Below are 60948 nucleotides of genomic sequence, written 5' to 3' on the forward strand. Positions count from 1 at the left end.
CAATAGGTTTGACTAAAGGTGATAAACCTTTGTCTACGGAAAACAGCAGAAACAAAATCGAAAAGTAAATAACCCAGAAAAAAGATTTCAACACATATAACAGACATAGGGTTAAAATTCTGAGTTATAAAGAGCTGATACAAATCATTAGGAACATAAAACACTAATAGATGAGAACAGAGAAGTCACAGAAGAACGCAAATGTTTAACCTTTCTAGAAACGAGAAATAAACTAAAGTGGCATATCTAAAAAAAATGTTAACAGCTTTTTCTGATTGATTATAAAAATAATGCCTGTTTACAGTAGAAAATGTGAAAGGTAAAATTGACCCACTAGGTCACCGTCTAGAAATGACCACCATTAACATTTACTGTATATCCTGCAACTGTTGTTTACTCTGCCTTTTTCTTTTTAAATTAAGATCATATTGTTGGCATCTCATTTTCCACCTATCAAATTAACAAAGCTTTTTTTTAAAGCTTATACTCCATGCTGGTGACAGGGTACACAGTTCAGTCAATATTGGTGCAATTGAATTGGATGGAAAGGGGCTTGATTCATCCTGTCCTGGGGTGTCGGGCAAGGGCTGACCCCAGTAGTCAGCGTGGTGGTGGGTAATAGAGATTTCAGATCTCCAAGGTCAAAGTGACAGAGTCACCCAGGGAGCTTTTCAAAAGGAAAGACCACCCAAGTCCAGTGACTCCAAGACCGCTTCCTCCCCAGGGTCATTCAGCTATTCTGAGCTTGTAAGGGGCCTCTCTGCCTGAATCTGGATTTAGCTTCAGGTTCCACCTCTGACAAACTATGTCCTCAGCCACTCTCTGAGCCTCGGTTTTGATGAGGATTCCTACCTCACAGGGTCATTGTCAGGATGAAAGGACACAGTCTAACAAGTGTGTTTAGTCCACTGCCAGGCAATAGTAAGTGCTCAAATATTGTTGATGAAAAAGGCAAACTCCGAGTGGGTATTTACTTTCTGTTTTTATAACCAAGGACTCATCAGGGGATTTTTGCTAAACAAAGGTACTGTGAATTCACATCTCGGCCTCGTAAGAATCAGAAAACTGCTTGCAGCTTTTGAGTGGCAATTTCTCCAGCTTTCCAAATATCTCCTGGCTGAATTTCAGAAAGCCTGGTTAACAGTCATTTCTCTGAACACCTCCTACCTGCCCAAGGTGACATAGCACGTCAGAGGTAGAAATGGGTCCACGCCTCTGAATCCAAGCCTGCCTTCCTCCCTGTACAACCTAGACCCTTTACTGGGGGAGAGTCAGGCACAGTGGTAAACTGACAAGGGACAGGGCTGCGATGGGAAGTGGGGGGTGAGGATGAAAGCAGCTGTCGGGTGCCCCTCTAGCTCTGGGCCGATGTGCTCTTTAGAGGGTGTCTGTGTCCCGAAGCACCACCTCCCTCCCTCAGCAAGTGGCTGTCCCAGGCCCTTACCTTTCCTCGGAGCCTGCTGCCCACGTCAGAGCCCTTATTTCAGCTCCCATCATGACACTGCCTTGCATAATAAGTGCTTCAGTCGAATGTACTTTATTTTGGGGAAAGTCACTAAACTCCTTTTGTGGAAACATTTTAATTGAATTAGATTGTTTTCTGATTGTAATACATGTTAATTGAGTGGGCTGAGTGTCCTTGGATGTAGCTGGCTTCTCTCAGTTTAATTAGGAGGTGAATGTGGACTTACTTCCTTTTGCTATGAGTCTGTGGTTTAAATTTCTCTTTTCAGCTAATAAAGTGATCAGGCGAATGCAGGGAGCAGATTATTTCTTATATCTGAAATTTAATAGTCTGCTTCGCTCACAGAGCCAAGTGGCAGCCTCTGCTTGGCATCATTGGGGCGTGACCCAGTTCTCCATCTTGGCTTAATGAGGTTTCTCCATTTCTCTTGGGAAAAGAAAGAAGTTTTAAGTTCTACAAACATGCCTTTATCTCAAGGATACTAGTCACCTTGGGGAGTGATGCTGTTGGTTCCCACAGGTGTGACTGACGTGAGAGGCAGGTAGTCTGCAAGGCAGCCAAGACTCTCGAGCTTTTCATCCATCCCTGGAGCAGGCAGGCAGGACTTGGGTAGGTACCGAAACTCAGAACAGCCAACAGACCCTGGCAGCTTCCTCACTGTAGAGATGCTGTAGCTGCAGCCCAGAGAGGGAGAGGGCATGCCCAAGGCCACACAGTGTGGCCCTGGGACAGTAACACCTACATCCCCCAGCATCTCTGACTAGTATCAAATTCAGTTTGGGTCAGCCAGTACTGACATGAGCCAGACCCTTGGCTATGTGAGAGGGCAGAGGTAGGTCCAAGGTCCTCAAGGAGGTTGCAAAATAGTGACAGCCATGATGTGTAAACTGAAACAACCAGAGGGATCCATACAACATAGAAGACAGTGTGAGGGGCCAGGCATGTCACCTTGACTTGTGGATAGGAAGGGCAGTGTGGGAAGCCTTCTGAGAGGGGATGAGTCTGCACTGAGTTTTGAAGGATGAATAGGAGTTCCCCAGGAGGACAAAGTGTGGAGAACGTTATTCCAGACAGAGGCAACAGTATATGCAAAGCCAAGTTCATTCTGGCACATGCTGGCAAACATGTAAGAGCCACAGGAAGCCCTCAGCAGAGGCAGGACATGCTCAGATTTGCACTGTAGGAACAATGTCTCAGGCTATAGAAGTGGAGGAGAGACCAGAGTGGGAAATGAGGGGTAGAAAGAACCAGGGGAGAGAGGCTGGGCACCCCCAGCCAAGCTCACTGCTGTGGAGATGGAAGAGCAGGGACAGATTCTAGAAATATTTAGGAGGTAGAGTCAACAGTTCCCAGCTTCCCAGAGGGTCAGGCCTCCCGAGGAGGCCCCAAGAGGGAGCAGGTGAGGATGAAGGAAGGGTGATGCCCTCTCTCTTAGACAAGTGCTTTGGCAACTAAATGGCTTGTGTTCCTCTGAATGGTGCTGTGAGGTGACAAGACTTGCAGTAGCAGTGACAGCTCACACTGAGCGACTTCCTTAGGCCAGATACCGTTACATGTGATGCGTGATGAACTTTATCTTCAGGACAATCCTGCAAGGGGGCTTCTTTTCCTCCTCCATTTCACCAGGGAGGAAACCTGGGCATGGAGATGGACAATGACCTGCCCAAGGTCACCACGCCGAGGAAGTAGCAGAGCGGTCGCTCTCCCAGGCTAGCTAGGGCCTCTCTGATCTACCCCAAATTGATGTGTGCTCCACATTCAAATAGGGCTTGCTTGACTCTTTACCCCAAATTATCCATTGTAACAGGCAACAAGAGTCTAGATTTTCCTTTGAAAAATCAAAAGGCCTTCCAGCACCAAACATCATTCCCCAGAAGCACGGAGGCCTTGGACCTCGGCAGCTTGTCCCTTTCTCATCCGTGCCCAGGGTCCCTGCTCTCTGGTGGGAGAAGGCGAGGAGTCCACAATGGGCTGCTTTTTTGCAGACCCCACAGTATAGCAAGAAGGGCCTGGTTCCAACTCACTGACTCCCTGTCTGATCCTGGGCAAGTCCCTTCCCTCTCCAGGCCTCAGGAACTGACCAGGTCTGCATCAGCCCCTGCCAGGGCTGCCATGGAGTCTCTGGGAAGCCACATGTGTAGGACTTCAGGGCACATGGTAGTTGATGGCTGCTGTGATTAAGGCTGCCTGGGCCTTGCTCCTGGTTCTCTCGAGGCCAAGGGGGTTTGAGGACACAGGACACAGAAAAGTGTCTTCACAGGGGCAGCCACTAACCCCAGAAATTGGCCCCCAGGCTCTGCCACCAAGAATCAAGCTCACTGCTTATAGAGCTTCTTTCTTCAATAGGAACCCTTTCTCTGCAAATCCCTAGTTTGCTAGGAACCCCAGAGGCACATTCTTTCCTGTCCACATGCCCCTACTATCTCTGCCTGGCAGGACTATATTCACCCTTCAAGGCCGGAGTCTAGCCCACCTCCTCCCCAACCCCATCAGACTTCTTCCCACCCCCTGCCCTTTGGGTGCTTCCTATGGGTATCTGGCCCCATTCTGCCCTTCTGTGCCACTGGGCACTTTTCTGATGCTGGAGAGCTCCCAAGGCAGGCTTATGCCTCTGACTCGCCCAGAGCCTGCCAGAGCCCTCCCCTGGGTAGCTCCAGCTGAAGACTGTGGATGGCTAGAGAAGGGAAGAAATTCACCGTCCCCACCGCATGTGCGTGTGTGTGCGCGCGCATGCACCCCCCCACACACACATATGGTCCCGCTCCCATTTTGTGGCCATAGCCGGCCCTCTCTCTAGCTCTGCCCTGTCTGGCTCTGGGAGCTCTCCCCACTCTGCCCTATCCTTCATCAGGCTGTTCCGGATGCTTATCCAGCCCCTGGGACATTCTCACCCCACCCTTCTCACTGGAACATGCCCTGACTTTGGGGCAGGGTCTGGCGCTAGGCAAGCTGTCACTACACACCACAGTGGCCCTGTCTCCGGGAAAATAAATGGAACATGGCTTGGGAACTTGTCATCTACCGGCTCCAGGAGACTCCCACAAAAAAAAACATGGAGGAAGCAAACCGAGATCCTTCTCAAGGAGGCCAGAAAGTAGGCCCTGAAAAGCAGGATTAAGAAGCTTTTCCCTCTTCTCCCCACCTGCTAGAGGGCAAAGCAGCAGGGGGGTTAACTGGTTCCCAATTGATAGGTGTCCTGTCACCCTTCCCCCTCCTTCTCCTGCAGGATAGACCAGCTGTTGGGGCCAGATTAATGGCCACAATTAAAAGCAAAATGCCCTTGCTGTGGCCCACTCTCCTCCCACACCTGTGAGCCAGGAGGCTGAGCTCTAAGCACCGGGAATGGGAGATTTGTAATGAAATCAGACAGGCCTCTTAACCGCTGATAGTATTAGGGCCCAGGGGAAATGCAGACTTATTTCCTAATCTCCCGTGGAGCATCTGTCAGCCCCACTACACAGCAATGTCATTCCTGCGTGCAGCAAGGACCTTTCATGGGGCAGACTGTCAACTGCCTGCCTGGCTGCCCACCCGCCCCTCCGAAGCTCCCCAAAGCTGCTTCCCCTTTCCTGGACTCAGGCTGCACAGGCATTCACAAATGCTCACACCCCACACACTCACATCCTCTCATCCATACACAATCATTCTGATTCATTCATAAATTGCCTGCTGTGCCCCAATTGCATTGACAGACAAAAGAGAAAAATAAGAACATCTCTTTAGCAGTGTTGGAAAACAGAAAAGGGTATCATTGCTAAAGCAGTCACTTTGAGGGATTCCTAGAAGTAGAGAAGCAGATGAGAACAAGCAAAACGAGAGGCCCATTGATGCTGCACAGCTAGACAAGTCAGGGGCCTGCTTTCCCTACCAGAGCCCAGGGAGCTCCCCAACTCCGGGCAGCAGAGCTGAGCAAAGGGGCCGCACGAGGCCTCAGGAGCTGTCTCCATCCCGGCCTTTGTCCCAGGCTTTACTGGATTAGAACCGCGTGCTGAGTCTGCAAGGGGTTTGGTCAGCCTGCATGGGACAAAGGGTACAGGACTCCACAATCCCCATAGAGGGAAAGCAGGGGAGGGTCTTGGCCCAGCAGTGGCAGCTTTTACCATAGCCTGCTGCTACTGCTGTCACAGCCTGGTCCCTACGAAGACACCCTGAGGTCCCATTAGCAGTGGCGGGTGGAGGGAAGCAGGTGGCATGGCCTGGACTCTGCTGAAGCAATGCATGGAGACCTGCCACTCCCACACCCCATCCCTCAGCCCCAGCCTCAGCGCCAAACGCACTCCCTGACACCTCCGACTTGAGGCACAAGGAATCCTAGGGCTCCTGTCCTCACCCTGGCCATTCGCCCCCAGTTCATGCACTTGGAAAGTGAACACTTCCTGCCCACACCCCTTCAAGAAGGGTCCAGTTACATCAGGAAAACCTGCATGCTGCAGCCCCCTTCTTGACATTCATAATCTGTCTTAGCTTGTTAAGGGCTCTGAGAAGTCTTGCAGCATCTTTTATTGTATAATTTACATTCCATGCAGTTAACAAATCTTAAGCATTCAGTAGAATGAATTTTGACAAAAGATTACACCCATCTAACCCACACCCACATCAGTATGTAGAACATTTCATCACTCCAGAAATTCCCCAGGTCCACCCCACAGGCAACCACGTTATGACATCTATAATGATAGATTCATGTTGCCTGTTCTGAAGCTTCACAGAAATGGATTCTCACAAAACATGTACCCCTTCCGGTCTGGCTTCTTTCACTCACCATAATATCTGTGCAATGCATCCATGGTGCTATGTGTCAGTAATTCGTTACTTTTCATTGTTGAGCGTATTTTCTTGTAAGAATATACTTATTGCAATTTGTATATCTATTTTCCTGCTGGTAAATATTTAGTTTTTTCCGGTTTTTACTGTGAGCAAAGCTGCCATGAACACTGTGTGCTAGTCTTGTTGTAAACAGATGTTTCATATTTTTCCTCGGCAGGTGTACCTAGAAATGGAATTTGCAAGTGTGCGCACACTGCCAAACTGTTTTCCAAAGCAATGTATGGGAGTTACTGTTGCTCCACATCCTCACCATTATTTCATATTGCTTCTTTAGGAACTTTTAAAAAACATTGGTTTAACTTAGCATTTCCCACACTAATTGAGCCATTGAACTTCTAAAATTTTTTGTTTAGTATTTCCTTATTTATTTAGAGATGGAGCCTCACTATGTTGCCCAGGCTGGCCTCAAACTCTTGGGCTTATGACACTGTGCCTCCAGAGTAGCTGGGACTACAGGTGCACACCACCACACCCAGCTGTACTTTAAGAAAATAATCCCTTTAACATATAATGGAACAAGTGTTTTGGAGAATGAAGATCTAGATCTTTATTTATAAGTAGGAGAAACAAAAACATTAGCTATAACAATAAGTCACCAGATCAATGAGAAGGAGAGGCTCAAAAGAGAGGGCAAGGCTGAAAAAGCTGAAGAAATGGCCTCCCATGAAAAGGAATGAGTACAATCAATCAGACTAACTGTGAGGTTCAAGAGGATGTCACACAGATAAAACTAGACGGAGCAGGCTGCAATGAAAGAGAAAGAGAATTTGGAAATGACCAACATGGCTGCCAAAATGAAAAACGAGAATTAATGAACTACACAATAAGCTCTGCCCCAAGCTAGTGATACTTGCGGTTAGAGACAATGGAGTAAAGGCGTCTCCACCCCTTTCTCCTCTCTGAAACCAAGTAAAACCTTAAGAAGAATGAGAAATAGGAGAGAAATGCTCTTCTGCACAAAACTTGGACACTCATAACACCAAAACATAATGTATGAATACTGTAACAATTGGTTACTATCCTGGTCTCTCCAGAGAGTATAGTATCTGGAGAGGATTCTGAGAGACCATATACTCCTAGAGACCAGGAAGGATAAAACCAAAGGCCCCTCTGTTGGAAAAGCAAAGGTCCGAGTGTTTGGATGGGCTTCTGAACTTTCCTGAATGCTACTTGGCCGTGTGGCATGGCTGTGGAGGGAGCGCTGAAAACGGGAAGGCAGAAGTTGCCATCCTTGTAGGAAGCTGGATGACCATCTGGTGGGTGACTGGCAGCCCTGCCACTGCTGGTCTTGATGGCTGAAGAGAAGCAAAGGCTGAACCACCACCCACAAACCTGGGACACTGTGGGGGCTTGACCATGGGTGCCCTGCTAGTCTGGGGTGAAGTCACACCCTGGGGAAATTGTGGATTAGAAAGTATATTAGTTCCTATGACTGCTGAAACAAATTACCACAAACACCAGCGATTTATTCTCTCACAGTTCTAGAGAGCTGAAGTCCCAAATCTGTGTTACTGGGTCAAAATCAAGGTGTTGACAGTGGGGCGCCCTCCGGAGGCTTAGGGGAGAATCTGTTCCTTCCCTCTTGCAGTTTCTGGGGGCTGCCAGCACTCCTTAGCCTGTGTCCCCACCACTCCAGTCTCTGCCTCAGTGGTCATATCGACCTCTGAGGTCAAATCTCTCCTGTGTGTGTGTCAAATCTGCTCCTGCCTCTTTCTCATTAAAACACTCATGATTGCATTTAGGGCTCAGCCAGATAATCCAGAATAATTTCTCCATCTCAAGATCCTTAATTTAACCACATATGCAAAAATCTTTGCCATTTAAGGTAACATTCACAGGTTCCAGGGATTAGGGCTTGATATCTTTGGGGCCATTATTCAGTCTACCACAGAAAGTATCACAAGACGAAGCTCAAACGTAAGCTGCACGCTAGCTCAACTCACTGCTTTGGCCTCTGGCTCCTCCTCCATACAATCTTTCATTTTCTTTTCTTTTCTCTTTTTTTTTTTTTGAGTTGGAGCCTCACTCTGTGGCCCAGGCTGGAGTGCAGTGGCACAATCTTGGCTCACCACAGCCTCCACCTCCAGAGTTCAAGAAATTCTTTTGCCTCAGCCTCCCAAGTAGCTGGGATTACAGGCACACACGCCCAGCTAATTTTTGTGTTTTCGGTAGAGATGGGGTTTCCCCATGTTGACCAGGCTGGTCTCAAACTCTTGGGCTCCAGTGATCCTCCCACCTCGGCCTCCCAAAGTGCTGGGATTATAGGTGTGAGCCATCACACCTGGCCCTCCATACAATCTTCCTACAGAAAACTCGTCCAAAAAGACTAGAAAAAGCCAGTCAAAAATGAATGATAACAACGTATAAAATGGCAGGAAGGTCAAACATGTCCTGTTGCAGGATAGCTGTGACTTAGCTAAGTACCTCTATTTAATGAGAAAGATCCTAATGCTGGGCAGACACCCACATATTCTTGTATGCACTCATACACAGACTTACACAACTCCAGCTACACACCAGTTACAAAATACTCAAAACAACAAGAGTCACATGGAAGGCCTGGCTAAGATATCTCAGGCAAATGCTGACATAAAGAAAGCAAGATAGGATATGTTTATATCAGACAAAGTAGAATTCAAGGCAAGATGCACTAAACAAGATAAAGAACTTTTTTTTTTCAAATAAAAGTACAGTGTGCCAAGAAGATGTGAAATGAAGAGGTCTTTTACCCAGCAATCATCTCAGTGGGAGGATTTATCATAACTTTCTCAGACTCAAATTGAGTAAAGAGAAGGTTTGAATATCAAATTAAATAAGCTTTGTGTGTACTCTCAAAACAGACTACCTGTTTTGTTTTCAAATTCTCATGGAACAATGACAAAAACTGACCATATACCAGTCCACAAAAAACTCAGTAACCAACAAGTAGAAATCATATGAACCACATTTCCTGATCACAATGTAATCCATCTAGAAATTAACAACAAACAGATAATACCTTCACCCCAGGTCTAACCACTTATAAATTTTCAAACATTTCTCCACAGCTCAAGTTAAATTAAAAGATAAAAATTGAGGCCAGGCATGGTGGCTCACACTTGTAAGTCCCAGCACTTCAGGAGGCCAAGGCTGGAGGATCACTTGAGGCTAGGAGTTCAAGACCAGCTTGGGCAACATGGTGACACCCCATCTCTACAAAAATAAAAAATGAAAACAATAAAAAATCACAAATTGTCGGAAATTATTATTAACAATGAGAATATCATTGTTAGTAACTGAAACATTAAAACCTAGATAATAAGACTTAAGATTTTCTCAGAGCAGTGGTCATAGTCTTAAACTCTTATGTGTAAAGTCAGTAACTCATTCACTCCACAAATGTTTTCTGAGTGCCTATTATAGGCCAGCACTGCTCTAGGTGCTGGGGATTGAACAGAAAGAAAGAGAGATTCTTTTTGTAGAGCTTACATTCAAATTGATAATGGTAAGAATTTGGGGACAGGGGGAGGGGTGGAATGCCCTGAACATTCAATTCAAGAAGCTGGAAAGGTACAATAAAATACTCTCAGAAAAGCAAAGGTAATTTCAAAAGAAAATATATAAATTAGGCCAGGCACAGTGGCTCATGCCTGTAATCCCAGCACTTTGGGAGGCCGAGGCGGGTGGATCACGAGATCAGGAGTTCAAGACCAGCCTGGCCAAGATGGTGAAACCCCATCTCTACTAAAAATATAAAAATTAGTTGGGGGTGGTGGTGGGCGCCTGTAATCCCAGCTGCTTGGGAGGCTGAGACAGGAGAATTGCTTGAACCCAGGAGGTGGAGGTTGCAGTGAGCCCAGATCACCCCACTGCACTCCAGCCTGGGTGACAGAGCGAGACTCCAGCCTGGGTGACAGAGCGAGACTCCATCTCAAAACAAAACAAAAAATGAAAATATATAAATTAATGATTTAGAAAAATAAAGTAGAACTGATAAAATTGAGCTTTGATTAGACTCTATTGCATCTAAGAAAAAAGAGAAAACACAAATATTTATCATTAGTAAAGGCAAGAGGGATTACACAACTGCAAATACAGAGGCAATTGTATAGATTATAAGCAAATAATATGTGTAAAATGATGCTAAAATTTGAAAACTTAGATAAAGCAGATATTATGGATAAAAATGGATATATTTCTAGAAATATGTAAATTACCAAATAGGCTCAATAAGAGATAAAAAACTTGAGTGGTGGAAGGGCGTAGTGTCTCACACCTGTAATCCCAACACTTTGGGAGGCCAAGACGGGTGGATCACCTGAGATCAGGAGTTCGCAACCAGCCTGAACAACATGGTAAAACCCCGTCTCTACTAAAAATACAAAAATTAGCCAGGTGTGATGGTGTGCACCTGTAATCCCAGCTACTTGGAAGGCTGAGGCAGGAGAATCACTTGAACATGGGAGACGGACGTTGCAGTGAGCCGAGACTGTGCCACTGCACTCCAGCCTGGGCGACAGAGCAAGACTCCGTCTCAAAAAGCAACAACAATAACAACAACAACAAAATCTGAGTGGCCCAGTTACTAGAGAAGAAATTGAAAAGATCGTTCAGGGTCCACCAACCAAAACACATAAATACCTAGATGACTGAAGGCAAAATCTGACAAACTTTCAACACACTGATAATCTTACTAAACTATATAGAACATAAAGATGGAAATACACTCTTTTGCAAGTCTGGCATACCAAAATCTGATACACAGAACACACATGGGAATTACAGTTCCAAGCAGGAAGGCTGGAGCACACACTGCCATCGTTGCAGCTGGAAGCGCCAAGCAGTGTTCACTTGGACACATGGGTGGCCTGTCACCCAAACACAGCTGTGGGGATATTTCACCTACTGTGGTCCTGTCCTCCTGTCACTCAAACTATGCTCCACATCTATGGCTTCAGGAGTGTTCCTTGTGGCCAGTTGACAGAGGAAGATAATAATTGAGTAGAGTTTACCCCAACTGGTTCAGTAAAAGTGCACAGCTGCAGTGTTACTCTCCCACTCAGGAGTGGCCCCAAAAGACAGTGTGGAGAACAAATCCTCTCAAGAGTGGAATTTAGAGCGTTACATCTTGAACACTTTCCCCAAAGGCCAGATGGCCTAAGATATAGATCTACACTGGCTCATGGGCAGTAGGTCATGGTTTTGCTGGACAAACAAGGACTCCAGAACAAGATGCGAGATTGGAGACAGGGTGGTTTTGGGAAGGGAGTGTGCATGGATCGCTCAGAACTGACCCAGAGGCAATGAGTATTTGTGTGCCATGTGGATTCTCTCCAAAATGTCCTCACTGTGGAGCAAGTTCTCAATAATCAGGTGGACAAGAAGACCCACCTAGTGGATGAGTAAATGTCTGTAAGTCTCTTTCCTCAGTCACCCTTGTACCCACTCAGGAATAAAGTAGTTTTGGAGGCAGCAGCCACCTATCCAAGTAAGGACCAAATGGCTTCTCCAAAGCTGAAGCAGCCACTGGCACCGATGAGGGTCTAACTTCCAGCAGTAGAGACCAGTTCTGCAAATCTGATATTATACCACAGTGAGGAGGACCAGTTAGCTACTTGATGGAAAGTTAGTTTTACTGGGGCTTCTTCCATCGTGGAGGGACAGGAACTTGACGTCACTGGAATAACTACTTATACTGGAATTGAATATGCATCCTGTCTTTATTGTATTTCCATCAACACCACCATCAGTGGCCTGAATAATGTCCTCCACTCCATCATAGCAACCCATACAACACTGTTTCTGCCCGAGGATCAGGTGTACAGTCAAAGAAGTGAAGCAGGGGGTTGATAGTCATGGGATTCACTAGTCTTTTCATACATGTAGGAGCAGCTGGCCCTATAGAAGAGTAGAATGGACTGTTAAAGGATCAGTCCCAGCCGGGTGCGGTGGCTCACACCTGTAATGCTAACACTTTGGGAGGCCGAGGTGGACAGATTGCCTGAGCTCAGGAGTTTGAGACCAACCTGGGCAACGTGGAGAAACCCCATCTCTACTAAAAATACAAACAATTAGCCAGGCATGGTGGTGCACACCTGTACACCCAGCCACTCGGGAGGCTGAGGCAGGAGAATCACTTGAACCCAAGAGGCAGAGGTTGCAGTGAGCTGAGATCGCACCACTGCACTCCAGCCTGGTCGACAGAGCGAGACTCTGTCTCAAAAAAAAAAAAAAAAAGGATCGGTCCCAGCACCCTGGTAGATAACATTTTGTGAGTTTGGGACACTGCCCTCCAGCGTTTGGTATGTGAGCACAACCAGCAACCAATTTATAGTGATCACAGCAATCTTGGCACCAAAGCATGGATGTGGGAATGGTGCCCTTCACTAATAACACCTTTTCAATAAATGCGCTTCTTGTTCCCACAGCTCTGCGCTTGCTGGTTTACAGGTTTTGATATCCAAAGGAGTAAAGCTTCAATGTGAGTAAAACATAATGGCTGCCTAAACAGGAAGTTAATACTGACAGCCCACCACTACGGGCTCTCCATGGTACTGGACGAACAGGCCCAAAGAGAGGTCAAGGCTTCGGCTTCAATGACTGATTTAGACCCGTGCTGCCCAATACTGTGGCCACTAGCCACACGTGGCTATTATATTTAAATTAGCTTGAATTAAACAAAATTAGAAGTTCAGTTCCTTAGACACACTAGCCACCTTTCAAGTGATCTATATCCGCATGTGGCTCCTGGCTACCATATTAGCCAGAGCAGCTATGGAACATTTCCATCCCTGCAGAAAGTTCTATTGGACAGCACTGATTTAGACTATCAAAGGTAATGGGGAGGTCACTGCAATGGGAGCATGAAGAAGTGAGGTTGACCTCCAGGAACCCTCTGTCCTGTCTGCTCATCCTGCTGTATACAGTGGTCAACATGGAAGAAGGTATGACAAACCTATATAGGCAAGGGCACCAGGGCTTAGCCCCCTCAGGAATAATGGTCTAGGTCACCCTACCAGTAAAGAATGCCTGCCACCCAAGGTGTGGACGGAGGGCAAAGGAAACATGGAATAAATGAGGAGGGAGGTCACACATCCTAACCACAACCATACAGAGCCTATATTTTCTTCCTTGCAGTGCCATGGGTATATTTATATATTTTAATAAATTTATTTTGTTTTTCCCTTTAATCCACTATTGTATACATTGTTTGCAGAATATTGAGACAGGAGTGGGACAGAATTAGAGAAGGAATGGATCTCACCCAGAAATACTGGACTTGGAGTTGTACAGAGTAACCGTATTATGCTGTTCTTGCACTGCTACAAAGAAATATCTGAGAGTGGGAAATTTATAAAGAAAAGAGGTTTAATTGGCTCGTGGTTCTGCAGGCTGTACAAGAAGCATAACACTGACATCTGCTTCTGGGGAGGCCTCAGGGAGCTTTTGCTCATGGTGGAAGGCAAAGGGGGAACAAGTATCTCACGTGGCAAGAACCAACAACCAGATCTCCCGAGAACTCACTGTCTCGAGGACAGCACCAAGCCAAGGGGGATCTGCCCCCTGATCCAAACACCTCCCACCAGGCCCCACCTCCAGCACTGGGAAATACATTCGACATGAGATTTGAAGGGAACATGCAATGCAAGCTGAATCAGCAACTGAGAAAATGAGTGAAAATATTTTCAGATGTTAGGCTGCACCTTCTGAGGGAGGAGTGCTAAGTCACAGAAAGAAGGCAGAACTGTAATAAAATCTTGGTTATTTTGCCTGCCCAGAGTTTGATTCTCCCAGTAGCCTTCCCATGTTAGTTTAAGTACAGTTGATTTCTGCTGTTTGCGAACAAAATCTTTGACTGATCCAGAAGTCTAAATGTTGGAACGGATAGACCACGTGGCTATTTGCAGATAACATGTTTGTCTTCCCAATCAACAGGAAAAAAAAATAGAAATCATTAAGTAATTTACTGTGGTGCAAAAAATAATAATAAATGTTGGAGGTGATGGATATGCTAACTACCCTGCTTTGGTCATCACACAATGTGTGTGTGTATGGAAACACCACGCTGTACCCCACAAATATGTACAATTACTATGTGTCAATATTTTTAAAAGTCAAGAATTTACTGTGGTGGCCAGATACAAGATTGCTTTCTTGTTTATCAGATTTATTTGGAAAGAAAATCTAATTTTTAAAACCTATTTTGGGCCAGGCGCGGTAGCTTACACCTGTAATCCCAGCACTTTGAGAGGCTGAGGCGGGTGGATCACCTGAGGTCAGGAGTTTGAGACCTGCCTGGCCAACATGACGAAACCCCATTGCTACTAAAAATACAAAAATTAGCCGGGCATGGTGGCACGCTCCTGTAATCCCAGCTACTCGAAAGGCTGAGGCAAGAGAATCGCTGGAACCCGGGAGGCAGAGGTTGCAGTGAGCTGAGATCACACCATTGCACTCCAGCCTGGGCAACAAGAGCAAAACTGTGTCTCAAAAAACAAAAACAAACTATTTTCAATGTAAAATAAAACCAGACCCAGAAGAGCCTTAAATGCCCAACCGTTTTGTCTTGGAGGAGCTGAGCAGCCAGAGAAGGAGTGAGAGCAGCGAGGCCAGTGTTAGGAAGCCTGGTTGCAGGAGCGTGTGGGAGGACGGGACCTCCCAAGGCCAGGCTCATTCCTCCAGGGAGGTGCCTGCTGCTGTCCCCTGTGCAGGGGGCTGGGGCTGGGCATGGCTCAGATCCATGGCAGTGCCAGCTGCAGTGCACTCTGGTGAGAGATGGGGGTGTCTCACCCACAGGAGCCAACGGATAGAGCAGGTGGGCCTGGGTATTGGAAGGGTCTCTTGTGGAGTGTGAATCACTGCAGCCCCTCAGGCCACAGCAGATGCAAGTTTTGTGGTCCCTAACTTTGTACAATTTGGAGGCCTTCCTTAAGGAAAATAATAAAAATCGTAAAGACAAAATTAACAGCTGGGCACAGTGGCTCACGCCTCTAATCCCAGCACTTTGGGAGGTCGAGGCAGGTGCATCACTTGAGGCCAGGAGTTTGAGACCAACCTGGTCAACATGATAAAACCCTGTCTCTACTAAAAATACAAAAATTAGCTGGGTGTGGTGGTGCATGCCTGTAATCCCAGCTACTTGGGAGCCTGAGGCACAAGAATCACTCTTGAACCCTGGGAGACCGAGGTTGCAGTGAGCTGAGATCACATCACTGCACTCCAGCCTGGGTGACAGAGTGAGATCCCGTCTAAAAAAATAAAAAAATAAAAAATAAAGACACTATTAGGTACAAACATGAAAAGTCACTTGGAATGAGAAAATAAAACAACCTACAAATCAGAAAAGTTGACACTACAAATACTACAAAATCCCCCCCAATAGCAATATATTTTTTATTCAGTGCTTAATAAACATTTATAATATCTTTTTTCCCTTCATTTTTGCTACGTATCTTTTGGCTGCTTTTTCATATGACAGTACTTTCGTGCTGCCATTTTCTATAAAGAGAATAGAAAGATAATTCACTGCTTGCTGTGGTATGGTTGACTAATTTGTTATTTTATTAGTGATAGTTTACAAACATCTATTTTGGCTTCATGACTTACTGGTAAAGTCATGTACATTTTTAGGATTGTTGTCAAGTTGAGGGAAACCTTTATCAAATCTCTTTTATAAATGAGCTGTAAGATTTCAGGGTTTTCAAGTTTTCTTGTGTTGAGGACCAATCTTAAATACTCCGAGTTGATGGTACTCGTTAAGGAGAGCAAGTCAGATGCATTCTTAAATTGCTACTACATTGCTTTGAGCTACATAATTGTGTAATAAAATTACTCTTATGTCACATACACTGTACTTATTGATGAGCACATGTATGAGTTTTGTTGCAGGAACACTTGTTTCTTCGGGCTGTCTTGCTGTGTTGGTGGCAATTTCATGTGCCATTTCATCCGGAACTGCCAGACCTTATCAGGACAAGATGCATCAGTTACACCAAGACGTGATTCCATATATTGGAGTGCATAAAACATCTAACTTCACACACAAAAGTACTTGCTGCTTGTAGAACTGCTGTAACACTCAAGCACTCACTATAAGCAGTGATTTTTTTTTCTTTTTCTTTTTCTTTTTTTTTTTTTTTTTGAGACAGGCTCTCTCTCTGTTGTCAGACTGGAGTGCAGTGGCACTATCACGGCTCACCACAGCCTTGACTTTCAGGCTCAAGCAATCCTCCTACCTCAGCTTCCCAGATAGCTGGGACCACAGGCACGCACCGCCACATCTGGCTAATTTTTGTATTTTTTGTAGAGAGGGGGTTTCACCATGTTGCCCAAGCTGGTCTCAAACTCCTGGGCTCAAGTGATCCTCCCACCTTGGCCTCCCAAAGTGCTGGGATTACAGGCATGAGCCACTGTGCCTGGCCTCACAATGGAATTCTGATCAATTTTATTTTGCATGAATCTCATTAAAGAGAAACTAGTGTGTGGCACACGTGTCATGGTGTATGCTACATTATCGCATATATTCTTGACAAGAGAGAACTTCCATTTTGACTGGGCATGAGAAATGAGTCCCATGTTCTGATAGTGTAAGAATCTTCTACAGACTAACTTCTGGATTTGTACATTTCAAACTTTGTTTCTCTTCCACAAACTGCCAGTGGTGGGAGCTGACATTCACATTTCAATGTGGCGTCTGGCCCTACACCATCATGTCACAGTGATGGGTGAGTCAGCATGGTGAGTATTGGTGGATAGGAGGAGTATTCCTGGAAACCATTCCTAAACCAGAATGGCTAGTAATAACTTTACACTGTAAGCCACATAAATAGATCCCACTAAGCCAAACAAATATGTCTTTAACTCAACTTCCCTTTAGCCTGATCCCCAAAATGCCCACGGCCACTCCAAACCATCCAACATGTGTGGAAAGATGATACAGAAGTTGGAGCGGAAGAGACAGTGATCTTCCTGATTGTAGTCAAAACGTTTTACTCCTATAGGTTTTACAGAAACCTTAGGACCATGTAAATACATTGCTAGTACCCCTCCCAGGGCTTTGGAGGGGGATGTCATTGAGCTTAATTAACATCACACTTTATCCTCCTTTGGCTTGGGCTGCCAGAGTGGGAACTGGGGAACCAGGGAACAGTTGCATTCATCATTCCTGTCACCACAAAGCTCTCCACAGTTCACACAACAGCCCTCACACTCACCTTCTCATTTTCTTGCTACAACCCTGTCAGGCAGGCCTTGTCATTCCCACTCCACGGAGAAAAAGCACAGGCCCAGAGAGGAAGAACCCTACGCCAGGGTCACACAGCTGGCAAATAACAGAGCCCAGCTCTCTGGTGTCCCAGTCCAGTGCTCAATCCCTCCACCAGGGTCCTACTGCTTCATCTGAGCCCATAGTCATCCTGACAGGGGGCAGGGAAGGGGTCACATCCCCATTTCATAGAGGTGATGGCCTTTATGTTCACCCATCTACACCCACAGGACAGTCGACAGGACATTTGGCACACAGGAATTTGTTTAACTCTCATGGCAGCGTGCAGGGAGTGTTATCCCCATGCTCTGGTGGAGGAAACTGAGGCTCATGGAGGTCACGGGGTCTGATTAGGGGTCGGAGAAGAGGCACCTGAAGTCAGGTCTCTGGACTCCTAATTCAATGCTTTTTTGCTGAACTTTGCTTCTCCCCCTTTAGAGATGGACGGGACCTCGGAGTATCATCCAGCCCAATCCCCTTTTCACAAATGAGAAACCGAGGCCAAGAGGAGAAGCCAGGTCATACAGCAAGTTGGGACGGATGCCTTACTCAGCCGTCTGGTTTGCGTCTCTCCTTCAGGCACCCGAGAACCTTCCATCTGCTCCCTCATGTCTAGGGGTCCCCATTGCAGGCCGGACCTTTACCCCGACCTTTGAGTGACCCATCCAGCAACAGCCTGGACCAAGCAATCCTGTGATTGTCTTCCTGTCAGAGTAGACTCCTCTACTCTGAAACTGTCTCCACCCACAGCCCAGGAAGAGGGAGACGGGTGCCAGGCAGCCCTGAGAGCCCAGAGTAACCACGTCCCCATGGCCACAGCTGATTGGGTCACACCCGATCCAGGAGAGCCAATCCAGTCTGAGCAAAGCCGACTGAGTAGGTGGCAAGCCTGAGTGATCCGAGAGAAGCCGGGACGGATGCAAATGCGGAGCCGGCTGGCAGAGGCGCAGAGGCACCGACCGACCGACCGGAGCGAGGAGGCCCCCAGAGACAGCCGCCGCCGCCCTGTAAGTTTCCCAATCCCATGAGCCTTAGCAGTCCCTGTGTCTGTGCGTTAACACACTCCCCCACGGAGTCCCATGAGAGGGTTTTTGTGCCCTTCAATTTAGACATTATAGAATTAATTTATTTTTATTTTTAAATAATGGCTAATATTTATATGGTTCACGAATCAAAGCCAAATGAAAAGAATACCTTAGGAAGTCTCATTCTCACTCCAGTTCCCAGACATCCTATTCTTTAGTCACCCGTGGGTAACCACTTTTATTCATTTCTGGTCAGTCTTTTCCAGCATTTCTTGATGCAGATATAAGCAAATACCAATATATTTTCTCTCTCTCTCTCTCTCTCTCTCTTTTTTTTTTTGAGACAGAGTCTTGCTCTGTCACCCACGCTGGAGTGCAGTGGCACGATCTCAGCTCACTGCTACCTCCACCTCCCGGGTTCAAGTGATTCTCCTGCCTCAGCCTCTGGAGTAGCTGGGATTACAGGCACACGCCACCATGCCCAGCTAATTTTTGTATTTTTAGTAGAGACAGGGTTTCACCATGTTTGCCAGGCTGGTCTTGAATTCCTGACCTCAAGTGATCCTCCTGCCTCAGCCTCCCAAAGTGCTGGGATTATAGGTGTGAGCCACCGTGCCCGGCCCCAATATATTTTCTTACTCTACCCTCCTTGCCCAAAGGGAGCATGTATTTGTGTTCCTTGAAAAAGAAGCATTCATTGTGCCTTGCATTTTTTCACTTAGCAATCCTAGAGACCTTTCCATTATCATGAAATGATGTATTTTTGTTTTGTTTTGTAGAGCTAGGGTACGGTCTTGAACTTCTGCCCTCAAGCAATCCTCTCACCTGGGCCTCCCAAAGTGCTGGGAATTAGAGGTGTGAGCCACTATGCCTGGCTCTGAAATGATGCATTTTAAATTCCACTGAAATTATTATGTCCTGGGCTCCTGGCGATAGAGATACCATAGGCTGAAGAGAAATTTTGTTGGGAATTTCAGTATTTCCAAAATTCCAAAAGTCTTCTTTTCCTCTCCACGGCAATGCTTGGAGGTGTGCAGTCTAGTCTACTGTAAGTCACATGTGGGAGGGAGGGAGTGGATGCTCTCCAGGAGCTGGGAGATGAAAGAGAAACATACAGGCGTGAGAGAAGTGTGGGCCTGTGCTCAGACAAGGGTGAAGAGCAGTTGCGAGGGGGCTTACCCCGCCTTGGGGTTGAAACTCTGGAGAAAGAGAAGATCCTACATTGTATAAACCATACGTAAGCAAAGTGGGAACCCAAAGCAGGAGACTGTCTCTCTGGGAACCCTTGAGCCAAAAGGTCAATTCATTGGAAGCCAGCTGACCCCCTAAAGGGTGAGATGAGCCCCAGAGACTTCATGTAAGACAAAAGTGCAGCAGTATCTAGAGCTGCTTCTGGTCTGTCTGCTGGTGGGGAGAACTGAGTAGAGGAAGCTTCAACTGGTGTCTGCAGGAGTCAGGAGGCACCTGGCCTAGGGCTTGGTCATGGCAGGGATAAAAGCCCATCACTGTTATCTTCTACAAGGCCTGCTGGCCTAGGCAACTCCTCAGCTTCCCCCCACTCTTCCTGTGAAGTTCAGAAATGAGTTTCTCAACCAGCTCAGGTTGCTCAGCTTATTTTTCTCTCACCCAGCAATTCCTCCCCCACCCTGAGTTGGCAGCTGTGAAAACATAAACATTGTCAAAACCTCCCTTGCACCTCCCCTGTCTCTCCCTGTCCCCAGTACTGCTGGGCCCACCTCTGTTCCCTGCTCCCGAGGGTCCTCCCTCACCCATGGCCTCTATCCGGGCAGCACCCAGGAATGTGGGCCCAGGACAGGCAGCTTCCCTTTCCCTCGGCCCATCCGGGGCCACGGGGGAGGCACAGTTCAGCTCTCTCCCTGGGCTCTGGTGGACACACAGCATCTCAAGTAGCCCTATCTGGATTCCTAGACCCTGGTACAATCACTGGCAATTGGTGATGTGGGGAAGGGATCCCTATCCCCTGCCTCTGTCTCCAACCCAAACTTCCGGCTTCCCTGGCCCCTGGGCAGTGCCCTTCACTCCCCTGCCTCTACTTGATCCCCAGTGCTCAGTGGATTTGTGCCCCACCTTGGCCATTAGGGCTCCCTGCACCTCCCTCTTGGAATAACACTTCCCATCTACTCTTTTCTCCTTCTTCCACATTTCTTTTTCTTTTTCAAGATGGAGTCTTGCTCTGTTGCCCAGGCTGGAGTACAGTGGCACAATCTTAGCTCACTGGAACCTCCGTGTCCCAGGTTCAAGCGATTCTCCTGCCTCAGCCTCCCAAGTAGCTAGGATTACAGGCACCCATCACCATGCCCAGAGAATTTTTTTTTTTTATATATTTTTAGTAGAGACAGGGTTTCACCATGTTGGCCAGGCTGGTCTCGAACTCTTGACCTCAAGTGATCAGCCCACCTTGGCCTCAAGGTGTTGGGATTACAGGCGTGAGCCAACATGCTTGGCCGGTCACCTCCTCTTTTAAGGGACCCCAAAGTGCCTTTCTTTTCTCTCCCTTCTCTCCTCAGGTTACAGGGCCATTCATTAAAGTCAGGTGGTCTTTCTACAGAAGAATTTTTGCTTTAGTAGGCAGTTCAACTGAGATGCTGTTGAACGTGTCTATATCCCTGCAAGGAGGGATTTTTTTTTTTTTTGACCGAGTCTCACTCTGTAGCCCAGGCTGGAATGCAGAAAAAGTATTTGATAGAATTCAATACTCATTCATGGTTTAAAAATAAAAAACTTCTTAGCAAACAAGTAATTCTTAAAAATAATCTTATAAAGGCATTGTAAAAGCCCTATAGCAAACATCACATTGAGTGGTGAAGTATTGAATGTTTTCTTCTGATATTAGAAATAAATCAAGAAGACATGCTATCACTACTTCCATTCAACATTGTGTTTGAAGTTTACCAGTGCAATAGAACAGGAAAAAAAATTAAAATCTTATGTCTTATGTATTGGAAAAAAAGAAATAAAGTTGCTATTATGTATAGGCAACATGATTATGTACATAGGATTTTTTTTTTTAATCTACAGATAAAGCCTGGCACAGTGGCATGTGCTTGTAGTCCCAGTGCTTGAGAGGCTGAGGCAGGAGGATTGCTTGAGCCCAGGAGCTCAAGGTTGCAGTGCACTACAATCATGCCTGTGAATAGTGTCCTCCAGCCTGGGCAAATAGTGAGACTCCATCTCTAAAAAAACTTTTTTTAAATCTACATACAAACCCTTAAAATCAATAAAATTTAGCAAGGTTGCTGGATATCCTCTCTATATACAAAAAACAGTAGATTTCTTCTTTTTATCTTTTTTTTTTTTTTGAGACGGAGTCTTGCTCTGTCACCCAGGCTGGAGTGCAGTGGCACAATCTCAGCTCACTAGAACCTCCTCCTCCTGGATTCAAGAGATTCTCCTGCCTCAGCCTCCTGAGTAGTTAGGATTATAGGCTCCCACCACCACACCCAGCTAATTTTTGTATTTTTAGTAGAGACAGGGTTTTGCCATGTTGGTCAGGCTCGTCTCGAACTCCTGACCTCAGGTGATCTGCCCACCTCGGCCTCCCAAAATGCTGGGATTATAGGTGTAGCCACCGCATCCAGCCAAAAACAGTAGTATTTCTACTAATAGCTACAAACAATTAGAAAGTGGAATTCTAAAAATGAGACCATTTACAATAACATCAAAGCAAGACATATCTAGAAATAAATCTAATAAAAGATGTATAAAACTACATACTACATCACTGAGAGAAATTAAAGAAGACCTAAATAAAGGGTGAAAGGGATATATCACATTCATGGATTGGAGGACTCAAGAATATTCATAGCAGCACTACTCTAAATAGCCTAAAAACTGCAAACAATTGGCTGGGCGTGGTGGCTCACGCCTGTAATCCCAGCACTTTGGGAGGCCAAGGGGGAGTGGATCACCTGAGGTCGGGAGTTCAAGACCAGCCTGGCCAACGTGGTGAAACCCTGTCTCTACTAAAAATACAAAATTAGCTGGGCGTGGTGGCACATGCCTATAATCCCTGCTACTCAGAAGGCTGAGGCAGGAGGATCACTTGAACCCAGGCGATAGAGGTTGCGGTGAACTGAGATCACACCATTGCTCTCCAGCCTGGGCAACAACAACAAAGCTGTCTCAAAAAACAAACAAACACTGCAAATAATCCAAATGTCCCTCAACTATAGAATAAATAAATTCATTGTGCTATAATTATACAACTGAATATGAATATTCACAAGAAATGAATACACTTCTGCTTCATGCAACAACATATATGAATCCCGTAAATATGATGTGGAATGAAAGATGCTAAACACAGAAGATCATGACTCTTCACAATTCATTTATAAGTAAGATTTTATTCATAAAAAGTTCAAAAGCAGATAAAACCAATCTGGTGTTAGGAGTCAGGATAGTGGTTGCTCTTGCTGGGGAGTAATGACGGTGAGGGCCCAGGAGAGAAGGTTTCTGGGGTGCTGGCCACCGTCTATTTCTTCATCTGCCTGGTGGTTTCACAACTGCTCTCGCTTTGTAACAGTGAAGCCATGCATTTATGGTTTGTGTACTTTTCTGAGTGTATGTTTTAATTTAAAAAAGTAGGGGCCGGGCGAGGTGGCTCACGCCTGTAATCCCAGCACTTTGGGAGGCAGAGGTCAGGAGATCGACACCATCCTGGCTAACACGGTGAAACCCCGTCTCTACTAAACATACAAAAAATTAGCAAGGCATAGTGGCGCACGCCTGTAGTCCCAGCTACTCGGAAGGCTGAGGCAGGAGAATGGCTTGAACCCGGGAGGCGAAGGTCGCAGTGAGCCGAGATTGCACCACTGCACTCCAGCCTGGGTGACAGAGCAAGACTCCGTCTCAAAAAAAAAAAAAAAAAAAAAGAGCAAGTGGCAAATTGTGACATAAAGGACTTCTAAGGCTTCTCAGACTCAGTGACCTGGCTGCCGTCCGTGTCATGTGCTGCTGAACAGTAGAGCTGAGTATTTTGTGTTTGTTTTCTCATGTAATCTTCTTGGATTAAATGCACTCTGTGAAATCGGTATTATCCTTTTTTTTTTTTTTTTTTTTTGAGATGGAGTCTCACTCTGTCACCCAGGCTGGAGTGCAGTGGTGCACTCTCTGCTCACTGCAAGCTCCACCTCCCAGGTTCAGGCCATTCTCCTGCCTCAGCCTCCCGAGTGGCTGGGACTACAGGCGCCCGCCACCATTGGCCCTGCTAATTTTGTTTTTTGTATTTTTAGTAGAGACGGGGTTTCACCGTATTAGCCAGATGGTCTCGATCTCCTGACCTTGTGATCTGCCTGCCTCGGCCTCCCAAAGTGCTGGGATTACAGGCGTGAGCCACCGCACCCGGCCGAAATCGGTATTATTCTTATCACCACCCCCATTTTGAAGAAAACACAGCAGTCCTCTCTTATCTGCAGTAGCACTTTCCATAGTTTCAGAAACCCACGGTAAACTACGGGCTGAAAATGTTAAATGGAAAATTCCAGAAGTAAACAATACGTTTTAAATTTTGCACCATTCAGAGTAGCATGATTAAATCTCTCGCCATCCTGCCCAGAATGTGAATCCTCTCTTTGTCCAGTGTACCCTGGCTGTGTACACCACCCACCCATTGGTCACTCAGTAGCCCTCTTGGTAATTAGATGAAAAACACAGTAGACATAGGGCTCCGTACTATCCTTGGCTTCAGGCACCAACTGGGGAGCTTGCAACTTACCCCTGAGGATAAGGGAGACTGCTATACTAGCATATATGTGTGTGTGTGTGTGTGTGTGTGTGTGTGTGTGTATATGTGTACATATATGTATATGTGTATATACATACACACGTCTATGTATATGTGTATATACATACACACGTATATGTATATATGTATTTGTGTGTATATATACACATATATACATATATACATATATATTTGCTAGAGAAAAATATATGTGTGTATATATACATACACACACACACACATATATATATAATTTTTTTTTTTTGAGACAGAGTTTCACTCTTGTCGCCCAGGCTGGAGTGCAGTGGCACCATCTCGGCTCACTGCAACCTCCGCCTCCTAGGTTCAAGTGATTCTCCTGCCTCAGCCTCCCGAGTAGCTGGGATTATAGGCGTGCACCACCACGCCTGGCTAATTTTTTGTATTTTTAGTAGAGACGGGCTTTCACCATATTCGTTAGGCTGGTCTTGAACTCCTAACTTCAGGTGATCCACTGGCCTTGGCCTCCCAAAGTGCTAGGATTACAGGGGTGAGCCACTGTGCCCATTCTATACTAGCAGATATTATTCCTCATTCTACAGATGAGGAAACTGAGGCCCAGAGAGTTTAACGTAACTTGGCTAAGGTCACCTGAGGAGTAAGAACCAAGAGTGAAATCTCAGCAGTTGGTCCCAGGACCCATGCTCTTTGCCACTGCACTGACTCAGCCTGTCAGCTGTGTGTCTGTTCCACTCCTTTCCCAGTTCCTGGAAAAGTGTTTCCCAAGCTACATAATTCATCCCACAATTCATGCGACATCTTTGCCATGTTTGATGACACGAAAAACAATAATGACTCCTGTTGTATTCCAGCACTTGCCAATAAGAGACAGACTTTTAAAGAGCTTGGGACACGGTGCCAGGAAAATAGCTGAACAAAAGGTCTTCTGTATTTTGTCAGTAGAAGTGGAGTTGTGCGGGGCGGCACAATATGCATTTTCACTGCCAAGAAACTTGCATAATGATTTTCTGCCTCTTTAAAGGCCTGAATCTATTAAGGCTTTTTAATTGGTAAAGAGTAATACACGATGCAAATGGAAGGTATTATCCATTCCCAGCACCTCTTTGTGTCATCTTTTCTCTAGGAACTGTTAAAATGTCTCAGTTCACTATGCATAAACATTCAAAGTAATCAGTGTATTCTCTAAAAATGCAGAGGAAAGTTTTAAGGAAATACACCAGATTATTAATAATAGTTATCTCTGGGTTGTTCTTGTTGTAGACTCAAATTTTCTATAATGGATATATGTCAACTTTGAATGCAGAAAACACTTTTCCAATCAGGTTAAAGTATATAAAGTTTTATAAAATCACATAACTACAATTATATTGAAATGTGTACATAGTAAAAGACTGGGAGAAATTGTTCATAGTTTTTTTTTTTCCTGGATGTAGAGAAATGAACATTTTTCTTTCTTGTACTTTTTGGAATTTTCCGATTTTTCTATAACAATCATTGTATTCGTCAGGATTCTTGATGATAAATTACAGAAATAGACTCCAGCTACCTTGAGCAGGAAAGGATTTATTGTAAGAACACTAGGTGGTTCCAGCATCCTTTGGAATGCTGGAAGCTGTGGAAGGTTTAGCAGGAGGGATCTCAGCCAAGGTCAAACCACAGGGATGGTGTGGTTAGGAGGCTGCTGCCGGCACTGCCACCCCGGCACACAGAGCCGGCGCTGCTGCCAGACTCAATGCCTGCACTGCCACCGTAAATACTCTCTTTTACTGTCCCTGTGTCTTTGCGTCACTCCCTGAAGGTCCAGATTTCTGGGCAGGATCATCTGACTTGCCAATATCCATCACATGGCCATGTTCTAGCTGCCTGAGTGCAGGGAGAAAGACTGTCAGGCTCCGGTCTGGGTGCCCCCAAAATTCACGCAATGGGGATCTTCCCAAATAGATAGGGCAATCCAATGCAGGATAGCGCAAAAAAAGACAAATGGCCACAAGCAGGTATTGTTATTATGATTATTATTTGCAATGGCCCAAATCATACTACAGAGCTGATTTAAGAAAGGCACAAACCAGGCCGGGTGCGGTGGCTCACGCCTGTAATCCTAGCACTTTGGGAGGCCGAGGCTGGCGGATCACGAGGTCAGGAGATCAAGACCATCCTGGCTAACACGGTGAAACCCCGTCTCTACTAAAAATACAAAAAATTAGCCGGGCGTAGTGGCGGGCACCTGTAGTCCCAGCTAATCGGGAGGCTGAGGCAGGAGAATGGCGTGAACCTGGGAAGCGGAGCTTGCAGTGAGCCGAGATCGCGCCACTGCACTCCAGCCTGGGTGAGAGAGCAAGACTCCGTCTCAAAAAAAAAAAAAAAAAAAAAGAAAGGCACAAACCACCACAAGCAGGCATTGCTTTACAATGGAAAGAAAATGAATAAACCTTTTCTTTTTTGGTAAAAGATAGACTCTTTGTGTCATACAACATGGATCAGAGTGAATTTTACTTCACACAGTACGGGTTGAAGAACAGAGTTTATTAGGGCAAATTATAGGCCAGGGGTCAGTAAGCGAAGTCACAATTGCTCCATCCTCCCATCATCCCCAGACAGGTGTGCCACTGTCAGATACAGTGAGACAGAGTGGATCTGTGCTTCCTTGGGAGGGACTTCATGCCCTCGGTTGCTCTCTTTCTTAGCAACTTTGTCAGTGGAGGTAAAATCAGACTTCCTGAGCACTAGGCAGTAGGAATTTGGAGTTCCAAGAGTTACCCAGGAAGGCTAATTTTCCAGTAAGAAGGATCCTCTCGGTGGGTAGAAGGGGTCAGTGAGGGAGACTGTTGGTCATAATATCCAAGTCTTGGCCCAGGGAAAAGGATGGGTGGACTATTCATGAAGCTAAGGAACACAGGCAGAGGAGAGGCAGGTTGAGGGGAAATGATGAGTTCAATATGGGACCTGCCAGGTCTGGCGCACATATAAGTTAACCCCATACAAGGTTATGGTATGGTCCCTGTTATAAACTCTCACAGCAGCCTGAGGGTCTCCTTTGTATTGCTTATCCCAGTTGCAATTAGATCAATAATTTCATAATTAGTGTTGAATCTCTGCTCTGGACTGCAAGCTCCCTGGGGCCACTGCACACCCAGGTCTAACCACTATGTTGCTAGAACCACCCCCTAGCACCTGGCATAGGGTCAGGCACAGAGTAGGTAACCAATAAATGTGTTGAATCAATAAATGAATCCACCTGGAGCAATGCAGCAGGCAGTCGGATACGTGGGTAGGAAATTGGGAGAAAGACCTGGGCTGAAGCTGTAGGTTCAGGAAAGTCCTGCACGTGGATAGCAACGGAATCCAGTGCTCTGGGTGAGCTGGCCCAGGTTGGTTGAGAAAATCAAAAGACCTAAGCCAGAACGCTGGGAGACACCAACATCCAACGGGTGCAAGGAACAGGTGCTGCTGCAAAGGCAGACAGTGAACTAAGAGACGATGGTGTTACAGAAGCTAAGGAAAGAGAGAGTTCTGCGTACGAAGAAGTCAATGGAGCCAAATACGGCTAGGTCTCGGAAACAGCAAATGCCTGTGATTACGAAGCACCTGTGTGCCGCATAATTTTCTGACAGCTCTATGTGGATGAACGCGCTTAATTCTCACAGCAACCACATGATAATTAGGGAAGTAATGTCATCATTTTCTCCCTATGATGGGGATACTAAGGCACAGAGAGAGGACCCAGCTAGGCTACCTGGTCCCCGAGCCTGTGCTCATAACCATGATAAATGCCACCTCAGACAAGGGGTAGCAGATAAGTCATTGGTAACACAGACAAGAGCAATATTGGTGGCACTGTGGGGGTGATGCCACATGGCAGTGAGTCAAAAAGTGAGGCCAGGCCCGATGGCTCACGCCTGTAATCTCAGCACTTTGGGAGGCCAAGGCAGGCAGATCATGAGGTCAGGAGTTCAAGACCAGCCTGACCAACATGGTGAAACCACGTCTCTACTAAAAATACAAAAATTAGCCAGGTGTGGCGGTGGACACCTGTAATTCCAGCTACTCAGGAGGCTGAAGCAGGAGAATCGCTTGAACCTGGGAGGCAGAGGGTGCAGTGAGCGGAGATTGCACCACTGCACTGCAGGCTGGGTGACCGAGCGAGACTCCGTCTCAAAAAAAAAAAAAAAAAAAAACATGAGTGGGAAGCAAAAGAGTCAAGGGCAGAAGTTCAGCCCCTTGCTACAAAGAGGGGCCCAGTTGCACCCCCACCACCTGGACTCTGCATCTTCAGGTGATCTGTGTGCAAGGCGAAGTCTGAGAAGCACTGGATGAGATGACTCTTTTAGGAACTTTGGCTAAGAGAAGAAAGAAAAAGTAAAATATGGTGTTTAAGTTAGAGGCTTTTCTTTTTAGGAGAGGCATGACCATGCTTATAAACTCAGAACTGTGGTTTGCAGCCCCAACAGCATATTCGAATCACTTGGTGTGTTTTTGAAAAACAGCTGATTCCCTGAGGCTCACTCCCAGAGAATCTGATGGAGTTTGTCTGTGTGGCCCAGATGATTGTAATGTGGGGGGATGGTCTGAGACCCACTTAAGGAGAAGGCACAAGAAGGACTTGATGAGACCTTCGCAGGGAAATGAGAAGGGACACGATGAGGATGAAGAAATGCAAAGGAGATGTTCTGGAAAAGGAGGAAAAGCAGTCAGAGCAAAGCAGACAGAAATTTACAGAGGGTAGGGGCGTCAAGAAGATAGATATTCAAAGGGAATCATATATGAGAGCTCATCATTTTTCTTTCTTTAACTAGGACCTCCATGGTATGGCAAGAATGGCACTTGAAACACTTAGATGGTGTTACTGGTCTGCTAAAAGGCTTGCACCTGGCGTAGTAGGCTGTTGGTGATCTGGACTTGCTCACCTCCAGCACACTAGGCTCTCTGTGTTCCACTTCCTACAGCACAGTGATCATGTTCCTTAGGGCCTTTGTCCTTGCTGCTCTCATCTCTGGGCTGTTCCCCTCACCTCCCTTGGGTCCCCTCCAATGTTCTCTCCTCAGAGAGGACTCCTCTCATCACTCTATTCCTTTCCTCTGAATTGTTTCCTAACACTACCTCATGTCATATACCCACTTGCCTGTTTGTTTATGGTCTGCCTCCTCTGCCCGAACGAACGTAAGCCACGGAAGGAAGGATATGTCTTGCTCACAGTGGAATATCCACCACCGACAACAGGGAGGCCCAGAGGTGACACGCGGTAAGTTTGATGAGTGAATAAATGGCTGTTGCTGCTGCTTGGTATAAATGCACAGGATGCTGAGATTAACAGGTACTTCTGAGAGTGCCTGGGAAAAGTGATGAGTTGGGGAGATTGCATGAGAGCGAGCTGATAAAGACCAGTAAATGGAAATCCTTACGAGCGCGGTCAAGGAGGGAGTGCAGGATTATAATGGCAGGAAAGACAGCAAACAGAGGCAGTTTATTGTGTAACTGATGATGTGGTTTTTGCACTAGACCACTTACTATGTGTGGCTCTGGGCGAACTTCTTAACCTTTCTAAGCCTCAATTACCCGATCAGTAAAATGAGGCTGATAACCATAGTGCCTCTCATCCAGGGTTGTGGTGGGGGTTAAATGAACTAATGGAGCCTGGCACCGGGTAAGCACCCAATAATTAATTGCTATGACGGATTCAAGATTGGGGGAGAATGTAAAATGTTGCAATGCAAAGAGATGTTTCTGTAATCGTTGCGAATCTTGGTCCAAAACTTACTACCCTGGAATAGACCTTGTTCCTAACCACTCACCCATACAAACATGTCTCTGCCTTGCTAACGCCATCGCCAGCCTTTTCTCCTCTCTGACTCTTCTGAGAGCTAGCCCAGCGCCTGGCACAATAAGTTTCTCCATAAGTATTTGTTGTTGTTCTTTGCACTTCTCACCAACAGTGCTGCCAAGATTTTAACCTGGTCAGGAGAATCTCTGGTCAGGGAGAGATTAGTGTCTCCAACCTTCCTAGGGGAGAATGGGCTAGGTAGAAAGACAGCACTCAGAGGGCTCTGAATCGTCTATAAGGGTGGCATAGTAAACGTAAGTCATAGGAGGAGAGTGGGAGGAGAGTGGGTTTGGTCCACCAGAACCTCCCTAGGGAGCCATCTGCGTCCAAGGGCGGCCAGAGGCCAAGAAAAGGCGCTGAGGCCTTGGCTCCTTTAAGAGGCGTGGCCTCAGTGCAGCCTCCGCAGAGGCGATTGGCTGAAGCGGCCGGCCGCGGAGGGCGGGACTCGGTTGCCAGGGAGCGGCGCGGGATCCCTGAGGGGACTGCGGCGGCTGAGCGGAAGAGCGAGGCGCTTGCTGGGGTCGGGGCTGCGCGACGGCGCAGGGGCTGCGGGGAGCGCCGCGCAGGCCGTGCAGTTGCCAGCGAGGAGGCGCTGCCGCCATTGCCGCTCTCTCGGTGAGCGCAGCCCCGCTTTCCGGGCCGGGCCTTCGCGGGCCACCGGCGCCATGGGCCAGTGCGGCATCACCTCCTCCAAGACCGTGCTGGTCTTTCTCAACCTCATCTTCTGGGTGAGCGGGGCCGGGCAGAGCGAAGGGCCGGCGGCGGGGCCGGGCGAGGCCGTGGCGGAGGCGCCCGTGAGGGCCGGGCTTGGGCCTGGGCGGGCGTGCGGGGGTCGCGCGCGGGCCCTCAGGCCGCTGAGGCGAGGGGAGGGCCGGGTTTGAGGCCGCTTCGCGAGGTCCCTGCCGGACCAAGCCGGGAGCCCGGGCGCGTGGGACGGCGAGGGGAGGCCCTCAGGGACTCCATGGCCTCCAGCTGGCGCCTCCGCGCTCGGCCCACGCGGGCTGGCTCCGTGCCAGGCGCCCCAGTCTCCCCTCTGGAGTCGTCGGCTGGACGGAGAGGGCTCATTGCAGACTGTAACAGGACCTCGGGCTCGAAATAGGATCTTCCCCGGAGGCTCAGGTTCCGCGCTCTTTGTCGGGCCCCGCAGACGAGTGGCCGTCCCGAGGCGGGCAGATCAGTGGGGACGCCGCGGAGCCGGGGCGGGGGTTCCACTTAACGCCCTTTGTGTGTGGAGAACCGGCTGGCTGTCACCAGCCCAGAAAATGAAGGGTTTCAACTCGTGGAGCCAAATAATCCATTGACCAAGAACATCGGTCTGTTTTGTTTTGGTCATGGGGGTGACCAAACTGTGAGATTATAACCCTTGGTTAAATATATGGTGGAGATGTCACAAGATTTTGAAAGTGATGAGTTCACTTTCAATAAAAGGTGGCTTATGAATTTTTAAGGGGTACACCCCCGTTGAAAGGAATGTTTATGTCATCTTAGTTTGGATCCTTATCTCACCAGGGACTTTTATAGTAACCTAAGTTGTTCCTATCCGTCTCTCCACCCTCCAGCCCATCTGGACTTTGCACCTGGATAAATCTTTTAAAACGTTTCCTCTATCACATCACTTGATCTGAAAATAAGGAAAACAAGCTTCGGCGGTAGAATAAGGTTCAACTCCTTCCCCTGGTCTTGCAGCTGAAGTCCTCAGTCTGGTCCCAAACCACCTTGCCTCTCTGAACTTGTCATTTCCTTAAACACTTGAGTGCCCTGGGCAGATTGCTCTGTCCACAGTCGCCAGAGCACTCCTTGAACATTCCGGTTAACCATACTCTGTGCCTCTTCCTCCTCCCCATTCAGCTCCTCCCTCCCACGCATACACACACCTGTTCTGGAAAGAATCCTTTCCTCCTCTCCCGACCCCCCAACAAGGGATAAAACTTCATATCCTGACAGCTGTCTCATAAAAGGATGGTTATATATTAAAAAGCACTTACTACACACTTGTATTGCCAGAGTCCTTCAGGGCATTTGTGTGTGAAGAGTCCTAACTGGGAGGTAGTACCTGTTCGCAAACACCCAGGCGACATTGGGATTTCCGTGATTTCTTCTTTTCCAATTAGAGCAGTGTTTCTTATATTTTAATTTGAGTTACAGGCTTATTTATTTTATTTTTTCAGTTTCTTGAGTTTATTGTGCAGAATGAAATGCACATACAGAACCAGTTCCATTAGCAAAAGTCGTATCAGTCTCCTCTGTAGATGTGGCATGATTTGTGAATCTGACCATTATAAAGGCATCTATTGCTAATTTAATACGTATCTATATACCTACTGCTACTTATGCATCCATAACATTTTTTATTCCACAAAGAGAAATGTATTCTACAATGATTAAGTCATTAACTCTCATAGCATCTCGTTATAAATCAGGAGTCAGCAATCTGTGGCCCAAGAGCACAAAACGGTTAGCTACCTGTTTTTCTACAACCTGAGAGCCCAGAATAGTACTTACATTTCTAAATGACTGGAAAACAAATGAAAAGAAGAATACTGTTTCTTGGCATGTAGAAATTATATGATGTTCTCCTACCATTCGACCCAGCAATCCCACTACTGGGTACATACCCAAAGGAATATAAATCATTCTATTATAAAGACACATGCATGCATATATTCACTGCAGCACCATTCACAATAGCAAAAACATGGAACCAACCCAAATGGCCATTAATGGTAGACTGCACAAAGAAAATGTGGCACATATACACTATGGAACACCACGCAGCCACAGGAAAGAATGAGATCATGTCCTTTACAGGGACATGGATGGAGCAGGAAGCCATCATCCTCAGCAAACTGATGCAGGAACAGAAAACCAAGCATCGTGTGTTCTCACTTATTTTTTATTTATTTTTTTTTAAAGAGTTACAGGCTTTTTTAAAAGGAAAAATAATTTTCAGGGGTCCCCAAATGAGAAACACGTTGTCAGCTAGTAAGCTACCTAAGAGGTAAAGATGTGGCTTTGTACTCTTTACAGTTCCTTGTGAATTTATGGCCATAACTATTTGATTTTGAAGAATATTAGGTGAATTCTAGGTTATTCAAGCTCAGGGACTGGAATTGTTCATGTAACAAAATATTGGAAATACAGTAACCATTTTCTTTAAATTAGATTTTTATTTACTCTAAAATGTCAGTTCTAAGTGACTCCTCCGAATCTTTGGATATTGGGTAAATATATGTACCATTATTCCAGTGAAGAAAGTTATTTTGAACTTCAGTGGTGCTTTTTATAGCGAGTTATTGCCAAGACTGAAGTGGTAATGTTTAGTAAAAATATGCTTTATCTTTGTTAGTAGGGGGGTAAAGTTTTTGTTAGCTGTGATAAGGAAGTTAAGCAGATACACTGGGGGCAGATGTGGCACAATGCAATGTAGCTAATGAGGAAACAGAATTAGGTGTGTCTCCCAAGAAATTATTAGTTTATGGACTAACTGGGAATCTGATGATGGTGGGTAATGGCAACTAACATTTGAGTTACTATACCCCAGGCACTGTGCTAAACACTTTACATGGCGTATCCTCGCAGCTTTCCCATCTAGCAGGGAATATTATGTATATTTTAGAGGAGAACATTAAGGTTGACTGAGCCAAAGTAGCACACCCAAGGTGTGGTACAGCCTGCGTTCAAACCCAGGTTGTCCCATACTCTAGAGACTGTGATGTTAGGACAAAGTGTGATTTCAGAAGATTTGTAAAGAGAAGAAACTTGTTAGAATCACTTCTCTAAAGCATGCTGATTTTGACATTGCTAAAATTAGAAACTGTACCAGAATTTACATGACACTTTGTTTTGTTTTGAATTAAGTCATTATGAGGAAGTACATTAAAAAATGTTAAAAGGTTCCTCCTGGGAGTTTGTAATGCATTCTTCAGTTCTAATAAATGTATTCTTATATACTGGCCCCTCCCTCCTTTTAATGCCTTGAGATGATGTATAAGTGGAAGAATAAACATACTCTCCATAGAGCATATCAAATGTTTACCTAGGTTCCCTTGGGGAACTGTAGGCAATAAAAACTATGTTGCACTGGCTCTTCACTGTCAGATGGTAATGGCTGATTGTTAACAAGGGTCAAAGTTTAATTGCTTTGGCAAGACCTTTAAACTACACTTTCTTATGTCTTGATATCCTGATTCTGCTGGCAGTTTGTTCATTGAACTGTGACATGGAGATAGATATATACCTGAAATACTCAGGCTGTAAATTATCTGACAGCTAAAATCATTACTGTTGATTTGGTGTAGATAGTTTGGAACAGTGCTGTAATAATGTTACTGTGGAAAGGCACAAACCAAAAAGCAGAAACAATCATTTCTAAAATCCTGAAATTTGTCTTAATGGAAATAGGGAACTCCTGCTATGGTTAGAATGTTTGTCCTTTCTAAAACTCATGTTGAAACTGAATCCCCAACGTGGCTGTATTGAGAGGTGGGGCCTTTAAGAGGTGATTGGGTCATGAGGGTTCTACCCTCGTGAATGGATTAATCCATTCATGGATTAATGGATTAATGGGTTTTCATGGGAATGGGACTGGTGGCTTTATAAGAAGAGGCAGAGAGACCTGAGCCAGCATACTCAGCCCCCTCACCATGTGTGATGTCCTGGGCCACCTCAGGACTCTGCAGAAGGCCCTGACCAGATACTACCCCCTGACCTTGAACTTCCCAGCCTCCATGTATGTAAAAAAATTTCTTAAATTACCCAGTTTCAAGTATTCTGTTCTAAGCAACAGAAAACAGACCAAGACAGTTTCTCACCAAATTCTAGAATATTAGGATTTGTAGCTTGAAAGATAATCTTGGACAAGTGAAAAGATGTATAGCTTGGATCAACTTGGATCTCTATTTTTATGGAATAATGAGGCTTTAAATATAAGTGTATTCATGCTGGACCCATGAGGATTTATTGAAGAAGGTTAGAAGTGTTTTAGGTAAATGACTAAATTTTAAAGGCTTTTTTTTTTTTTTTTTTTTTTTGAGACAAAGTCTTACTCTGTCGCCCAGGCTGGAGTACAGTGGCATGATCTTTCTGACTGCAGCCTCCGTCTCCCGGGTTCAAGCGATCTTCCTGCCTCAGCCTCCCGAGTAGCTGGGACTACAGGCATGCGCCACCATGCCCAGCTAATTTTTGTATTTTTTAAATAGAGACAGGGTTTCACCATATTGGCCAGGCTGGTCTCGAACTCCTGACCTCGTGATCCGTCTGCCTCGGCCTCCCAAAGTGCTAGGATTACAGGCGTGAGCCACCGCGCCCAGCAAAGGCTATTGTATTAAATAGTCATTAGCCTATTCTGTAAACTGTACCTTTGTACCAAGGTCAGACAGGATTTTTAGTTTGGTAAGTCATTTAATCTGACCAAAGAGGGCTCGTTTAAAACAAGTTTAAATCTTCTTCCTACCATTAAGTTTTTATTCTGGTGAATTAATTGATTCTTTAATCAAGTCCTATGTTATACAAATTACCTTTACTTTTTTTTTAAACCCTATTAGAAAAGCTAATTGGCTAATACTTATTTTGCTCATATTTATCTTAGGCATTACAGGGACTGGAACAGAAAGCTTTATCCATGCTTATAGAATTTATAATCTTAAATATCTATTTAGGTTGTTGTTTTTCATCTGAGAGGTGATAGTATAAAACTGAGACACCTGTAGAGTGGGGGGAAGTACCACAAAAAAGTCAAATGCCTTTTAAATAAATGCCTTTAGAAATAGCTTTGGAACGTGGCACCTTCACTAACCATCATTCATTCATATGAAATACTTTATACATATAAATTGTAGTTGAAAGCCATATGTAACCTTTAAAACTTATCTTGCCTTTAAAAATAAAACTTATCGGCCGGGTGTGGTGGCTCATGCCTGTAATCCCAGCACTTTGGGGAGGCCAAGGCGGGCGGATCACCCTCCTGACTAACACGGTGAAACCCCATCTCTACTAAAAATACAAAAAATTAGCCAGATGTGGTGGCGGGTGCCTGTAGTCCTAGCTACTCGGGAGGCTGAGGCAGGAGCATGGCGTGGACCCGGGAGGCGGAGCTTGCAGTGAGCGGAAATCAAGCCACTGCACTCCAGCCTGGGCAACAGAGCGAGACTCCATCTCAAAATAAATAAATAAAACTTATCACACTTATGTCTGTGAATGTATATAAATAAGGAAAATTTGTCAAATATAACACTAATATTTGAGCACCTACTTTGTGCTATATTGTTGATAAATGATGAAAAAACAGTGAAAAATCCCTATTCTTATAGAACTTACTTTCCGGTGAAGCAAGACACACAAAAATAAACAAGAAAAATGATCAGAGTGATGTGTTATGCAGAGAATTAAAGGGTGATGTGATAAAGTGATTGGGTAGTGCTTTATGTTGGCAAAAAAAAATCTGGAGTATAAGAAGTTGCTGGCCGGGTGCGGTGGCTCACGCTTGTAATCCCAGCACTTTGGGAGGCTGAGGCGGGCGGATCACGAGGTCAGGAGATCGAGACCACGGTGAAACCCCGTCTCTACTAAAAATACAAAAAATTAGCCAGGCATGGTGGCGGGCGCCTGTAGTCCCGCAGGGAAGGGTGAACCGGGGGCGGATTGCAGTGAGCCGTTGCCCAATGATCCAACCTGGGTGACAGACCAAGATCCATAAAAAAAGTTGCTGACTTGGGTGATTTGGAAGAGATTGGGAGATTGGGGGGATTCAGAACTGAAGGAACAGGCTATAGGCTGTAAGGAAAAAATATACTTGGTATATTCAAATTACTAAGAGGTTTATACCGTCATGCTTTTGTTTAAAAAATAAAACCTTATAATGAGGTATTTTAAGTGTGGTTCTCCCTTGTCACAAATCTTGTACATACTTTGTGTTTTCCAGCACGTCCTACACATTTGAGGTGGTAATATGATACTTTTAAACCGGAACCTGCATCTGATATCCTGGAATTTGTTTCTCTACTTGCTGTATTTCTCCTATTGTGAATGACTGCTCTGACAAAGAATATGTCATGGGACACGCCTTCAGCTAACTTTGCTTTTTCATACTTGTTTTCAATTCACTAGAAGAAAATCTAACTTGTCAGGAAGCAAGTACATAATAGGAAGTGTGTGTCTTAGTTTGTCTTCAACAGTTAAGAAAATGAATGTTTCCACTCTTACTACATTCTTAGTCACCTGTCCACTGACAAAGAGCCTTGTGGCCCTGAGTAATCATTTAGAACTTGGAATCAGCAGGGGCGCTCTCTCTGGTTGCAGTTTAAGGAATGGGTTATTAGCTTTCTAGGATATTTATCATGCTTTGAAATAATTTATTAAATTTTATTCCATAAGATCCAATTCAAGTTAGGCTTGTTTGATTTTTTTTCAGAAAATGTATTCCATAAAGTTTGTACTTAGACCAAACAGGTGTACTAAGAATCATTCATGAGTAAATGCGTGTTGAATATCTACCATTGACCTTTTTTTGAGAAATAGAGTAAACACAGTCCCTGTAGTCTGACAGCTAATGGGGAGAAAGGGTAGACTTTTCATCGAATTAAATTTCTACATGCACCTTTCCCCCGGAAATCTTACTCATGGCTGGTCTCAAGTAAGTCTTTATTGAAAAATATTAACATATCTTCTTCCTCTTCCTTCTCCTCACTGTCTTCCTTTTAGTAGTTAGGCAGAGTTAATAGGTAAGAAAAATTATCTGCATTTATATGTTGTTTTTAATCTACTAAAGGGGTTCTAGAATAAATGTTGACATTTTGTAACTTACATTGTTGTTGCTACTGATTAAACACAACCCAAGCGTGGATGAACTCTAGCATTACACAGCTTAAGCACCTCAAGCTCCTATGATGTTGTAATGGACTCTTTTTACAATTAGAGTAGGGTGGGGTAACAGAGGGTCTCAAAGAAAATGCATATTTAAATTTCATGCTTATCAGATAACCTCTGGAGCCCTACCGTCTGGAAACAGCCAATTTCCATGCTGTTACAATAATTTGGCAATGGCAATTGGTTAATCTCCAGTTTCTTTGCCACCTGAACTTTTGAGTTGTTCAGCCAGTAGATATTGGATTAAATAGAACAACTTTGTTAAGCTGGTTTAATAATGATTATGAAAAACCAAATAGAGAAAAGGTGAAAATAAGGCAGAATTGAGGAGCATGACCTTTGGCATATCATCAGAGTAATAGCAGTAAAAAGGATTAAAATATTTCTTATTTAAGAATAATGGCAATAATAATAGTGATGTTGATGGCAAAAGTGGCTTGTCAGAACTTTAAACTCTTAGCCAGGTGTAGTGGCACATGCCTGTAATCCTAGCTACAAGTAAGACTGAGATGAGAGGATCCCCTGAGTGAAGGAGTCTGAGGCCAGCCTGGGCAACATAGCAAGACCCTGTCTCAAAAAAAAAAAAAAAAATAGAATTTTCTCATTAGTATAGTGGTGAGTTAAAAAAACACAAAACTTTACACCCCAATTTAAGTAGGACTTTAAAAAAACCTTGTTGCCTTGAAAAGTAATATTTATGAGAAGAGGAACATAATGTACATTGAAAGAATTGTGTTAGATAATCAGAAAACATGTACAGGATGAGTCAAAGCCACACAGACCTGAGAAAAGTGGTAAGTGGGAGAGATTGGCAGAGGTGCCTAAAATATTTAGGATGGAAGAGGTGTCTGTTTTTGGTTGGTTAAGGATACATCCGGGGATGAATTCATTGGTGAGAGAACGTTAAAGCCTCGATTTCAGACATAATTTTAACTATTATTCTAATTATGCAAGTAATATATTTTAAAGAAGACACTAAAAGTATTTTAAAAAGCAAACTGATATCACCCATAGTTCTACCACCCAGAGACAACCAATATTAACATTTTGGTTTGTTTCCAATATGTGATATATGTGTTTTTTCCCCTATCACACCACAAGCATATTATTAAATGATGCTTTAAGAAGATATTTCAGGGCCGAATGCAAACACACCTCTGAATACCAGGGCTTTCTCATTTTCATTTTTGCAGCCATAATTTCGTTACAACATCTCGATGAATTACCTTTTACGCAAATCTGTGTTTCTGACTAACTTTCTTAAGGATAGATTCCTGGAAGTGGAATAAGTAGGTATAAAGGCATCAGTGCTGAGGCAGATATGTATTGCCAGATTGTTTCCAAAAAGATGATTCTCTATTAGTTTGTGCTCCTGCCCATCTGAGGGCCCTTCTCTCTGCACCCTCACACATATTTGAATATTCCTTAACTTTATTGTTGATCAGTTTGTTAGGTAGAAAATGATATTATTTAATAGCTTCAGAAATTCTTCGTAAGAGTAGCTTTAATTTCTGAAAGAGAATTTGGAGTCTTTGGAATGGCCTTTTTTCCTTGAGAGTTGGTAGGAGAGTAAATGATATATTCAGGTAGTGGACTTACATAAGAAGTGGTTGTATTTAGTGACGTAAACTATTCTATCAGATTAAGTCAGAGGTGAAAGAAAGCATGGTTGAATTAGAGAATATACATTATGGCAAGTAGAATGCTAAACGACTTAAGATGTTTTTTGTTTGTTTGTTTGTTTGTTTGTTTTTGTGAGACGGAGTCTCGCTCTGTCGCCCAGGCTGGAGTGCAGTGGCGCAATCTCGGCTCACTGCAAGCTCCGTCTCCCGGGTTCACGCCATTCTCCTGCCTCAGCCTCTCCAAGTAGCTGGGACTACAGGCACGAGCCACCACGCCCGGCTAATTTTTTGTATTTTTAGTAGAGACGGGGTTTCACCGTGGTCTCGATCTCCTGACCTCGTGGATTTAAGATGATTTTAAGACACTTGTAATGGCATAAGGGTGGAGTTTGGGGAAGCTTTCAGAAATCCACTGTAAGGAATTACCAATGATTCTTCCCAGGATAGAAAAGAGGTATATGAAAAATAATATGACAGTACAGGAAACTCTGGATTAAATGTTAAAAAGATATATGCATAAGATGGATTCCTGCCGATTTTTTCCCTCTGCTTTTAAAACCTGCTTTCTTACAAAGTCTAGAGTACAGCATTTTTTGCTCAGTCTTACTTCTTGACTTTTTTTCCTTTCTCTCAACACTCCAGTCACTTCACTTTACTAATTGATTCTTTGGCAAAAATCACTGAAGGAGCAGTTCACACAGGCAAGCAAGAATTTGTCAGGCACTGTGCTTTTAGGTGAATAAAGTCCAGATGGTGCCTGTCTTTACATTGTCTTGATTCTTGCCAGTTCTAGACGTGAATCATCATCAATGGCTACTACATACCACTGCAAGAAAATCACTTCTATTCTTTGCTTCAGCTTCACCCAAAATGTCCTGTGGGATGCTTTCGCCTTCGTATTTCTAAATCTCCATGTAGGTATAATTTTGGCAACAGAACTACTTTATCTCCCCACTTGTAGCACATCCATTTCATTTTTAATATTGCCACATTCCAATGGCAAGTTACACCGTGGTTGATGAAAATGAAGGAATTTAATAGTTTTACAGATTTTAACTTTTTTTTTTTTTTTTTTTTTTTGAGACCGAGTTTTGCTCTTGTTGCCCAGGCTGGAGTGTGGTGGCGCAATCTCGGCTCACTGCAACCTCTGCCTCCCGGGTTCAAGCGATTTTCCTGCCTCAGCCTTCCTGAGTAGCTGAGATTACAGGCATGTGCCACCACGCCTGGCTAATTTTGTATTTTTAGTAGAGACGGGGTTTCTGCATGTTGGTCAGGCTGGTCTTGAACTCCCGACCTCACATGATCTGCCGGCCTTGGCCTCCCAAAGTGCTGGGATTACAGGTGTGAGCTACTGCGCCTGGCCCAGATTTTAACATTTTATCTACTTGTCTCTTTCATAGAATATTTGAAAATTACCTCCCCAAAAACTAGTTTCTGAGCTATGGAAAAAGCAATCTCATATAAGAATGAAATCTCTTTAAGATATTTCACATTTGTGCATATGTAGAGGAAGGGTAAAAGCATAAAATGAAGTATCATACTTTTGGAACTCATACACTTGCAAAATTTTATAACAAGATGGCTTTATTTTTTAGAGAAACAGCTTAGTGGAAAAGCACTGGCTCTCCTAAAGTTTTAAAATGTTGTGACTTTATTTAGAGTGTAGGCTTATTAAAAGATAAGAATGGTTTTTTAAAAATTATTCTTTCTGTAATTTCAGACCTCAGCCTTTTGCCTAAATTTCCTTTCACTTCTTTGTAAAAAGGATGAATATTTTTAGTATACTGTCCTGGCACAAATCCTCCTTACAGGCTCAGATTTTCTCAGTGGTGACTAAAGCAGTTCAGCTGCTTCCAAGTTCTACATTTCATCTCCTTTTCTGTTGTACCTCCCTCCTCCCCACCCCCCTCCTTTGCAGCTGCTTTATTGGCAAAGCTCAGATCCTTTGATAGATCTCAATCCCATCATGGCCTTTCAAAAGAATTTAAGCTCACCTTTTATATAGCTTTTCTGATAGCCACAATTTCTGCATTAAAAATCTGAGGGACGACAAAGTCCCTATGCATACTAGTTAGGAATTTCTTAGAACCTCTCTTCCATTTACTATACTGTTTCCCATGTTCTTTTGGGTGTTCTTCATATTGATGGTTGGATATCATTACAACAATTACTTTTGGCTGTTTTTAGGTCTTCAGCCGCTACTGGGATACCTCTTCTATATTTTCAAAGTAACCAGTGTCATTTCATAATTGTTTATTATACAGCATAAGATACAAGCACCATGTACAGATTTCAGTAAAAGCAAAATTTGAAGCTGTTTTCAATTTAGGAAACACATCGTCTATTTATAAGCAATTTGATGTGTATAGTTTCATATCAGCAATCCGTGCAGTTTCCTCTTTGGTGTGTGCAACTAGTAAGTTCCTTTCACTATATTTTGCCAAATAGAGCTTTGTTATGTTCTCATCTTGTTGTGTGACTTGGATGTTGACTGGTTGCAGCCTGGGAAAAAAAACTGTTGTAGAGTCTATGAGAAAAGAAGAGGCAGCTTTACAAATGGCATCTCCCCACAGCCCTCCATTGCATTTGTTGTGCATCTGGTTGTCTCTGTTGCTGGTTTTTCTGCTTTCTTGTAGTCTCAGTTTCAGATGAGTGCCTCTTTTAGGGAGGAGTGGCAGTGGCAGCAGAGGAAACATTTCCCTTGGCCCATCTCCAAGCAGCACTAAGTGTGAGTCTCATAGGAACCTCTTTAGATTGAAAACTCATCAATTTATATCTAAAATGCAAGTAGTTCTTCAGTGAACTATGCTTCAGGTTGATTGTTAAGTACATATGGCCTCCAGTTTTCTCTTATTTTCATTCGAATTTACATAGGCTAAAACTAGTGAAGTTTCAGTAGGTGTACCGAAAGCTCAGAAATGGAATTCATTTTAACTCAAGCCTTTTAAGAAATAAATACTGCCTTTTTGAGTAAAAAAAAGCTACAACATTAAAGGATAGAGAAATGTCTAGTAAAAACAAATGACAAAATTTGATTAATTTACACTTCGGATCGCTTCTAATTTAGCGTGAGGACTGATACTATTTACGTTAGCAAAATGTGTATGTGTACATGTGTATGAATATATATCACACAAGTCAATAAAAAGGGGTATTTGGGAAGAGTGTTAAGTAGTTGACATACTTCTGTAATAAATGCACCCAAATTAAAATTAAGCTATTTCTGGCCAGGCGCGATGGCTCACGCCTGTAATCCCAGCACTTTGGGAGGCCGAGACGGGCGGATCACGAGGTCAGGACATCGAGACCATCCTGGCTAACATGGTGAAACCCCATCTCTACTAAAAATACAAAAAATTAGCCGGGCGTAGTGGCGGGCGCCTGTAATCCCAGCTACTCGGGAGGCTGAGGCAGGAGAATGGCATGAACCTGGGAGACAGAGCCTGCAGTGAGCCGAGATCGCGCCACTGCACTCCAGCCTGGGTGACTGAGCGAGAGTCCATCTCAAAAAAAAGAAAATAAATAAAATAAAATTAAGTTAAATTAAGCTATTTGTCTTCTTCCCCACTCCCCACTTTTGTGCTCACCTTCATTCTCTAGTACCATGCCCCAAAGCAAATATGTCAGTGAACTCCGAGAACCTTTGAACAGGCAGTTTGCTGTAAGTACAGCGTTTATATTTATGACAGATATTTATGATACATTAGTATATTCCAGATGTAATGGCCATCAGAATTCAGCAACCTGGATTAAGTTGCCAAATAATTGAATAGTGAACTAAAAGCTATAAGCATTGAACTGAAGAGAAACCAGATACAAACCAAATACAAATACAAACCAACGCAAATACAAACCAAAGCTTATGATAGAGTTGGGAGAGGGATTTCAAGGGAAAGGGGTGAGATGAGGTGTACTCAATAAATTTTAACTGATCTCTGCTGTCTGCCAAGCACTGTTCTAGATGATACAAGGGTGAAGGACAGATGGGTACAATTTGTGCTCTCAAGGTGTGTTGAGACAGGTATAGCTATAATTGCAACCGTTTTGATAAATATTCTGTTAGAACCATGCACTGGGAGATGTTTGTGTCCACCAAGGGCAGTTAATCCAGCCTGAAATGGTCAAGAATGGCTTCCAAAAGGAAGAGGTAACATGTAAGCTTCATCTTAATGAGCGACAAGGAGTTCCTAGGCATTTGAAGAGAGCATTCTAGAGAGAGCAGCAGAGGGAAAGAAGTGAGAGAATATGTGGTCCATTTGGGTGTAACAGTTCTATATTGTTCATATTTCACAAGGGGTAATGAGATCTGAGGCTGAAAAGGAGGAACAGCTTGGTTCATCGGGGACTCACTTGCCTCATCCTGATTTTAAGTAAGGCTATGGCTTGATCTGGTTTGTATTTTTAATAAATTTAACCCTGGTAGTATAAAGAATGTATTAAGATGCAAGGAGAGTCAATAAGTAAGATTTAGGGGGATAAGATAAGTCCCAAATTAAGACAGAAGCACTGCAATGGTGTTGAAGAGGAGTTGAGGTATTCGAATAATGTTTTGGAAGTAAACTTGAAGTTTTGTGATTTATGGGTTATAGAGGTGGGGCAAGGAAAGTTAATCCTCAGATGTTTGACCAGAAAAATTAGATGTCTGGTACCTTTTGCTATGATAGGAATGTAAGGGAAGATTAGATGGGCTGGGCAGGAAGGCAGAAAGGGTTTGAGACAGGTTGAGGATGGCATGTCTCTGGAACTCGCAGATGGAAATGTGTAGGTCTGAGATGATAGCTCAGGTAGTGAGCTACAATGACTAATGAAGCCATAGCTGCTGTAGCCCATGGAAAGCCTAGAGAATGACTAAAGAATAAGGCCAAAGACAGAACTCTGGAGATCACTAACATCTCAGAGTCTGTGAAGAGAATGAAAAAGTGAGCACCTGGGGAAGTAGGAAGAAAACCAGCAGTGGGGCCTCTTGGAAGCCAGAGGAAGAGAGTTTTAAAACAATGTTTTTAAAAATTGCCTTCATTATTCTAGTTGTCTTCTCACTTTAAAAAGTTCATGTTACATTTTAAAAAATCAAGTTACTTTCCCAAATTTACATAAATGGAGTCTTTTTCTTCCTCATCTGACAGTGATCCTTATGGCCTAGTGTAAAAAAATATACTGATGATCCCCAAGCTTACTGAATTTCATAAACTTAAATGATCTGGGTTTTCAGGTTCAGAGAAGTTAATGATATTTCCAGTATCACCGTGGCAGCTGTTTCTAGTTTGAAGATGATTTATATGTTAAATTTTAAAGGATGATGAAATACTTCTTGTGAAAGTTTAAAAGTACTCTACAAATGATAACTCATTGTTATCCAAATGATAACCAAATGTTTTAACACTTACTCTGACACTGCATTTGCTTGTTTGCATATGAGCCAGTGGCATTGGGCTGTCAGCACAGAGCTGGTACCCAAAGATAGCAAAATTGACAATAGCGGAGAAAGTAAGACTCTGCAGCTGGAGAATGATGCCTGGAGCAGCGGCTGAAATAAGACACACCTATCGCTTGTCTTTGTGTGTTCACTTTCCCTTTAGGTCTTTAATACCTTGTTACTCAGAGCGCGCTCCAAGAAGAAGCTGTACCAGCATCACCTGGAAATTTGTTAGAAATGCAGACTCTCAGGCTCCTCCTCAGACCTCCTGAATCAATCTGCATGTTATTCAGATCCCCAGGCAATTCCTATTCACTTGAAAGTTTGAGAACCACCATTCTAAAGAATTAATAGAGGGCTTGCAATGTTCTTTAATGACAGCCCTCTAGCTTTGCCATTTCGCTGTCTCTAGGACAGCAAGATTTTTGGAAGTGGAGTGGGTATCATGCTTACTAGTTGGTATATTTTCTTTTCCTTGAGGTGGGGTAGATAGAGATTAGAAGTGCAGATTCTGGAGTCAGATTGCCCGAGTTCAAATCCAAGCTCTGTCATTTCTACCAAATTTCCCCACTTACTGAGGGCAACTGCGGTGAGCAAGGACCCCCCTACCACCATCCTGATCCGTATTGGATGTGGAATTGAGCTACAGTAAGCCTTTAGGGATGTGTAGGTGTGTGTCATCATCATTGTTATTTTTTGGTTATGGTTTCTTGGTTCTAGCTGAACCATCAGTTCTTGAAAAGTAGGTGAAGTGTGGATAACTTTTTAACTTTAGTATAGAAATGCTCTTAATAAGGAATCATAGAAGACTTTTCAGCTTTACTGAAAAGTCTGTAACAGTTACGGTAACTCTCATTAAATTATACCATACTAAGCAATAATAGGAAATTTTTACCAGCAGTGCTTAGAGACCAGTACTGACTTTGTTTTCTGCAGGGGGCAGCTGGCATTTTATGCTATGTGGGAGCCTATGTCTTCATCACTTATGACGACTATGACCACTTCTTTGAAGATGTGTACACGCTCATCCCCGCTGTAGTGATCATAGCTGTAGGAGCCCTGCTTTTCATCATTGGGCTAATTGGCTGCTGTGCCACAATCCGGGAAAGTCGCTGTGGACTTGCCACGGTAAGATGTGTTGTGAGAGCACGCAGGAGTATTTAGTCTACGCTACTGTCTTCTTGAACATAAGACTCCTTGGCTCTTATAGTTGGAACAGAGTTAGCATTTAAACTTCTAGCAATTATTTCTGATAACTTTAAATCGAGTGTATTTAAAGTTATTTTTTCATTTGTATATAATTTTAAACAATGTTTTCTTACAGTTTGTCATCATCCTGCTCTTGGTTTTTGTCACAGAAGTTGTTGTAGCGGTTTTGGGATATGTTTACAGAGCAAAGGTATGTTGTCTACTGTAATTCACATAATGCCTTAAAAGGTGGTGTAAGTGTTTCAAGTAAAATAGAACATATTCATTTTATCAGAGTAAACATTTTCTTTTGCCTTACTTGTTTAATCTGTATTTCAAATATCTAAAGTTAATTGGCAAATATTTACATGTCAAGACTCCTCACCTCATTTAATATAGCAGAGTATTATATATGTATTGTTCTTGATTATAGGTATTTATAGCTGCAAATGAATAATTAGCTGAGAAGTTTGTTCAGATTTCCTTAACACACAGATTGCCTATATGAGGGGAGGCATAATTTTCTGATTTCTGCTTTAGAAGAACCAAACTCAGGATTTTGTTTTCCATTGTCTCTTTAAAAAATGCTTTGGTCCTGAACATAGAAAAAGATGTTGTGAGTTGTGATCCCACCTTCCACCCCTGTCCTGAGGAACAAGGGGTCTTGCCAACTTAGAACACCAAGGCAGCTGGTGCCAGCACTCCTTTCTTGACCTTCATTCTTTTTAATCATTTCACCGTTCCTTCCCTTCTATTTTGCCTGATTTTGCTGCCTACCTCTAGTACTACTTAAGGCTAAACAGGCTGCTTTAAATTAATTAATATGGGTATAATTTTAGAGGCATGGTAAAGACATAATAGACTCATTCTCATTGTAACTTAATGGTTTTGAGTCAAGGGCATAATATGCCAAGTTAATTTTCACATCATTGATATGTAAGGTACTGTAAAGCTGTGCTAAAAAAAAAAATGCAATTGCTTATGTCCCTACCTATGATCTGGTTATCAATTTTATGGACTTATTATATTACTGTTGTAATTACCAGATAAGTCCAGTCCTCCAAGGGGTAAGGAGGATCTGGTACAAGCAAACTTTACTAAATGATACTTGCTTGCCATTTTAGTAATTGGCAGCAATAAGCTATGAAGCTTGTTTCCTGTCTCCTTTTTGCAATACATTGAACAGTAGCTTTTTCATAAAGTGCCACTTCTAAGGACTGATTTTTTTAAACCTTCTGATTACTTTTGCACCTTTAGCCAACTCTAAACATTGAATAAATAAAATGGAAATAATGTTGGCGTTTGTCCTAAAAGTATCTTACAGGAGCTTCAGAGTTATTTTGTTTCACCTCCTTTAGGAAAGGAAAATGAGTAGTCTTCTGAGAAACTTATTTGTAAAAGGAAGGCGTCCATTTATAATTTAGGACATCTATCCCAAGCCTCAACTTTTCTCCCTTTTGAATACATTGTTAGCCTGTCATTTTGCACGCAATCCTCTCTTTGAATGCTTGAATCTATGTGGTATGTGTCTGAATTTTTACCTGTCACTTTTCTCCCTCCTGCCTTCATCTATATCTATATGAAGATGAAGGCAGGAAGGGAGAAAACTTTACAAGAAATTCATAGAGATCTGGCAACTTGCAAACATTTCATTTAAGTATTTTAGTAGGAGCCTTGACTAATGTTACTTTTACTAATATTTTTGAGGGACTGAATTCTTTGTTCTGATTCAGGTGGAAAATGAGGTTGATCGCAGCATTCACAAAGTGTATAAGACCTACAATGGAACCAACCCTGATGCTGCTAGCCGGGCTATTGATTATGTACAGAGACAGGTGAGCTTTCTTGAGGCAGATTTGTTTTTGAGGACCAATCACTATTGGGTCAACATTAAACTAACTGCTATTTCTGTGTAAATTAGCCATGTCCCTTCACATCCATGGCTATCCTGATGTGACCAATATTTTTCCCCAACCTTCACCCTTGAGAAGTTTATTTCATCACCTAGCCAGATGAGAAACATCTTGAACTTTTTTTTTTCATCTGAATTCCCTTTCCCTGACCCCAGTCTGTACTCTCCCAAAGTACTTAGCCAAAGGGGTGATGATGCAAGAGAGAGGTATGTGTCACAGGAAAGGTGGGAGTCCAGATTGACTCCAGGGGAGGTGGGAGGTCTATATATACCTTTAGAAAACAAGATCAGAAAAGGCAACAGACAAACTGTCAAAAAAAAAGTTGTTATGGACAGTTTGATACACACGAAGGTAGAAAGAATAGTAGAATAGATGTTTGCACCCCAACCCTGCCTCAGTAATATCAACTTTTCGTCAGTTTTATTGCCCCTACTTACTTTTTGCTTCATTATCTTAAAGCAAATCTCAAAATTTTTAAGACAAGATATTTTAAATACTTTGTCATTGGAAATAATATTTAACTTGGAACCAGATATTTAACATGTAAGACATGAAGATTTTACTTGGTTAGAAACTACCCCTTATAGGCAATGTACTTTTCTTTTCTTTTTTTTTTTTTGAGATGGCGAAATTTCACTCTTGTTGCCCAGGCTGGAGTGCAATGGCGCGATCTTGGCTCGCTGCAACCTCCACCTCCCGGGTTCAAGTGATTCTCCTGCCTCAGCCTCCTGAGTAGCAGGGATTACAGGCATATGCCACCACGCCCAGCTAATTTTGTATTTTTAGTAGAGACGGGGTTTCACTGTGTTGGTCAGGCTGGTCTTGAACTCCTGACCTCAGGCGACCTGCCCATCTCGGCCTCCCAAAGTGCTGGGATTACAGGCGTGAGCCACTGCGCCCGGCCTGGCAATGTATTTTTCATATGGAGGTTCTGGAGCCACCAGCCATGTCTGGCTGTTTACATTAAAATTTAAAATGCAGTTTTCTAGTCACACTGGCCACAATTTATGTGCTCAGTAGAGCTTCATGTGGCTAGTGGCTACTATATTGGATCATGCAGACTTTCCATTATTATAGAAAGTTATATCGGACATCACTGGTCTAGAGTAGCTTATTTTAAAGCTCTGTAGTACATGGAACTTCAGGTATTTGGGTTTTGTGAGGAATAATACCTATTCTCTTCTCCTTTAGCTGCATTGTTGTGGAATTCACAACTACTCAGACTGGGAAAATACAGATTGGTTCAAAGAAACCAAAAACCAGAGTGTCCCTCTTAGCTGCTGCAGAGAGACTGCCAGCAATTGTAATGGCAGCCTGGCCCACCCTTCTGACCTCTATGCTGAGGTGAGTCTCTTGGCCACGACTTGAGTCTAGCCTGATTAACCTGTTTTTCACCATGTCTTATCACCATCTGGGACTTCTTTTCTGCCATCTTGCTTGTCTTTAATGTCATATTGTTTTACTGTAAATTATTATAAAATGCATTGTCTTTGTTTTAATTACATGTCTGTAAATTATACCAATCATGGAATCTTTTTTTCCCCTCTTTCAGTTTCTGTCATTTCCCTTTCTGTCAGTGGGTAGTGGCCTGTGAATCTGCAGCTTTAACTTTTAAAGAACACTTCTAACGAGGATGACTGTTTGTTACAGGGGTGTGAGGCTCTAGTTGTGAAGAAGCTACAAGAAATCATGATGCATGTGATCTGGGCTGCACTGGCATTTGCAGCTATTCAGGTAAGCACAGCTTGCCAAGGAGTTCTATCAAAGTGAGTTGGTTCTCTGTTGTCAGCCCTGAATGGTTTTAATCCCCATCACAGTGAATCTTTGTGTATGTAGGTAATGTCGAAGTGACTGAGGTACTGGCCTCCCATTTCCCATGTCTTCCATTTCTTGTCTATACACCTAGACGCGGAATGGTCTAAAGAAACCAGAAATCTGGATCGGGAGGGACCATGTGTTGAGGGAACTCTTCATCTTACTGTCTTTCTTGATTAGTGAGTGACCTGTTCAAAACATAAACGAACTGTTGTCTTAGTGTATTCTTGGAAGATATTTTAATAGAATGTCACAAAATTTTTAAAAATTATACTTCTTTCTTTCAGTTTGGGAATACAAAGCTTTATTCAGTTTTTTTGTATGCTAGTTCTCCCTCTAGTTCTTGTTTTTCTGTCCTCACAGGTTTTATATATTCATATACCTAAATCAAGAACTGGTACTACAGCACTGGTCTCTGGCACTAAACACAGCAACTTTTAAAAATAGAGGCAAGGTCTCACTCTGTCACCCAGGCTTGAGTGCAGTGACATGATAATAGCTCACTGTAACTTTGAGCTCTTGGGCTTAAGCGATCCTTCTGCTTCAGCCTCTCCAGTAGCTGGAACTACAAGCACGGGCCACCACACCGGACTAATTTTTAATTTTTTTTTTTTTTCTTTCAGAAATGGGGTCTCATTATGTTGCCCAGGCTGGTCTCAAACTCCTGGCCTCAAGCAGCAGTCCTCCTGTCTTGGCCTCCTAAAGTGCTGGGATTTACAGGCGTGAGCCACTGCACCCAGCTTATGCTTTCTTTTCTTTTTTTTTTTTTCCGAGACAGAGTTTTGCTTTTGTTGCCCAGGCTAGAGTGCAATGGTGTGATCTCAGCTCACTGCAACCTCTGGCTCCCGGGTTCCAGCGATTCTTCTGCCTCAGCTTCCCAAGTAGCTGGGATTACAGGTTCCCACTACCATGCCCAGCTAATTTTTGTATTTTTAGTAGAGACAGGTTTTTGCCATGTTGGCAAGGTTGATCTTGAACTCCTGACGTCAGGTGATCCACCTGCCTTGGCCTCCCAAAGTGCTGGGATTATAGGCGTGAGCCACTGCGCCCAGCTTCAGCTTATACTTTCTTAAGCCTGAAACCTATTTCAAGAGCTAAAAGAGCCAGGTGTGATGGGTTACACCTGTAATCCCAGCACTTTGGGAGACCGACACAGTAGGATCCCATGAGGTTAGGAGTTTGAGACCAGCCTGGGCAATAAGACTCCATTTCTTTTTCTTTTTTTTTTTTTTTGAGAGGGAGTCTCGCTGTGTCCCCCAGGTTGGAGTGCAGTGGTGCGATCTTAGCTCACTGCAAGCTCCGCCTCCTGGGTTCACGCCATTCTCCTGCCTCAGCCTCCCGAGTAGCTGGGACTACAGGCGCCCACCAACACGCCCGGCTAATTTTATGTTATTTTTAGTAGAAACGGGGTTTCACAGTGTTAGCCAAGATGGTCTCGGTCTCCTGACCTCGTGATCCGCCCGTCTCGGCCTCCCAAAGTGCTGGGATTACAAGTGTGAGCCACCGCGCCCGGCCATAAGACTCTATTTCTACCAAAAAAAATTTTTTTTAAAAAAAAGAAAAATGTAGATAACTTTTATTTGTTAAATAAAACCATTGTAATTGCTAATTTAAATGTAACTTGCTTGGATTGCTTGCTCTTTGTATATTTGAACAGAAGCTAGTGTATTTAATGGGAAAGGCCTTTTAAAATGGCAAAAGGATGATTGTTTACTTTGCTGATATTCAGACAGCCCTGAAATGATTAATTAAAAAGCCTACCTCTTTATTTGCCATGGTCTTTTGCCCTTCTAAGCATTTACTTTGCATCTCTGCATAGCAGTAATCTGATGATCAGCAGGGATTTATTTCATATTTTGATTATTTATGCAAACACATTCATTTAGCTAAAAATAATGAAATATGAGGAAGGTCTCTTTTCCCAAATAGAATTCTGAACTGTGCATTCTTAATGATTTTATGTTCAGTAATAAAGCCACATGTATTAGCATGCAGCAAAAAAGCTTTGGAACTGTATGGTACTTGTGGTCATGAAATATGCAACATGTATATAGAAGACTGATAAAAATAATCACTTTAACTATGTCCCTCATCTAGTTAAGTGGCTTAGCCTGCCAGCTATTTCTTTATTAAATATTTTTCAATAGGGGCCAATAAATATTTTAACTAGTCTCTTAATTTAAATATGACTGCCATTTGTGTTTTATACTTAAGTCACCCTGACTTAAGTAAAAGCTGATAAAGCTTGATTTTTTCAGTTCAGCAAGGCTGCTTAAGTTTAGGGATTCAGAGCTTTCACAGACTCAAAACCTAGTGGTTTTGAAAATTTTAAAAACTTGGGTTTTAAGGGGAGAAAATTTATCTGAATTAATCATTTTCCCTAATTGTTTTTAAGAGTACCTGTAAACATTCTAAGCTTTTGGTATTCAAAATCTGATAGATTGGTGCCCTGGGTGTGGAAAACCTGAACAAAGGCAGAAATAACTGAAAGATCAGTGAGCTTTTGTGCTTGTACACTGATCCTAATATAGAAATTTAGAGCTGGAGAGGATGGTTGGAGATTCTCCAGTCTTGGCGCTCTTTGTTTAGCCACAAAATTTAGAGTGAGCAAGGATAGTATGGCATGACCATCACACAGAGAGTGTCAACTCTAGAGACCCCTGCCTCTGTTTGTACTCTGCCTCCAATTACAAGTATAAGATTTTCAGAAGATTAAATTCCTAAATTTTGTCAGGAAACCTGACAGTTAATTGACACTTTAGCGGATAAAATACAGAGGTAAGATGGCAGAGTTGAGTAGTTACAAATAGAGATTGATTTTTGTCTTGGTTTGGAAAGCCTAAAATATTTATGATATGGCCCTTTAAGAAAATGTTTGGTGACTCTTGCTCTAGTCCATTAAATAATCTAGATTTGGGTAGGACCAAAGTGACCAAGAAAGAAAAACCTGAAAAATACCAGTTAATTGTTATAACAGGACTTTTGAATATAAAAGAATGAGGTTTTAAAAATTTTGATGTACCCCTTATTAATTAGCAGGATAGTTCACTTCTTTGAGAGTAGCCACTCTCTTAACTCATGATCAATTATGAATTATATATTTGAAGAGTCTGGTCTTAATAATTGACAAAAATCTAGGGTTTGATTTGTTAAGCTCCTGAGTATCTGCTGTGAGTAGGGCTGTCTCTCTACAAAGGCAATACGGGGAAAATGTTCGAAGTCTTTACTTTGGGGTCTCATGAAGTTGGCATGTCCTCAAGATAGAATGATCAAGAGCAGACTTCATAGAGAACTGTTTCCCAAGGCCATGTTGCTTTTTTTCTGGTCTCTATGCCGCATGTGAAGCCGGTGGAGGCTGCCCTTTCCTCCTCCTCCTCAATTACCAGTTATTCATTAAAATGAGTAACTTGCTTCTCCTTCCCCTCACACCCTGGCCAACATTGCAAAATGTTACATAAATGAACTCATATAGTTTGCAACCTTTTGTACCTTCTTAAAAACAAATTAGTGTATTTTGGATATAGATCTGCCTTTTTAATTTCATGTCTGCATAGTATTCCATTTTATAGGCATATTTTAATCAACATTAATGGGCTGTTTATAGCAAAAATTTATAACCATGAAATTATATTATCAGAATGTATGAATGAATTTTGATAGGTATTTCCAATTTTTTCTCAGAAAAGAGTGTTTCTAATGTGCAAAAGTTCTTATTTTTGTATAAGAATGCCTATTTCCCCATACCACCAGCAACATGGTATATCATAGAACATTTTACTTTGCCAGTCAGTTTTTTTAATCACCACTTGTCATTTTTTGCAATTTTTGCAGTTCCTGGGTGTTATATTTGGGCTAAGTGAAGTTTAATTCTCATGCCTTGAATATTGCAAGAGAGTATTTCATTGCAAGAAATAATGTTGGAGATAAAATATTTGTGTAATGTTTCCAAGTCTGTTGTTGGAATATTTCAAAAATCAATGGAATTTCAGTATAGCAGGCCTTTGGAAATGAGCCTGTAATACTTAATGGTGAGAATAAGAAATTATTGTGTAGAGCTTAATGTTCTTAAGCAGACTGATTCCCAAGCATGAGTAGAATTTTATCAAGTTTATTTAATTGTTTTAAAATCAATACAAGTTGATTTCATTGAAATAAACAAATTGGGAAAGAAGTACTTATTTCAGACCTCATTTTGAGAATGCTGACTCCTCTAATAGAAGTTAACCAATTGAAAGGAATGTGGGGACGTGGGGCTGGGAAGAGAGATATTTTTCCCCTAGCAAATCAGTCATTTCTGAGCTTAGCATTTTTATTGCTCAATTTAACATTGCCTGAGAACATAATTGCATTTGAGTTTATAGCTGTTCTAACAATGTTTTGATGTACAGAGAACAGAAATGTATTTCTCTAGGAATTAGGTACTTCATCGGTCTAGAATTGACTTAAATTGTTTAGTAAACTTTAAATAATATTCACCTCTTAAGTGTTTTTAAGGTGCTTTGCACTAGTAAGCACTCAGCAAATGGTGAAATAGTGAAACTGATGGATTTGAGCAGGAAATATATATCCCGAATGGGCAGAATATAGGTTAACGTGAGGGTAGAAATGGGAGTGGGTGACTTTATACCATGGAGAATTCAGATTGAGGACATCTTTATGTGTATATGTGTCTTAGTAGTGGTTAATCTTCTACTTCAAACTTTGAGAGTCTGTTTATGGATTGGGTATATTTTGCGGAAATTAGATTGACCCCCATATGTACAGAGGACCCTGTCTTTTAAAATCAAATAACTGAGGCTTTTCCTCATCAATGAGAAGTTAGAACAGCAAATTATCTCACAAAAAAATTACATTTTGTGAGAAGGTAGGTCAAAAATTCTAGAATCATTTTCTCTTTAATCCAGCTTAATCCTTTTGCTTATCCAAAATAACATGGCATGACTTTATTACTATTCCAGTATGCCACCACAGAAGGATTAGGACTTATTAAAATAAAATGATGAAGGAAGAGTGACCTTTCAAAAGTAATATGTATATAATACACAGAACCGTGGATTTCAAAAATAGTAAATGTGAAGGAAACAAAAACCTTCCAACTACATTTTTTTTGGCATCAGAATTGGTTTTCCACCATAGGGCTATTCACATACTGAATTTTGTTTTCCAAAAACCAAAAGGCCTGAAAAGACCACCATTAAACACACACATTCTTGCTCATTCTACTCCCCAGGCCTTTGCTGTCCAGAATGGTAGCCACTAACCACGTGTCTACATTTAAATTAATTTAAATAAAATTAAAAGTGCAACTCCTTAGTTGCAGTAACTATGTTTCAGGTGCTCAGTAGCCACATAAGGCCACATGACAGTGCATATGTGGTATGTTTCCATTGCTGCAGAAAGTTCTTTTGGACAGCACTCGCTAGACTAGTAGTGGGGATACAAAATAAGAGAGACTTGGTTCCCTGCTGGCTTTATGAAGAGTTCCTGGGAAGGAAGCTGAAGCTTAGGACTTAGTTCCTTAAAAAATAATGTACTCATAAGAAATTTCTTCTATCACTGTTGCTACTGCCTTTTTGATGATTTGAAGTCATTGAACTTTGAAACAGCTCTTTTACCAACAAAGAAATACACACCTGCCATGAGAGGGTTTTCAGCCTTCCTTCCCCATTGTTGTTTTCTTTCAACAGCTGCTGGGCATGCTGTGTGCCTGCATCGTGTTGTGCAGAAGGAGTAGAGATCCTGCTTACGAGCTCCTCATCACTGGCGGAACCTATGCATAGTTGACAACTCAAGCCTGAGCTTTTTGGTCTTGTTCTGATTTGGAAGGTGAATTGAGCAGGTCTGCTGCTGTTGGCGTCCAGAGTTCATTTAGTTATTAAAACACGTGTACACTGGTGTTGGACAGAGCAGTTTGGCTTTTCATGTGCCCACCTACTTACCTACCTACCTGCGACTTTCTTTTTCCTTGTTCTGGCTGACTCTTCATGCCCCTAAGATTTTAAGTACGATGGTGAACGTTCTAATTTTCAGAACCAATTGCGCGTCATGTAGTGTGGTAGAATTAAAGGAGGACACGAGCCTGCTTCTGTTACCTCCAAGTGGTAACAGGACTGATGCCGAAATGTCACCAGGTCCTTTCAGTCTTCACGGTGGAGAACTCTTGGCCAGAGGTTTTTGGGGGGAGGAGGAGGAAACCAGCTATCTGGTTAAGGTTAACACCAGATGGTGCTCCTCATCAGTGTCCTTTTAAAAAATATTTACTGTAGTCCAATAAGATAGCAGCTGTACAAAATGACTAAAATAGATCATCTAAGCTCTCTCAACTGCTATGCCAGCCTAACTGAAGCCCAGTCACACCGATTCATCCCAGTCACACCGATTCAAGCAGGCTCATGTCCTCCTTTAATTCTACCACACTACATGACACGCAATTGGTTCTGAAAATTAGAACGTTCACCATCGTACTTAAAATCTTAGGGGCATGAAGAGTCAGCCAGAACAAGGAAAAAGAAATAGATGACTAAAATAGGATCATACGGTGTATATCTTAGTTCATCTTCAAAATCAGAGACTAAGCTTTGAAACTAGTGGTTTTTAATCAAAGCTGGCTTTATAGGAGGAGTATAATGTATGCACTACTGTTTTAAAAGAAGTAGTGTGAGTGTGTTTTTGTATGAATGAGCCCATTCATGGTAAGTCTTAAGCTTGTTGGAAATAATGTACCCATGTAGACTATCAAAATAGTATGTAGATGTGATCTCAGTTGTAAATAGAAAAATCTAATTCAGTAAACTCTGTTTCAGCCCGCAACATGTCATTGTTCATTATTTTGGGGATATTTCAGTTCCAGAGCAGCAGTGTCATGTTTTCTTTGTTGGCACTGCCTATAGTTCATCATGGTTTACGTGTGTTTTCATTATAGTTGTTGCCAGATTCTAAAGGCCTTAATATTCAAAAAACCACAAATGCTTTCAGTCCAGTATATCCTAGAAATATAGAGCTCTACTTTGTGCAAGGCACTGGGGATACTGAGGATACACTGGCGATACTGTCCTTGTCTTCAGGGAGTTCAGAGTCCTAGTATAGGAGACATACTTAGGAGAAGGTAATTTTCACACTGTGCAGTGGTTGTAGTAATAGAATTGGAGTCCAAAGGGGAGTTCCGGAGAGGTCAGGGGTGACTTCCTGGAGGAGATGCCCAAGCTTGGAGGCTAGATAGGCTTTGTTGAAAGATGGTACACAAGACTGTGAAACAAAATTGTGTATGCAGGGAGCTTAAAATACAAGGCTAGGGAAGGAAGTTGGAGAAGCAGGAAAACCCAGGTCCTCTAGTGTCTTATGGAACATCCTGTGGAGGTGAGACCTGACTTGTAGGTGGAAGCAGCTCTTCAGAGGTTTGATTTGGAAGGTGAACTGAGAAGAAGGTGGTGATGCAAGCCGGCTGTGCTGAAGCCAGGATGAATCGGTGTGACTGGGCTTCAGTTAGGCTGGCATAGCAGTTGAGAGAGCTTAGCAGTGGGCAGCAGGGCACTGTTGGGGGCGGCGATGAGCGGTGGATTCTGGCTGTTAGGAGGCAGGACAGTGGTGGAATTCGATCATTGATTGGATGTGGGACAGAGAAGGGAGAAGAGAAGACTTATCTAGGATGAGTCCCAGGTTTCTGGCTCAGTCAACTGGGGAAACAAAGTCACAGAGATAGGGAGTAGTTAGAGAACACATCTGGGGGTGTGAGTTCATGGTCAGTTTTGGGCTCGTCAGTTTTGAGATGCCCGAATATCATGCAAATCTGTCCCACCTGAAAATGGAGAAGACATGGGAAAGGAGAGGAGTAAAAACTAACTCCTCTTCACAAAGTGGAAGTTACCAGAATGTTTGTGATTTCAGAGGCCCCGGGGGATTTATCATGTGACTACTGACCCATCCCACCTCTTGCCCCTGCCTGTTGCACAGTGGGCAAGAATGTTTGTGACCTTTCACTACCACCACTTCCCCCGAGCATGGTCCCCCCAGTTTTCAATATGAACCATCCTGTGGCTACCCTGTCACAGGCTGGCCCTGAGGTGAGCAATATTTGGACTGTGATGTTAGTTGTCCTCCACTCTTTCTACAGGACAGAACAGGGCCTCTGGAGTGGGAAATGGCTTTGGGAATTATGCCAAGCAGTAGCCTTGTTCTTGAACTTGCCCGAGAGGATAATTCTCCACACGCTTCCTGTACTCAGTCCTCAGTTTGCCTGGTGAGAGAGCAGCCTCCTCCCATGTGCTCTGCCAGCTAGACCCAGACTGGCCATATTACCAGTGAGACCAAAAAGATGGAGGTGGGGAGGTAGCTCTGAGGTCTGGGAAACCATTCTAGCTCCTGCCAGTTTTAAATTGTGTTTAATTCCTGGCACAGTTGTCCTGGAAATTCCTTTTTCTCTTGCCTGGGAACCACTAGAAGGGGAATGTTGTCTGTGTTGGCCAGGGCCATGCAAATTCAACATCTTGTCTCTGCCCTTCCCCCATGTAGCTGAGGCTAGGTGTTGGCATTACCCAGTGCTTGTTCTTCAGAGAGCAAAAGCACTGCTTGTCATGTCTGAAATTTAGTGAGTGAGCTCACCCACTAGACTGGTGTTTCCCGCCCGTGGCTGCACATTGGAAGCACCGGGGCACTTTGAGAACTACAGATGCCTGGGTCCCAGAGCTTCTAAGATGCTCTAGGGTGTGTCCAGGACACAACCCCGGTTGAGGACCACTGTTATATCGTATGGCCTCTTTTAAAAAAGTTAATTTTACTTGGAAATGATTTCAAACCTACAGAAAAGTTGCAAGAATAAGAACTGTACACGTGAGGCTCACATATCCTTTGCCCAGATATACCTATTAACATTTCGTCCCATTCTGTCTGTCATGTGTGTTCTCAAATGTGTGTGCGTTCTCTCTCCCTTGCCCCAACCCCCTGTCTCTCCCTCTCCCTCCCTTCCGCTGCCTCCACACCCGTCATGGCCTTTTACCCCTAATACCCCAGTGGGTACTTACCAAGAAGAAGACACTCTCAGACGACTGCAGTACAGTTGTCAAATTCCGTCCATCTAACACTGATAGAATACCTCACTGCTCATATTCCCATTGGCCGCATCATGTCCTCTATAGCACCTTTCCCTCTGCAGTGCTGGATCCGGTCTGGATCAGGTAATCAATTGAGTTGTCATGTCTCCTTGGTCTTCTTTAATCTGGATCATTTCCATAGCTTTGTCTGTGATGATAGGAACAGTTTGTAAGGATACAGTTCGTTTTAGGTTGGTGCTGCTTATCTGTGTTTGTCTGCGATTTCCTTGTGGTTAGATTTGGTTTTGCATTCCAGGTGGCTGAACCACTACCTGCGTCACGCGGCCTCTCAGGGCATCGCATCTCGAGGCACACAGTGCCCATCTGCCCCACAGTGGGGAGGTTCGTTTTGATCATCTAGTCCAAGGAGGAGGAAATGTGAACAGGAAGGTTTTAATGTAAATAATTGTTAACTGTGTAGAAGGTAGTTAACTACTAAAAGGGATAAAAACGAGCTCCAAAGCAGCTTAACAGAGAACAGCCGTCACTCCTAGGGCTAAGGGAAGAGAAAACAGAGAAGGAACTTGGAAACTCAGAGGAGGTTCCCCAAGGAGGAGAGACCTCTGAGGGGTGGCTGTGGTTGCCTGGGATATGCCACCTGTCCCATGCTGGAGAATCAGCTTACTGGAGGTGCCGCCCACCAAGCCACGGGAGCAGAGAGCCGCCACGGTGGGGAATGCTGCTGGGACCCGTGCACGACCAAAGGAGACAGAAGAAAAAGGCCATCTTCCTCCTGTAGCCTTGTGGGCCCCTTCAGAGCCCACCGTGGGTCAGGCTGGCAAAGGATAAAGGAGTTTGCAGAGTCCCTCTTCAGTATGACAAGGAAGGGCAAGGTCAGGGAAATTCGGAGTTAAGAGGCAATAAATGAGTACCTGGCACACCTGGTCGAGGTGTGTCCACTTTCTCCATAGCATAGTTACTGTTTTTTTCCTTTCAACTAATAAGAAATCTCTGGGCCGGGCGCTGTGGCTCACGCCTGTAATCCCAGCACTTTGGGAGGCCGAGACGGGCGGATCACGAGGTCAGGAGATCGAGACCATCCTGGCTAACACGGTGAAAACCCCGTCTCTACTAAAAATACAAAAAAAAAATTAGCCGGGCGCGGCGGCAGGCGCCTGTAGTCCCAGCCACTCGGGAGGCTGAGGCAGGAGAATGGCGTGAACCCGGGAGGCGGAGCTTGCAGTGAGCCGAGATCGCGCCACTGCACTCCAGCCTGGGGGAAAGAGCGAGACTCCGTCTCAAAAAAAAAAAAAAAAAAAAAGAAATCTCTGGAGACACACTGTCTCCATGTATATACCCTGTTCCTCATGAGACTCTCCCCACTCCCCGACCAGGTTCAGCAAATGTTGCTGATTCTGGCCTGATTCAATCTTTATGATGACTGCCAAGCGATGTTTCTGCAGCCCAGCACTCCTTCCTCATTTGCCTGTCATCCCTCCCTTCTCCTTCATTTATTTTCATGTATCCACTATGGATTCCCATTTTTTCAACAGTCTGCTTCATCATTGACTTTTGGGGATGCGGGAAGAGTTCCTCAGATAGTTCCCGACTTGGCCAGTGAGAGCCCCTTTGAGTTCCTCCTATATCCCAGCATTTTTGGAAGCACTCCCGTAATTTCTGATCTAACAAGATGTTTCAGGCCCGTGGGCGCCAGCCCTGGATCAGTGTTTGTTCCGGGAGCCCTGGTCCCTGGCACTAGGTGTGCTTATTGCAGCTGGGGTGTCTTCTCTTCTTGTCCTATAGATTGACAGAGCTTGTCTTACTGCCTTTTTTAAGTGTATTTTTTTTTTTTAAAGTAATTGGTGCTTTAAAAAATGTAAACAATACAGACATCTGTAAAGAAGTACCCACAGGGAAGCAAGTTCAGCAGTTCAGCAATGGCATGTGTCTTTGCAGACTCTACATACACAGAAACAGACTTGGTG

The 60948-nt window shown here is 43.7% G+C and overlaps 1 protein-coding gene across 2 annotated transcripts; it reads left to right on the top strand.

The window, feature by feature from the left end:
* The first annotated feature begins 30590 nt into the window (after positions 1 to 30590).
* Positions 30591 to 56747, top strand: TSPAN3 (tetraspanin 3). Of its 2 annotated transcripts, none has more exons than XM_032176128.2 (7): positions 30591 to 30851; positions 45958 to 46149; positions 46346 to 46420; positions 47943 to 48044; positions 49314 to 49466; positions 49773 to 49856; positions 55625 to 56747. In XM_032176128.2, the coding sequence occupies exons 1-7, from the start codon at positions 30789 to 30791 to the stop codon at positions 55715 to 55717; spliced, it is 762 nt and encodes a 253-aa protein (XP_032032019.1). In that variant the 5' UTR covers positions 30591 to 30788; the 3' UTR covers positions 55718 to 56747. The 2 variants fall into 2 exon arrangements, with proteins under 2 accessions (XP_032032019.1, XP_032032020.1); XM_032176129.1 differs by lacking the exon at positions 30591 to 30851 and having other exon boundaries at positions 45980 to 46043; positions 46076 to 46149.
* Positions 56748 to 60948: the final 4201 nt, after the last annotated feature.

The sequence above is a fragment of the Hylobates moloch genome, unplaced genomic scaffold (genome assembly GCF_009828535.3).
Source record: "Hylobates moloch isolate HMO894 unplaced genomic scaffold, HMol_V3 SCAFFOLD_14, whole genome shotgun sequence".
NCBI lineage: Eukaryota > Metazoa > Chordata > Mammalia > Primates > Hylobatidae > Hylobates > Hylobates moloch.

Bases quoted from the DNA above. Each gene is read 5' to 3' on its own strand.
- TSPAN3 (XM_032176128.2), top strand. From the start codon at position 30,789: ATGGGCCAGTGCGGCATCACCTCCTCCAAGACCGTGCTGGTCTTTCTC. The intron at 48,045-49,313 runs GTGAGCTTTCTT...CTTCTCCTTTAG, and splicing joins TTGATTATGTACAGAGACAG to CTGCATTGTTGTGGAATTCA. The intron at 49,857-55,624 runs GTAAGCACAGCT...TTCTTTCAACAG, and splicing joins TGGCATTTGCAGCTATTCAG to CTGCTGGGCATGCTGTGTGC.